This window comes from Oryctolagus cuniculus, chromosome 1 (genome assembly GCF_964237555.1).
Source record: "Oryctolagus cuniculus chromosome 1, mOryCun1.1, whole genome shotgun sequence".
NCBI lineage: Eukaryota > Metazoa > Chordata > Mammalia > Lagomorpha > Leporidae > Oryctolagus > Oryctolagus cuniculus.
In genome coordinates, this window is record NC_091432.1 from 16376850 (window position 1) to 16446377 (window position 69528).

General features: G+C 36.9%; 6 protein-coding genes across 6 annotated transcripts; all 6 read left to right on the forward strand.

Annotated features, from left to right (window-relative positions):
• Window positions 1-7348: 7348 nt before the first annotated feature.
• Window positions 7349-8341, forward strand: LOC100343117 (olfactory receptor 5W2-like). The gene has a single exon (XM_008272920.4). The coding sequence runs from the start codon at window positions 7364-7366 to the stop codon at window positions 8339-8341; it is 978 nt and encodes a 325-aa protein (XP_008271142.2). The 5' UTR covers window positions 7349-7363.
• A 13686-nt stretch (window positions 8342-22027) lies between these two features.
• Window positions 22028-22990, forward strand: LOC100342861 (olfactory receptor 10AG1-like). The gene has a single exon (XM_002708916.3). It carries the CDS (start codon window positions 22037-22039, stop codon window positions 22988-22990), a length of 954 nt encoding a protein of 317 aa, XP_002708962.2. The 5' UTR covers window positions 22028-22036.
• Window positions 22991-34648: 11658 nt separating this feature from the next.
• LOC100342355 (olfactory receptor 5W2-like) lies at window positions 34649-35593 on the forward strand. The gene has a single exon (XM_008270944.2). It carries the CDS (start codon window positions 34661-34663, stop codon window positions 35591-35593), a length of 933 nt encoding a protein of 310 aa, XP_008269166.1. The 5' UTR covers window positions 34649-34660.
• Window positions 35594-42871: 7278 nt separating this feature from the next.
• On the forward strand, window positions 42872-43804 carry LOC100342102 (olfactory receptor 5W2-like). Its single transcript, XM_002708914.3, has one exon. It carries the CDS (start codon window positions 42875-42877, stop codon window positions 43802-43804), a length of 930 nt encoding a protein of 309 aa, XP_002708960.2. The 5' UTR covers window positions 42872-42874.
• Window positions 43805-53812: 10008 nt separating this feature from the next.
• Window positions 53813-54745, forward strand: LOC100341839 (olfactory receptor 5W2-like). The gene has a single exon (XM_008270933.3). The coding sequence runs from the start codon at window positions 53816-53818 to the stop codon at window positions 54743-54745; it is 930 nt and encodes a 309-aa protein (XP_008269155.1). The 5' UTR covers window positions 53813-53815.
• A 9670-nt stretch (window positions 54746-64415) lies between these two features.
• Window positions 64416-65351, forward strand: LOC100341588 (olfactory receptor 5W2-like). The gene has a single exon (XM_008272908.2). The coding sequence runs from the start codon at window positions 64419-64421 to the stop codon at window positions 65349-65351; it is 933 nt and encodes a 310-aa protein (XP_008271130.1). The 5' UTR covers window positions 64416-64418.
• Window positions 65352-69528: the final 4177 nt, after the last annotated feature.

Genomic DNA, 69528 nt, shown 5'->3' on the forward strand with positions numbered 1-69528 from the left:
CTAGTTATAGTATATTTAATTACATCACTGAGTCAAATGTCAATAGGGAAATAACACTACTAATTATGAAATCCTAGGGAAAAAAAAAACAAATTCTTTCTCATTCTAACACTAGTCTATAAATCAATTTATTTTTAATAATACACACATCCTTTGCATATATCATCATTAGTCTGATCATTTATCAGTTCCCTTAGTCCTCTGTACAAGACATGGTATTATAGTTGGTATACAAAAAGATAAGCAAAATCACACATTGATTTTTTTTAACTTTTATTTAATGAATATAAATTTCCAAAGTATGATTTATGGATTACAATGGCTTCCCCCCCATACCTTCCCTCCCACCCACAACCCTCCCCTTTCCCACTCCCTCTCCCCTTCCATTCACATCAAGATTCATTTTCGATTATCTTAATATACAGAAGATCAGCTTAGTATACATTAAGTATGGATTTCAACAGTTTGCTCCCACACAGAAACATAAAGTGAGAAATAATAGATGATTTTTTTTAAATGATGATGAAATCAGATCAGACCTATTGTCATGTTTAATCCCAGTGAGAGTCAAGTTGGGAGTTGAAAAGGTAGAGCTAGAAACAGAGAGCAGCAGAGACAGAGAGAGAGAGGTCTTCCATAAACTGCTTTATTCCCCAATGGCCATAACTGCCAGGGCTGGGCCAGGCCAAAGCCAGTAGCTAGGAACTTCATCCAGGTTTCCCATGTGGGTTCAGAGGCCCAAGCACTTGGGCAATCTTCCAGTGCTTTCCCAGGCATGTCAGCAGGGAGCTGGACTGGAAGTGGAGCAGCCATGTCTTGAACCAGAGCTCATCAGGGATGCCAGCACCACAGGCAGAGGTTTATCCTACTACGCCACCACACTAGCACGCATGCATTGACTCCTGCACACAGAGAGTAAATTGCCCTGTTGAATAAACAATCATTATTCAAATAAATAAATTAAAACTTAGAATGGGATGTAATGACTACTGAAATCTGAATTGTATCTAAGTTTACAACTAGAGCAAATTTGAGCCTGATTTCTTTATTTGGATCCTCCTTAGTTCACATATTTATTCAAAGCACAGAATAGCCTTATAAGTATACCTAATCATTCACTCTTTCCAACAAAGTAACATTTCCCGCTGTTAGAATTATGCAAAAGGAAAACAACACAGAAATGGAGCTTATATACAGAAACTCTACCTTAGTAACTGAATTTACTGTATGGGGATTTCAGCATGCCCTGTAGAGCAGGTGGTCATTTCACTCATATTTATGACATTATAAGTTATGAAATTACTTAGGGAACACTAGATTTCTGTGCAAGTAGGACAGAGCCTCACTTTCAGACTCATATATATGTTTTTGCTCAACAAGCTGTCAATTGTAGATTTTTGTTATTCTACACTCATTGTTCCCAAAATGCTGATCAATTTCCTCACAGAACAGATCTCTTCTATTACATAGAAAAATGCATTACATAAGCCCACGAAATAAGAAAATATTTAAAAAGCTTTCTAAATTGCTATAAGTAATAGTGAAACTCCTGTTTAATAATGACTCAGTAGGAGTTTATGGTAAAATAGCTGTATCAGCCTATCAGTTAATGAATATAGTAAATATTTCAGAAAATTTGGTTTGGATGGGTGCATTTCTGCATGTGCTTATATATGTATATATATAATTTCTCATTTATGAACTTAGATTACTAGATAAGGGGAGAAACCAGTTAGCTCTGTTTCATATATTAATTCAGTACCTGGATAAACAGTGTCACATTTTCTGCAGTTAAGTTACATCTAAAATGGGAGAAATACTGTACCAACATCATTGATTGTGGAATAGTTAACTGAGTTAATGCAATGAAGTGCTGAAAATAGTATTAGGCCGATTTAAAGTAATTGAGAGTTGTTACAGAATAATTCACATTAACTCTTTTTCCAACAGGTCACCTCTACCCATGAATTCTGAACTTGGGCTCCTGTTAAGCTGGCTATGCCATCATCTCCTTCCATAGCCTTCATAATTAGCTACAGGGACCTCATCAGCCACACTGAGATGTTCTCTGACATTTACTAGATCTGAGAAATCACAAGCAGTCTGTGCATTGACGTGGGTGGAAGATGGTCCGTAGGACAGAGGTAACTGATGACTTGCTGGTCACTAGTGGAAGTGCTTCCACTCCAGGGATGAAGATACTGAAAGTACAAAAATCACTGGTACTGATGCTTTCATGAGATATCACTTGCAGGAAACCAGTTTCACAAAAGAAGCCTACAAGAAGTATATCAAAGATTACATGAAATCAATCAGTGTCAACTTGAAGAGCAGAGACCAAAAGGAGTAAAACCTTTTATGAGAGGGCTGCAGAATAAATCAAACACATCCTTGCCAATTTCAAAAACTACTAGTTCCAGCCGGCGCCGCGGCTCAATAGGCTAATCCTCCACCTAGCGGAGCCGGCACACCGGGTTCTAGTCCCTGTCGGGGCACCGGATTCTGTCCTGGTTGCCCCTCTTCCAGGCCAGCTCTCTGCTGTGGCCCGGGAAGGCAGTGGAGGATGGCCCAAGTGCTTGGTCCCTGCACCCCATGGGAAACCAGGAGAAGCACCTGGCTCCTGCCTTCGGATCAGCATGGTGCGCCAGCCGCAGCATGCCAGCCGTGGTGGCCATTGGAGGGTGAACCAATGGCAAAAAGGAAGACCTTTCTCCCTGTCTCTCTCACTATCCACTCTGCCTGTCAAAACAAACAAACAAACAAACAAACAAAACCACTAGTTCCATGTTGGTGAAAATATGAATTCAGATGGCACGGTTGCTCCACTACACTGCCTTGAGGATGGTATAAAAATTGTTCAGAAAAGGAAAAATGCTAACAAATTTGGCAATCAGTTTGAATCTGTCATCATTCATCATAATAGGTTCCTGCTTGTCATCCATACAACATCAGGGCTTCCAAGAAATGGGATTGATGTTATCTTTAGGTCTTCATTTATTTGGACTATAATTTACTTTGAGTGCAGGCACTGTTTTTAAGGAAAAAAAAATAACACTATCATGTAATGTTATTTGCATTTCATCTCAAAAAATATGTTTCACATTAACTAAAATATGTGCTGTAAAATAAGACAGAAGGAGGCAGTGCACTGGGAAAGGAAATAATACAAAATCAAATACATTTGCTGAAGTGAAGTTTAAGAAGTTAGTGATTTTCTATCCCCAAAATATTGTAAAATAATGTGGTAACTTTCTAAGTAACTTTTTGAAAGATTTAGGCAAAAGATTATTGTTTCCTGGATCTCTTGTTGCTTATATGAGAGACTATGAAAATATGGAAAAGCTTTCTCTGGTATACAGAAACAGAGTAGATATTAATATGTCAAACAATTTTCTTTATATCCTCATCAACACCCATACAACAGTGAACCATGAACAAAGAACATGTATTTGAAGAATGAAATTAGAAGATGTGCATTCTTACAAAATGCATTACAGTAACTAATAGTTTTGTAATACATAATTATTATTCTATGATAGTGGATATTTGTAAGCTGTAACCTGGAGATATCATGTGTAAAAGTATGTTTAAATTAATAGAATGTTTATTGTAAAAATCCAATGGATATAACCCAAATCAGTTTTTATGTCTGTATAAATTCCCCTAAGACCCTTACCTTGGGGTTTCTTACAATCTCTCTCACTTTCTCTCTCATTTATTTATTTATTTATTTGTCTATTTATAAGGTAGAAATAGAGAGAGAGAGAGAGAGAGAGAGAGGTCTTTCATAAGCTGTTTCACTCCTTAAATGTCTACAACAATCAAGACTGGGGCCAGGTCAAAGCAATTAACCAGGAATTCCTTCAGGTCTTTTGCATGGGAGGTAAGAACCCTACTTGAACCATGTTCTGCTATGTTCTAGCATATTAGCAAGGACCTTGATGGGAAGCCAGGATAGCCAGGACTCAAACCAGCACTCTGATATTGGATGTAGGCATTTTAAACATCATATTAATCAGCTGTGCCACAATACTCCCCCATGATGCTTCATATAAGAATCCAAATATTCATAACTATGCATGCACTTTTATACACTCTAATGCTGTTACATTTCAGATTTATTTAGCCAAATAATAATCATTCTTGGTAATAGATGATCACATACAACAGTAGGGTGAACATCAAGTTACATAGGAACATCTTTGCTACACCACTATCTTTTCACGTTCACTAATTACATTACCTGATTTATACGACAAAAAATATAACAATTTCCAAGTAAGAGAACAGTTAGAATTAAATTGTGCCAGTGGTTTTTCAAGATTAAAAAGAAATACCAATGAATTATTTGGAGTAGCATTTTTTTTTTTTTTTGACAGGCAAGTGGACAAAGATAGAGAGAGACAGAGAGAAAGGTCTTCCTTTTCGGTTGGCTCACCCCCCAATGGCCGCTGTGGCTGGTGTGCTGCAGCCGGTGCACCGCCCTGATCTGAAGTCAGGAGCCTGTAGTAGCATTTACACAGATAAAACTTTGACTCATCTGTGCCAGTTTACTGAAGACCCTGAAGATGCTACCACCAGTTTAGCTTGCAGATATCTATCTTAAGAAAAACAAATCATTATCCATGTGTTATCCTTAAAAATCAACCTCATACTTATGCCCGGTCTAAGTAGAAATAATTCCTTCATCAGTGCATTTCAGTTCTTTGTTGTTACTTTGTTACTTACATTTTGTAGCTTTAAGTAGTTAACAACAAATAATTAGTATGCAATTATCTTTGCTAATTATTTTATTAGGGACCTTAGGAAGTTTTTTTTTTTTTCAAATCCACAAATCTCATTCCTAACAGCTAATTGTAGAAGAGAAATTCTTGCATAAATATTGTACAGAACTACAAAGAATCTACTGAGTGTAGACAATGTGACGTAGTGAAGGAATAATACAATGCTTGGTGAAGAAGCTAGCATTTAAAGATTCCATGGATATAAATGTTCACAGATTTATATATTAGCCCAAACTCAGAAACAACCCAGATATTCATCAGCTGTTTAATGAATCTTGAAAACATTATACTAAGATAAAGAAGACTAAGATGAAAAGTCAGATATTCTATGATGTTATTTACATTTGATGTGTTGAGATGATGAAAAATGTTCTAGAAGTAGGTATGGGAAAAGTCTGTAAAAGGCTGTGAATATATGAATACTAGAAAACAAAGAAGCATTTTCTTTAAAAGTGTGCATTTATAGTATATGAAGTAAGTCTCAATAAATATGCCACTGAAAACCAGACATAATTCATGGAGATAATGTGGATATCGCTTCAAAATGGAAGAAAAATGAATACTAGAAAGGTTTTGGAAATGATTGTATGGGGTAAATCTGAGTTTCAGTAGATTCTATTTTATAGGACAAAGATGGTGTACTTCATAGTACAAAAATGTGTATAGATATATACATATAGCAGATTAATTTTCACTTTTAGCAGATTAATTTTCACTTTTCATCCTGATCAAATTCATTACAACAATGAAGAATTAAAGTTCAAATTTTTCAAGAAGTTTTGACACAGTCATGAGGGAAAATACAGAAACAAAAAAATAATTAATCAGACTATCACACAACACCAATTCCTGAGGGAAGTAGCTCCAGAGAATTAAATCCCCAATGCTACCCTGGAAGATAAAATTCTCTCTGCTTTGTGTTCAGGTACCAACGACCTGAGCATCTCAGGTAAGTTCCTGAGTTTTCAAATACAAGGAAACAAATTATAAACACCCTACTTTTCTGAAAAAATATGAGTTATTTGTAAATTAATCATTTACTCCACTTTACCTAGTTCAACACAATTTGAAAGCTGTTGACCAGAAATAATATTTTATTATCATAAATAAAGGACTCTAGTGGAAATTATTAGTGTCTAAAATTATATTTTAGTGATTTTATTTTAATCTAGATTAATGATAGTTTTTTATTCATTTTTCATTGAGCCAGAATGTGTGAATTTAAGTTTTTTTTGTGTTAATTGAAAATTAGAGTATCACATTACAAATAACAATATGTGAAAAAAATTCAGATGTACATGAACCTCATGCCATGTATATTTAAACCTAAAGATTCCAGCACATATTCATCATCCACATTCTAATTCCCCTAGACCAATATGCATTCACACACACAAATATATGCCACATAGATATATACACAGATACCAAGAAGAAAAGTCCATGTATCTCAATACTATATGTTGACACTTATTACATTTACATGTTTTTATATAAAAGTTCATCCAAAATCCAATGCAGAGAGCAGGTAGCTATATAAGTGATCAATCATACATATCCACATTGGAGTGCCTGGGTTCAGTACCCAATTTTGACTCCAGCGTCTTGCTAATATGACTGTGGGAAATAATAGCAATAGCTCAGATTTTTGGACTTCTGCCACCTGCATGGAAACCTGGACTGAGTTACCTGTTTTTGGCTTTATCCTCAACCCAACCCCAACTGTTGTGTGGGCATTTAGGGAGTGACCCAGTGAATGTGTGTTCTTTGTGCTTATCTTCACTGTCTTTCTCTTTCTTTTTCTCTGCCTCTCAAGCAAATAAACTCTTTAAAAGTCAAATATTCCTGTTAAATAGTGGTGAGTCTACTTTTTAGCACTTCACTTTGAATTAAGAGGAGACTCATCCTTCGGTACCAGATTTCTGATGTAAATGGTAATGAGCACATAATAAATCAATAATAATATATAAGTTAATAATATATATTTTATATCTTATTAAATAATAAAGACAGCATAGACCAGAAACAGTGCATAATAACATAGTAACTCACTTTATCATCAACCAATGACATATTGATTTTATTTAGAATTAATGCAATAATAAATTTTTTCAATTATTTGGAGAACATAATGATTGTAGTTACTTTCTTGTTATTGTAAATCTCACAGGCATAAGAAATGCGTAGTTCTGTTACTTATAGTATGACTGTATAATTTTTTCTTGCATTATGTTTGATTAATGAAATAGTGATACATTAACTATATGAGTGCACTCCCTGTGATATGAAAGATAAAGCAAAGAGAAGAAAATAAATTTGTAGGAAGTTTCACAATTAATGAATGGTATCTAGATTTCAATAAAGTTTCCAACTAGCTAGCTTAAATTTCTTTATTATTATCAACTATTCTGCCTCTTTGCAGAGTAACACATGACAGGTTATTTTGCTGAGAACTAAAATCAAAATTGCAAATACACATGGTGTTTTCTTACTGATATTTTACAGATGCAGAGAAGAATTCAACATCTACCTGTAATTGTTTTATCATTTCTTCAAACGTTAAACAGGAATAAAGAGAAATGGACAGAGGAAACTGTTCCTCCTTAAATGAATTCATTTTCCTGGGAATCACTACTAACACTGATACAAAACTGATCCTTTTCAGTGTGTTTCTGCTTGTCTATCTCATTAATATCCTGGTAAATCTTGGAATGATCATCTTAATTAGACTGGATTCCCGGCTGCACACCCCAATGTACTTTTTCCTCAGCCACCTCTCGTTCTGTGACCTCTGCTACTCCACTGCTATTGGACCCAGGATGCTGGTGGACATATTTGCCACAGACAGGTCAATTCCCTTCTATGGCTGTGCTCTGCAGTTCCTGATCTTCTGTATCTTTGCAGACTCTGAGTGTCTGCTGCTGGCAGTGATGGCCTTTGATCGCTACAAGGCCATTAGCAACCCCTTGCTCTACACAGTCAACATGTCCAGCAGGGTGTGCTCCCTGCTCATGGCTGGGGTTTACCTGGTGGGAATGGCAGATGCATTGATACATACATCGTTAACATTCCGCTTATGCTTCTGTGGGTCTAATGAGATTAATCATTTCTTCTGTGATTTGCCTCCACTGTTCCTCCTTTCCTGTTCTGACATTCAAGTCAATGAGCTGGTATTATTCACCATTTTTGGTTTTATTGAACTGAGTACCATTTCAGGAGTTCTTGTCTCTTATTGCTACATCATCTCATCCATTTTGAAGATCCGCTCTGCTGAGGGACGGTTCAAAGCTTTCTCCACCTGCACCTCCCACTTAACCGCAGTTGCGATTTTCCAGGGCACCATGCTCTTCATGTACTTCAGGCCAAGTTCTTCCTACTCTCTAGATGAGGACAAGATGACCTCACTGTTTTACACCCTGGTGATTCCCATGTTGAACCCTCTGATTTACAGCCTGCGGAACAAGGATGTGAAAGAGGGCCTAGAGAAACTGAAAAATAAATGTGTTCTTGAATACTTAGATTCTGTTTACATAAAATTCATAGTTGTTCCTTTGTAAAATTTATATTGCATGGTACACAGAAAATGAAATTGTGACAAATAGTTTAAAAAATGAGAACTTTTTTAAAACTGATGAATAGGAAATATTACAATTCTCCAAATAAAATTATTGATCAGGAAATATTGCAGTTCCCCAAACATGTCATGTTTAGATATGTGTTTTTAATCCATATTTGGAGAAAAAATTGTGGAAAATATTCCTAACTCTCAAATGTGCCAAAAATTTATTGTCTTCTCACTCAGACATTATTTCAGGTATCCGTAGATTTATTAAGCGTCTTAAATTGCATATTTGAACATGTAGATGCTTTGTAGTTTCTGAAATTCCAAAAATAGAATGCATTGATTTTAATCCTTGTAAACTCCCTGAATGTCCGATATTGAATGACAAATTATTGGGAGTATTTCTAGTAAATTTACAATATTAAAATAAATAAATAAAACATTGGGTAAACAGCTTACAATGCCTGTTCTATCTATGATTCTACAGAAATGGACAACACAACATCAAACTCTTCATCTGTATTAGCCTGCCTATTTAAATGCTGATTATTTTCATTTACTATGAGGGCACTTAGAATGTTCATGGGGAAAGTGGAATTAGTAGATAAGCTTTGTTTGGTTAAAAGATTTCGAACTACATCATAGATTTTTTTTTTTTTTTTTTTTTTTTTTTGACAGGCAGAGTGGACAGTGAGAGAGAGAGACAGAGAGAAAGGTCTTCCTTTGCCGTTGGTTCACCCTCCAATGGCTGCCGCGGCCGGCGCGCTGCGGCCGGCGCACCGCGCTGATCCGATGGCAGGAGCCAGGAGCCAGGTGCTTTTCCTGGTCTCCCATGGGGTGCAGGGCCCAAGCACCTGGGCCATCCTCCACTGCACTCCCTGGCCACAGCAGAGGGCTGGCCTGGAAGAGGGGCAACCAGGACAGAATCCGGCGCCCCGACCGGGACTAGAACCTGGTGTGCCGGCGCCACTAGGCGGAGGATTAGCCTATTGAGCCGCGGCGCCGGCTTAGATTTTTCTTGGCACACATTTTCCATGAATGAGGACCCCTCCAGTGCACATTTTATAAACTATTTCTACCAAACTAAACTAATATTTTAGACCTATTTGCCATGAACTTTCAAAATTATTTATTGAGGCCAGAGTGCTGTTTAGGACATCTGCCATTCTATGAGTCTACTGTGTATCTCGCTTCCCATGTTGGATCGTTCTCTCCCTTTTTTATTCTATCAGTTAGTATTAGCAGACACTAGTCTTGTTTATGTGATCCCTTTGGCTTTTAGTCCTATCATTATGATCAATTGTGAACAGAAATTGATCACTTGGACTAGTGAGATGGCATTGTTACATGCCACCTTCATGGGATTGAATTGGAATCCCCTGGTATGTTTCTAACTCTATTGTTTGGGGCAAGTCAGCTTGAGCATGTCCCAAATTGCGCATCTCTTCCCTCTCTTATTCCCACTCTTATATTTAACAGCGATCATTTTTCAGTTAAGTTTCAACACTTAAGAATAAGCACTCAGGCCTCAGATTCAGCCCTTAAGACATGAGGATCTGGCTGAAAAGCCCATGAGAATATTACAGGCATGGAAAGCCAAGACACTCTGGGGAAAAAAAATAAAAAAACCTAAATGAAAGATCTCCACGAGTGAGATCCCAGTGGAAAGAACAGGTCATCAAAGAAGGAGGTACCTTTCTCTGAAGGGAGGAGAGAATTTCCACTTTGACTACGACCTTGTCTAAATATGATCAGAGTCGGTGAACTCAAAAGGCTTCCATAGCCTTGGCAACTCATGACAAGAGCCTCAGGTGATTAGTGACGTCATAAATACGAGTGTCAATTTGTTAAGTCAACAACAGGAGTCTCTGTGCACTTACTCCTCATGTAGGATCTTTGTCCTTAGTTTGCTGTACATTGAGATTTAATGCTATAACTAGTACTCAGACAGTATTTTTCACTGTGTTTCTATGTGGGTGCAAACTGTTGAAATCTTTACTTCATATATGCTAAACTGATCTTCTGTATATAAAGAGATTGAAAATGAATCTTGATGTGAATGGAAGGGGAGAGGGAGCGAGAAAGGGGAGGGTTGTGGGTGGGAGGGACATTATGGGGGGAAGCCATTGTAATCCATAAGCTGTACTTTCGAAATTTATATTCATTAAATAAAAGTTAAAAAAATTATTTATTCAGCTTCATTTACAGAGATGGGAGTGAAAATCTTCCATGCAGTGGTTCACTTCTCCAATACCTGCAACAGCTTAGGCTAGGTCAGGCTGCATCCAGGAGGATAAAACTTCTTCTGGATCGCCCACATTTCAGCTGCACTCACCATTTGATCCATCATCTACTGCCACCCACAGGGAGTGTTATCAGGAAGCTGGAATCACAAGATGGAACTCCAACTCCAGTACTCCAGTGTGAGAATTGTGCGTGTCCCAAGCAACCGTGCCATGTTCTTTTGATGACCCTCACATCTCATATCTCTAAACCAAAGTCTTTTTACATATTCAATGATGATATGATAAAAATTACTGTCTTTCTACAATATTGTCAGAGACTGCTTATAATGAGCTAAATAACAGTCACTATCCGGTATCTTGAATTCTTCCTTTGCTCTTGCCTCTTAACTCCCTTAACAGAAGACAATGGTATATTTATTACATGTATTATAATAATACAGCAAATAGATCCATGCTGATAGTAGTCTATATAAATACTTTGGCTATAATAGAACAGTATTAATGTTCAAATGAACCAGTAAGTAGCAATTTTGTCCTGTATTAAAGTCAGATGCAGCAACTTTTAATCTCCCTGGACATCCTTCTCTCTCATACTCTAGAGCCTACTATGAACACTTTAACAAATGTTACTGTAAATTACCGTGGTATTTAACAAGTGAATCTTCCCTTATAGAATGCATGTCCTCCTCTGAAAAAGATGGAAGTAACATAGACTATTTTTAAAGTCATTTCCAGCTAGTTCTTTCTGAACCTATAAACCATGGTTATATTTCTTCGGGAATGTGTTTTCATTATTGAAACATTTTTGAACAGAAAAAAAAATTGGGTCACTTCAACTTCATACAAAAGAACTGAACTAACATCTTTGGGCTATCTTGACTTGAAATAGTAACAACGATGTATGTTTGAAAATAGGAATTACAGAAGGTCAAACACTGAAACATGGTCCTTTTAACTTGAGTCATATTCAAAATCAAAATTTCAGAGACTTTATTGGAGGTGGATAAATACCTCTATTCATGCAGAAATAATAAAATTAAAGCCTCAGTACAGTCTTACGACCCACTTAGACAATGGTTGCTTTGTAAAACTGTGTGATGATAACCTACAGAGCTGTACATTTAAATGCCGAAGACCCCATCCCTCCATGAATACCGAAGATGAATGACTACATCCACATAACGACATAGAAAGTTATTCACCGCTGAATTATTTTAATAGCATAAAATGGTAAGCAATCCACATATTATATCAGGAGTTGCAAACTTCCCCTTTGAGATTTTACAGTATGTACTTCAGTGTTTTCTGTTCATATGAGCTCTCACAATCTCTCAGGTTTTTCTTTTTGTCACAGAAGCAATCATAGTTAAGACGTTAATAAAACAGTGCTCAGAGTTCTAACAAAAAAAATTATGGTCCATAGTTTGCTGATTTAGTAATGATTTTTTCGAATTTGGTTCTCAGTGAAGAGATGTTTCTATTCCTCAATTAATAAATTATATTGACAATATATATTTTAATGATCATTTCTTGTACATACATTATACTCTAAAGAGGTTTTCTAAAAATAAATTGACTTTCAACTTTTAAGCCAGGTATGATTGTTTTATTTTTAAATCTAGTGGTTTCTTGTATCCAGTAAGTGTTGAAAATATGTTTGTAAAATGAATTAATATAATGCACAAATTTTATGGACTATATAAGTACATAACTAATTGTTGCATTACTGAAAGCACTACCTTGGTTATAGGACAAAAATATCTTTATTAATCCACAGGCATATCAAGTCCTTCTTCCAGCACTTATTATGATTTAATATCAGTATCATGCAACAAACTTTTCAAAATATGCCAGGAGGCAGGTAAATTGTTATTTTCTGAAGAAGGCAGTTTCCTAGGTGGCTGTCAACTACTTACTATATTTGTGTTGCGAGTCACTGGAGCACCACAAAACCTCAGTCTATTTACCGTTTTTACACTAAATTATTTCCTAATGAATAAAATTTTCCTGAAGACATTATTTTTTCAATTGTTTAAGAGCATCACTCTCCATGAAAACCCAAAACCCTGTGGGAGTTGCATTTGATCATCCAGTTTGATTCATTAATATTGCTGTACAGATGATACTTTAAATTGGAGTGGCAGTGGGTGGCAGTCAGTCAAATCAGAGTGGGTGGGGGATATTCCGCCAGCTCGACCTGCAGGAGCCCCTTCCTTAGGAAGCTGATGCTGTTTTAACTTCTTGATACATACTGCATCATAAAGGAAACTGGAATGCATCAAGCCAACTCATTGAATCCAGGAGCAAAGATCCATTTGTGGTGTAATCCACTTATAGGGAGAAACAGAATAGGCAATGCTGCAGATAGAAAAAAGAATTAAGGTACTGGATGTTGAAGGGAGGGAGAGGGAGTGGGTTGTTATGGGTGGAATAAAATATTCTAAGCAGGCAGGGGATAGTCATACAGTGCTGAGAATTTTCCACCATGTGAATTTTACCTGGATTTACTAAAAAGAAAGGAAAACCACCCTGGGTCGTGACAAAACAGAAAGTGACCTTGGGGAATTTAGCATCCCTGAGGATGAGGAAGTACTTGAAGGAAAAATGAGCCTGAAAAGACAGCAGAAAACTGTGACCAAGAACAACTTCATATTCCTCATATATGCACTAGAGAAGAAATAATGATCTGTAAAGCTCTTGGGTAATACAAATGCGTGTTTCTTAAGATTGGTGGAGTACTTGCTGCTAATCACTTAGGTGGTTTGAGCTTACCCTCATCAATATCTCCACTGGACTACATGGGCATTTTAGAGTTAAGATCACCACAAACATTGAAATACACAAACATATTTAGTTTCCCTTAAGAAACAACAATCTGCAAGTTGACTGAAAATATTTACAAGCTATACATTGAACAAGGAGTTAGTACATAGCAAATATAAGTACATACTAATTCATAGCAAAAATAAAGGTGTTATACAATTGTTGAACTCTTTACTTAGTATAATCTTATGTATATACAGTTAAAAAAATAGATCTTAGTAAAAAATAAGATGGGAATAGGAGAGGGAGGAAGAAGGGTGGGACTACGAGTGGGAAGAATCACCAGGTTCCTAAAGTATTTATGAAATGCTTGAAGCTTGTATACCTTAAATAAAAGGTTTCTGGGAAAAATGCATTAAACACGTTTTTCAAAGAACACACACAAATGGCCAACAGGTACATGAAAAATGCTCAACAACAGTCATCACCAAGGAAATGCAAATCAAACAACAGTGAGATACTGCTTCACTCCAGTAGGATCGGTTAATATAAAAAAGGTGAAAAATAAGGAGTGTTGGTGAGGATCTGGAGTACGGGGAATTCTGTTGATGAAAACGTAAATTAGGACATAAATTATGCAAAACAGTATGCAGTTTCCTCAAAGAACTAAAAATAGAATTACCGTATGATCCAGCAATCCAACTATACACTATATGTACAAGGCAGACAGAATCAGTGTGTCATGGAGACATCTGGACTCCAATGTTTGTTCCAGCACTATTCACAAAAGCCAAGAAATGGAATCAACTTAAGTTACCATCCATGTTGAATGGTAGAGAAACTGTGGCATATTCACACAATGGAATAATACTCTTCCTTAAAAATGATTAAATCTTGCCATCCACATCATGCATGGAAATCCAAGTCATTACATTAAGCACGATAAACCAATCACAGAAACACAAATATCATATGATATCACTTATACAAAGAGTCTTGGAAAAAAAGGTGACCTCACATTATAAAAACATAGTGGTGGTTTCCAGATTCTCTGAAGGTGAGAAAATAGAGGATGTGTGGAAAGGCTGATTAATGGCTACTAAGCTATAGCCAGATAGGAATAAGAAGACTTGATTGTATTCCACTATAGAGTGACTGCAGTCAATACTGCTGTTCCGTAAATATTTCTACAAAACTTAGAAGATACAATTTTAGATGTTTTCACTATAAAGTATTATTAAACATTTAAGGAGATAGACATATTTACCATGACTGGAGATTATACAATCCATACATCCATCATAACCTTACATAGTACCCATAAATATGCACAGTTTATTGCCTATAAGAATTTCCATTAAAATGAATTAAATCAAATTATTGAGAATCCCTTTTGCCAAAAATAAAAAGGGTATTCATTTCAGTGGTATTAGATTGATGAAATCCCCACCTCACTAGAAAGCAAGGGGTGTGTACAACGAAGAAAGCAAACAAATGGGAAGCACCCATGCAAGCAAGCGGAAAACACAACTCCCAGCTGGGGTTTCAAAAATGACAAGAAAATGTCTGGACTACTCAATGCATAAACAACTACATGCCAAACATATCTTACTTATCTCTGTCCTCAACTTGCACACTTGCTGGATTAATCACAACTAGACTCAAGGTATGCACCTGATGTGGCTATTTGTTGTTACCCAACTTGAAATATCAGTAGAGAGGAGGCATTTAATGAACACAGAAATATGTACTTGTAAGAGCACTTTCTTGACTGATACATTATAAAATATCACTTAGGACATGGTCAATCCAGAAAGCTTCCCCAAGGCTGCCAGTTTGCATAATTTCAGTGGAGATTATTTTTCTGATTTTTCCATTTACTCCCTGGAATGGTACAATTCAGTGCTCATCCATCGCACCTTCATTACCCCAATGTTGATTAAGTTCAGTTTTTCAGTTTAAACAAATATAGCCACATTTCTGGGGTTGGCATTGTGACATAATGAGTTAAGTTTACACTTGCAGTGCTAGCACCCTGTATGGGTTCTGGTTTGAGCCTTGGCTGCTCTGCTTCCGATCAAGCTCTCTGCTAATATGCTTAGGAAAGCACTGGCGGATGGCCCAAGTTCTTGGGCCCCTGCATCCACATGGAAGATCTGGAGGAAACTTCTGGCTCCTGGCTTCAGTCTGGCCCAGCACTGGCCACAGTGACCATTTGGGGAGTGAACCAGTGGATGGAAGATTCTCTCGGTGACTTTCCATCTCTCTGTAACTCTGCATTTCCTATGAATAAAATAATGCTTAAAAAAAGAAACCACATTTCTGCAAATAGCTATTCTTATTCTTTCTATACTAGCCATCAGGATTGAATTTTTCCTTGTTTAAAAATGATTTCATTGATGTCCCTGAGAACTTAGATTTCTAAAATTATTAAAATCATTGATTTTATAAAATTTAAGGTATAATATGAACACACTTTTGTATGTTTATGATACAGTTGTGTATATATATTTACATATACATCTATAGAAATGCTTAGTCTTCCCACTAAATCATGTTTTCATTAAAATAATGCTTAAAATAATGGTTAAAAATCAACATAGGCATGAATAATTGTATATATCCTAGATGCTAGATTAAAAATAAATAATCAAAATTTCCAAAAACTGGCACAATGAGGGGAACTAGATGATGGTTTTTAATCAGGTGTGACTCTGTCAACATGGCAAATGCACACCAATTTGTGCCAGCACTGGTGTTCTCCACAGTTTTTGCTGTTTCTTTTCTATGTGTCACATTCAAAACAGCAGGACTGCTCCCCTTTGCCGCCCCAGGGAGGTCACTTATCACACGCGTTGGACTGCTATGCTCATGTGAGCTAGCAGTGGGAGATCTCTTGCTGTGTGATTAGGGTGTAGATGTTCTTTGTTCTTATGTGGGTTGGAGCTAGCGTCGGATACATAATCAGATCATGAGATGAATGATAGTCAGATCTACAGGAGCTTGATTTTTGAGTCCTGCCTCATGCTGATAGAATATCCTGCTGAATCTGTATGACCATGATGTCTGACAAAACAAAACCACATTGGTATGTGGTATATATTTATGATACAAAAACTCCTAGATCAACATGGTTTTTACCTACAATCAAAATTAATCAGACTGTAAATAAAATGTGGAGGTCAGAGTGTCCCTTCTTATAATTACAACTGTTATACGTCATAATCCACTGAGAGTATTTTTGATTCATATCCTTGAAATATTGAGCCTGTTGTGTTTGGAAGCCTCATGCACATGGAAGAAATGCTTCTACCAAGGAGAGGTCCTTGTCCTACTGCATTTTATGTAGAAACTATCCCATCATTGGGTTAAAGTTCCCCTGTGGTTGGAACAAGCAGAAAGAAATCTCTGCACTGACATGCATATTGATTTTACTTACAAAGGTAAAATGGGTTGCTGCACACAAATTAGAGTACCTAATAGGTAATGTACTGCAGTGAAATTGACAGTTCAAGATTTGATGATTGTTTATAGCCCTGATTTCTACTGTTGAGGAGCAGGGTTTTTGTTTTTGTTTTTTCTTCATACTATTTGTTTAACTCTTTACTTAGTGTTCGGTTAATGTTATGAGTATTAAGTGGACTGAAAATAGATGTTTGTAAAAGTTAAGAGTGGGAATAGGAGAGGGAAGAAGAAGGGTGGGAGTGTGGGCAGGAGGGAAGGTAGGGTAGGAAGTATCACTATGTTCCTAAAAATGTATATAGGAAATACATGAAATTTGTATACTACAAATAAAATTTTAAAAAGAAGTCCATTTCTGTACTCTCCAATCTCCAGTAGAAGACACTGAGAAATTGAGGAAAACAAATAAACCAGAACCACTATAAATTTTAATATGATGATAATAAAGGTATGGATGGTTAAGAGAATGAAAATACTGGCTGGGAGAATATTTTCAATGCACTTGAAGTGCAAGGAATTTTGAAAGCACAACTGTAAGAGAAGAAATAATTAATAAATGTACAAAATATTTGAATAGATACTTTACAAAAGGGGATATACAGAAGACAAATAATTACGTGCAAGTTACTCATCACTCTTAACCATTATTAAAATGTAAATTTGGTCCAAAATGAGATAATGTTACACATTGTAATAGTGAAAGTTAAAAGTGAGAAAAACCACAAAATGACATAATACCAAATTGGTGAATAAAACTACACTTTGAATAGTTATAATAGATTTTGGTATATAGGCATGACACTTCTAAAATCTGAAAAATGCTAATTCATTAATCTTTATAAATACACGCATGCAAATACATTCATGTTTCCTATAGCTAGAGTAGACATTCTCCTCCATTGTACTTTCTCCGTGTCTGTATCTATAGTACAGGTGTCACAGACATTTATTCTGTTATTTTATAAGTAAGTCTTTGACCGTACTTGAAGATTTTAGATTTTGACCACTGGAAAAAGTCTCTACAGAAATAGAGAATTTTATCCAATCGGATGGCAGACCAGGAATGCTTTCTTGCCTCTCTTCTAGCTTAGTGTGGTCTTATGTTTAAATTTTAGATGAAGGATTAGCCTGGGAATTCTGCATGCCTTCTCTAGTCTAAACAACTAAAAAAAGTAGACGTAAGAGACCTTCTCTTCACTTTCCTCCCATATTAGTAGTCTGAGTCTGATGAGACCAATGTGGATACACAGACAGAAGATTCATGTTGGGCTGGTGCCGTGGCTCAATAGGCTAATCCTCCGCCTGCAGCGCCTGCACATCGGGTTCTAGTCCCGGTCGGGGCACCGGATTCTGTACCGGTTGCCCCTCTTCCAGTCCAGCTCTCTGCTGTGGCCTGGGAGTGCAGTGGAGGATGGCCCAGGTCCTTGGGCCCCTGCACCTGCATGGGAGACCAGGAGAAGCTCCTGGCTCCTGGCTTCAGGTCAGCATGGTGCGCCGGCAGCAGCGGCCATTGGAGAGTGAACCAATGGTACAGGAAGACCTTTCTCTCTTTCTCTCTCTCACTGTCCACTCTGCCTGTCAAAAAAAAAAAAAAAAGATTCATGTTAAAGATGACCATACTTTCCATTCAGCACTACAACTCTTACATCTGAATATTCAATAACAGAGAAATAGAAGTCCCTCTAGTTTAAAGCACTGTATATTTGATTTTTAAAAAATATTTTAGTTTATATCATAAGAAAAATGCAGTTAAACTTTTCTGATGTTTTTAATGCTTATATTTCTTAATGATTATAAAAAATGAATAGAGCCTGGAAATTTAAAGAATTGGTGCAGCCAGTGTATTTTTGTTTCTTACACCGAACTCTTTGAGTGGCAGGCAGAATGGTTTACTTCAATTAGAAGATTACATGGGAATGGAGTTGATCCCCAGGGCAGAGAATACTTAGTATGTTCAGAGTATTACTAGCTATTACAACAGAATATATGAAAGAAGCTGATTATATAAAAATATATCTGTCACACACAAATATGTTCGCTAACATTTAAAAAAAGCTTTCTCATTTTCCTTTCTTTTTCCACAGTCATTAAAGGTTAGTATTATATTTAACGTCATTCAGAATAGGTAAGCATGAGCTACTTTAGTCCAACGCAAACTTATTTTTAAATGCCTATATTTTTAACACCAGAAAGGAGCACTTAATTATAGAAAATTTTAAAATGTTTTACTATTGTTTTTCAACTTCAAAAACATTTATTCAAATACTGTCCGTTATTTTCTTACTTTATTTTTAAGTTAAATAATGCCAAAATGCAAAGTACTTGTTCATATAATGAGCCTGTGCATTAAAATTATCATCAGTCTCATCATTATCATCATTATTTTAGATGTTAACATATTTTATATGCATTAATTCATGGACTAGTATTTCATAAAATACATGGCTTTCTACAACCAATGAGCAAGATAGTAAATTGACATTATTGGAATGCATTTTTTAATAAATTGCTGTTTCAACATTACAAGCATTTTTAGAGTTACTATAATCAATGTGAATATCATGCTTTTTCAAATATGTCCTGAACGTATAGTATTTGCTTTGTGAATATATGTGTATTGTATATATTCTGTATAGTTTTATAGCACTGAAATATTAGCTTGTTTGATATATGGGAAGTATGTATTGAGTACCTTTTTGCTAGCCTTATTATTTAATCTTTTAAAAAAAGGTTTAAACTTTAAAAAAAAAAACCTTAAACTGGCCTTTAATACATGGTCACAAAGTTGTGGTTAGAAGGGATGGTCAGGGAAAAACTAGTTTTCAGTGTCTTTGGAGAGAAACATGAGACTAAGATTTGTTTTGCTTTTTTCTCATTAAAATATCTTATTAATACTTTATTGAAAAAAAAAAGAAATGCATTTATGTCCAATCCTACTAGTATTAAAGGAGTTTCTGCTTTATTGTGATCATTGTTAATGATTTAATTAAACTGAAATACTATTTAAATAAAATGTGACTAATCTTTTCAGGATAGTATACTGAAAAAAAAGCATACCTGTGTAGTCTTATCCACTTGAAATCCAATCATGGTAATTTCATTATTAGCTACTATTTTCTTACCATAATAGAGACACAGATACAGAAATTTTAAATTCTCTACAGTCACATTTTCAATGGAAACATATGAAAATATGAAATGCTTTTAATATCTTAAACATCTTAATGTTAGTCTGGAATATTGTAGAAGATAAAGTAAATTTATATTTAGTTTTTTTTTTTTTTCTCAAAGAAAATCTTCAGGATACACAGGTTTTGCAAAGACTATTGCTACTGTCCCATTGTGTGAGGTTTTTGAAGCTGAAATCTAAATCTGCATACACACTTAACACTCCCAGAATGTGTTTTTAGGCCTTTTTCCTCTATGACATAAGTTAATTTCTTCTGGCTTTCAAGGGAGTTAACACATAAAATGGAAGAAGCTATTTAGTACATACTGAAAACAATAAGTTGAAGCACTACTTATGGAAGAGTGATTGAAAAACTACCATTCCTAAACACCCCCACACTCCATCACCAGGCCCCAAACATGCATACACCCCCACCCACCAACCCACCTATGCATGTTTAATCTACAACACAGACTAAATATTGGCTAGGGACCAGTGGGCACTAACACAAAGAAGCAACTAATTTGACTTGTAATTTATCCAAATAATTAGTAGATGCAAAGTGTAATCAAATATACTATACAATGCATAGAAAAATGTATAAACTATCAAAAGCAGCTTATATCACAGGAATAGAGGTAGGAAAAGAAGATAGTAAGCATAATCATATTTTAACATGTTAATTTGCATACACACAAAGAAACCATGGGAAAAGACTGTAAAGCACATGAAGTCAATAGAATAATAGTGATTAGTGAGGACTTGTATAATGTGATTAAATATCAGATGCCAGTTGATATATCTTTTATACAATAAATGTGTAATTCAGATGTGCATATTCTACTTAGATTTGCTTTCCTCAGATAGAAGTCAGGTGAGGCTGATTCCTACTTCAGGAGGATTCTTGGACAGAACAAACACATTTGATATCATTTTATCCAACTATAAAACATAAATAAAAAGTACGGGTGCTGATTTCACAGACCTTACATTGAAATGCAAACCCACTTTAAAAAAAATCTCACAATATGAGGAGCTTCAAAAAGCTCATGGAAAATGAATTGAAAATAGGTTTATTTTAACACAAAAATGCTTTTAAAAATTTTCATAAAATGTATTTGCCATGAAGGTTTTGAATCTCCTTGTTTTTAATGGTAATGTTACTAATATGCTTTTATTAATAAAGTATTTAGATGTGCAGAATGTCAAAGCTGAATAGAACTTTGAAAATATTATAAAAAGCTACCATGTATACAAATGAACCAATTTCATCCTTAAAGACAATTTGAATATTTTATAAGACATTGACTGTGTTGGGAATTTTTAATTAATAATAATTAAAAACATATTTCAGAAATAAGGACAAAAACATAACAACTTGAAGAAATCATTGCTATTTTGAACATAAATTCAGATTTTGAGCTTTTTGGGATTTACATGGATAGAAAAGTTTTAAATAATATATTTCGGGACCAGTGCTGTGGCACACTTGGTTAATCCTCCACCTGCGGTGCCAGCATCCCGTATGGGTGTCAGTTCTAGTCCCAGCTGCTCCTCTTCGAGTACAGCTCTCTGCTGTGGCCTGGGAAAGCAGTGTAGGATGGCCTGGGTGCTTGGGCCCCTCCACACACATGGGAGACCAGGAAGAAGCACCTGGATCCTGGCTTCAGATTGGTCAGCTCCGGCCTTTGTGGCCATTTGGGGAGTGAACCAACGGAAGGAAGACATTTCTCTCTGTCTCTCTCTCTATCTGTAACTCTACCCCTCAAATAAATAACTAAAATCTTAATATAAATAAATAAATAATATATTTCATCATCAGAAACAAAGAAATGTAAGCGTTCGAAGAAAAAAAAAGAGAGTAACACTTTTTATGGGGATACTTCTAGTAATGAAAAAAACTACACTTAACCATTAGAATTCCTGGAAGTTAAAAATTTTGATCTTGTAAGTATTAGAAAAATGGGCTATATCATTTTGGTTTAGACCTAGCAAAACAAAGTAAGAGGCAGGAACATAATTTGTACTTCTGATTAAATCATTTCTACAGATGAAACGTGAAGATGAAAATGCAGAAGTCAACATTACCACAGTGAAGCAATTTGTCCTCCTGGGATTTTCTGACCTTCCAAAACTCCAGGGGTTACTCTCCGCGGTGTTTTCTATCATCTATTTGACGATCTTAACTGGAAATAGCCTCATAATAATAATAACGAGCCTTGAGCCTGCCTTGCAGAAACCCATGTATTTTTTCCTGGCAAATTTTTCCTCACTGGAAATCTGTTACGTGTCTGTCACCCTCCCTAGGATTCTGTTCAATCTCTGGACTCAGGACAGAAGCATTTCGCTATTGGACTGTGCCACCCAAATGTGCTTCTTCCTTATGCTGGGGACCACTGAGTGCCTCCTCCTGGCTGTAATGTCCTATGACCGCTATGTGGCCATTTGCAACCCTCTGCACTACCCTCTGGTCATGAACCACAAGATGTGTGTTCAGCTGGCAGTTAGCTCCTGGGTCAGTGGAATCCCAGTCCAGATAGGACAAACATGGCAAATATTCTCCCTGCATTTCTGTAACTCCAACCTAATTAACCACTTCTTCTGTGACATACCCCCCATTCTCAAGCTAGCCTGTGGGGACACTTCTGTGCATGAGGTGTCTGTCTATGTAGTTGTTATGTTGGTCGCTGCAGTCCCTTTTATGCTGATTCTTGCCTCTTACAGCAAAATCATTTCCACTATCCTGAGGCTGCCAACGGCCACAGGAAGAGCTAAGGCCTTCTCCACGTGTTCCTCCCATCTGCTGGTGGTGGTTTTATTCTTTGGATCTGCTACCATCACCTATCTGAGACCCAAATCCAATCATTCCGCAGGAACTGACAAACTACTCTCTCTTTTCTACACCATTGTGACTCCCATGTTTAATCCCATGATATACAGCCTTAGGAATAAGGATGTCATTGCAGCACTAAGAAAATTGTTTCTTAACAGAATGGTGCATTGAGTTCCGTTGTAGATGTTTTAGGTACTTGTCAAACTGTTATCAGTGAAACATTTCATATTTGCACATTCCCCCTTCCAGAAATCAAACACTTCCAATTTGTTCTGTGATTTTTTTTTATTTTAAACATTGACCTGAAATGTCCTATTCTTGGACAATTGATCTATCTTTAGTGTTCCATGCCTAAAGAATACTACTTTCTCAGAAATAAAATTGCAGTGTGCACTGAGTGCCCCGTGAGAGTAGAATTCAGTCTGTTAATCCCTGGGACTTATAAACCTGGATATAATTTCCCTAAATAGTTTCTTAAATGTTCATACATATATTTTCTCATAGCATTTTTTGATTTCATTGTATATGGACTTGTCAATTAATTTAATAATGAATGCTTGTTGAATGAGTGAGTCTATAAATGAATATTGTTGTGCCACACCACAACATACTTGCAAAATCAAGAGCATTTACAGCATAAAAATGTGTTAGAGAGTATATGTAACCAGCTATCCATGCAAAGCCTAGGCACACTTACTTCTCTAATAGCTTCCTCAAGAGCACATTCTGGCCGGCGCCGCGGCTCACTAGGCTAATCCTCTGCCTAGCGGCGCCGGCACACTGGATTCTAGTCCTGGTTGGGGCGCCAGATTCTGTCCCGGTTGTCCCTCTTCCAGGCCAGCTCTCTGCTGTGGCCAGGGAGTGCAGTGGAGGATGGCCCAAGTGCTTGGGCCCTGCACCCCATGGGAGACCAGGATAAGTACCTGGCTCCTGCCATCAGATCAGCATGGTACACAGGCCGCAGCGCGCTGGCCGCGGCGGCCATTGGAGGGTGAACCAATGGCAAAGGAAGACCTTTCTCTCTGTCTCTCTCTCTCTCTCACTGTCCACTCTGCCTGTCAAAAAAATAAAAAAAAAGAACACATTCTATATCACAACCACCCTGCTTGTCTCATTTTTTTATTTGTAGATGGCGCTTCCCTTTATATTGTGGTCCCAAGGTAAGTTGCTTTTAGTTATTTAATCTCTTTCTTCATACACAGTAAACACCAACTCCATGGAAATTCAAGTTTTTGAGAGAAAATATGTAGTAGGTAGGCATTTGTCCTAGCAGTTAAGCTACCAAATGAAATATCCACATCCCATATCAGAGTGCGTGGATTCAAGTTTTGGCTCCAATCCTTAGTCCAGCTTTATGCTAGTGCAGATAAGGGGGGGGGGGCAGTAGGTAACAACTCAAGACCCTGACACCCACCCATGTAGGAAATGTGGAGTGGAGTAAAACCGGCCTCCCAGATTATGCCTGGTTACACCTTGGTTAATGAGGGCATTTTGGTAGTAAAAGAAATGATGGCAACTCTGCCTGCTTCTCTCTCTCTCTCTCTCTCTCTCTCTCTCTCTCTGTGTGTGTGTGTGTGTGTGATTTTGCTCCTCATTTTAAAAGAATTAAAATATTTAATAAATTAAAAAACAAAAGAAAGTATCTTTGAGTGTGAAGTCAGAGACTTTTGGAAATTATTTCCAGGATTGGCTAATGACTACAGAGTTACTTACATTACTTTCTGAACTTTTCGTGCTCTATTGTTTGAGATTATTTAATATTTGAACTGACATTTTTATCAAAGCAGGTGTGAATCAACAGAACCATGAATTTTCATGACTCTGATACCAGATTCTCAAATCAGCAACTCATTTTCAGAGATTTTTAAAATTAATTTCACAAGTATTTCATTCTCATGTTCTAACTAGGATATGTGCACAAGACAATGTTAGCTCCTGTTCCTGTAAATCGCCCCCTTTCCCTTTGCCAACTCATTACATCATTTATAATGTGTTATAATTTTTTATTTTATATTTTCTTTGTATAAAGGGAAACAGTTCATCTATTTTTTTAACTTTTATTTAATAATTATAAATTTCTAAAGTACAGATTTTGGATTACAGTTGCTTTTCCCCCCCATCACTTCCCTCCTACCCACAAGCCTCCCATCTCCCACTCATGAAGAGAACAGATTGTTTTAATGAAGTTTTAAAGTGTTTACATATAATTTTATTCCAATGTATATCAATTTATTTTTCATAATATACATTTTATATGATCATAAAACCAAGTTCATTATTTTATAATTCCTTTAATTATCTATGCCAGCTCTTATGTCAAAATCATACCGTGATTCCTGCACACAAAATATAATTGTCCAGTGGAAGAAATAGTCATTAATGAAAAATAAAATAGGGACCAGCGCTGTGGTGTAGCAGGTAAAGCCACTGCTTGATGTGCCAACATCACATATGTGTGCTAGTTTGAGTCCTGGCTTCTCCACTTCTGATCCAGCTCTCTGCTATGGCCTGGGGAAGCAGTGGAAGACAGCCCCCAAGTCCTTGGGCCCCTGCAAACATATGGGAGACCTGGAAGAAGCTCCTGTCTCCTAGCTTCAGATCTGAGCAGCTCCAGCCATTGTGGCCACTTGGGGAGTGAACCAGCAGACGGAAGATCGATCTCTCTCTCTCATTCTCTCTCTATCTCTGCCTCTCAAATAAATAAATGAATCTTTTAATAAATAAATAAAACAAAACTTGCAATGAAGTGGGATAGTTACCAAGTTCTTAAATGTATCTCTTCGAGTTTATATTTGAAACAATTATAAGATTGTTTTCTTTATTCGATTACCCTTTGAATCATATGTTTATTTGCTGATACAAAAAACCTTGTAATTATATCTAATAACAGTCTTTCCATCAAAACAACATTTCAATATGTTAGAATTCTGAAAAAAAAGAAAATAGCACAAAAGAGGAAATTTATATACTGAAACTATGCCTTGGTAACTGAGTTTGCTCAGTTAAGGTTGCCATCTTGACCTGAACTACAGATCGAGTATTCCTCCTGTGTATGATTTTGTAAGTTATGACTTTATGGTGAAACATTAGATCGATGCTGTCAATCAGGATATATCCTCACCTTCTAACTCTTTTGTATTGTTTTCCTTAGCAGTCTATCCTTTGTAGACCTTTGTTATTCCTCAGTTTCCAAATGTTGATCAATTTCCTGTTACAGTAAAAACACACAAATATTTCCTATTATGAATATGCCCCTCAGTTTTATTTTTTCAGCACTTATGCTCTTGGCTTCCATAGTGTATAGCCATTATATGGCCATCTGTTATTCATTACTGTATACAGCTGTGATGTCTTGGAGCATCTGTGAATGGTTGATTGTCTAGTAAAACATCAGAGGCAACAAGAGTTCTCTGATCCATACATCCTTTGCCTTTATTCTGAAACACTGTGAGAAAAATGTCAATTAACACTTCTTCCATGATCTCCTTTACTGCTTTTTTATTTTTTATTTTTTTGACAGGCAGAGTTAGACAGTGAGATAGAGAGACAGAGAAAGGTCTTCCTTCTGTTGGTTCACCCCACAAATGGCCACTACAGCCAGTGCAATGCACCAATCCAAAGCCAGGAGCCAGATGCTTCCTCCTGGTCTCCCACGCGGGTGCAGGGGCCCAAGGACTTAGGCCATCCTCCACTGCCTTCCCAGGCCACAGCAGAGAGCTGGACTGGAAGAGGAGCAACTGGGACTAGAACCCAGCGCCCATATGGGATACCGGCACCACAGGTGGAGGATTCGCCAAGTGAGCCACAGCGCCGGCCCCTTTACCTCTTTTAAGCTCTTCTGCACATAACATCAGGTAATGAGTTGCTCTCTCTTTGTGTAGCAACTAAGTTGAAGTCATCTGTTTCTCCATCTTCATCATCATCACCATCCTCATCATCAGCACCATCTTCTCCACTTTATCAGTCTTTTCTCAATCTTAAAGATGTTCTCTAACATTGGGAGAAATAAAACCTTCTCTCTGTGTGCCACTCACCTAACTTCTGTGGCCATCTGTCAGGGACCTCTTCTATTCATTTACTCAAGGCCCAGATGCCTGTTTTCTCTGATCACTGATAAGGTGGTCTCTGTGTTCTACACCACTGCCATCCTGGAACTTAGTACATTGGTTTTCATTTTGAGATTCAGCAGGTACAGCTAAGAAATCTCAAAGAAGCAAGGTAGATTCCTCATAAGATACAAAAATTCAGTGATTCAGTGTTTATCAATTTTCCCAAATACTAACCCTGTGAACCTGCAACAATTTTACCAGTGCACATACAACTTTGCAAACAGGAATTCAGTTATACAATCCTTTTTACCAAAACCAAATGTATTACAGAAACCATTACACTAGAAAATTCTGAAAAAAAACTTCAAAATTGCTTAAAAAATAGCCTAAATATTTTAAATGGTTATTTTTAGGGGTTTTAACTAAGATAATTTTCTCATATTATCTTAATGAAAATAGTAACTATTTCCGAATAAGTGTTTATGGATATGTTTATTAAGAATGGATTACTAAGAGAGAAGATACCAGCTTGCTTTGGTTCAATGTGATCTCTGTACCTGGTTGCAGAGTATCAATTTCAGCAAGTAACTTGAAATAGTTCTTCAGTTAGCTTAAAGTAAAATGGAGAAAAATACACTACTTTTATCATTGGTTGCTGTATTAACTGTGTTAAGAGTGAAGTGTAGAAAATACTATGAAGTTCCTTTTCAGCACTTGACTGTTATTATGTAATATCTTACATTGACTACTATATGAATTGTAAAATAAGAGTAAGAGGCAATATGTTAGGAGAGCAATAATGCAAAAATCAAATAAATTCGCTGCCCAACAGTTTATTGTGTTGGTAATCTTCTACTTCCAATTTTACTGCAAAGTAATTTGGTAACTATCTAAATAGCTTTAAACAATATAATGTAATTACAAAGTATGATATTTATTTTGTTTTGCTTTTTTAATTATTGTTTTTATATGAAATTTTTATTGAATATATAGAACATCCTTCTCTGGTTTCCACAAACAGAAATAAGTTACCTAATGTGTCATGCAGTTTTCCTGGCATCTTCCTAGGAAAATAAACCCACATACCATGGTGTACTGTGACATGGGAATCACACATTTGAAAACTGAAACTAGAGAATGCATATCTTTTCAAAATGCATTATAGTAATTGACAAGTTTACAGTACACGATTAATATTCTATGATAGTAGATATTTATGATATGATGTTAATATCTACTATGAACTATATAATATCCATATAATCTTTGTAAAAAAACATCCACTAGAGTAGCGCAAATCATTTTTTTTTCAGTTTTAAATTCCCCTAAGATTCTTTTAGTTTGTGATCAACAATGCTTGTCATGAACGTTTTTGTTCCTTCATTCAGAAAATAGAGAACACAGAGTTTTTTTTAATGTTATTTGTGTACCTGAAAGAATTACAGAGAGGCAGAGGCAGAAGAGAAGTCTACCATCCACTGGTTCACTCCCCAGATGGCCACAACAGCCAGAGCAGCGCATTTCCGAAGCCAGGAGCCAGGTGCTTCCTCCTGGTCTCCCATGCGAGTGCAGGGACCCAAGCACCATCTTCTGCTTTCCCAGGCCATAGCAGATCGCTGGATTGGAAGTGCAGCAGCCAGGACTCGAACCAGTGCCCACATGGGATGCCGGCACTGCAGTCGGTGTCTTTACCAGCTATGCACAGTGCGGGCCCCACCAAGATTGAAAGCTACACATGCATACTTACATTACAGCCTTTTTCCTTTAAAATTTTTATTTTAAAATACTTCTAGAAATGCAGAAAAATATAAAGAAGCACTAATGATAACACAAAGATTTAACAATTTTCAACATTTTGCAATATAATTTCATGTGTAAATTTTATGTATACTATTTTTCTGTAATTCTGTAGTGGAAATATTAATATTCCATAATATAATCATGGGATATATCATGTTGCAGATCCTCAAGTGAAGAAAAAATGCTGTATGATTATGTTAGGGGTATTCTTCAGTGAAGATACTTATAAATATCCAAATACCAAATAGTGTGGTATCCACAAACTGTTATGCTATGTGTGTGTTTGTGTGTGTGTGTGCATAAAGCTTGATGGTATATATTTACATATTTAAATATATATATTTGATACATCCCATTTGACTAGTATTGCTTTTATTGTCTATGTTTTGAAGGTCTTATCCAAAAACTCACTGTGTATATGAGTGTCTCCTGTATGTTTTGTCTAGTAGTTTCATAATTTCAGGCCTTAAATTTTGGCCTTGATCCATTTTGAATTGATTTTTGTATAAGGTGTAAGGTAACGGATCTTGTTCAAAATCCTGTATGTAGAAATTCAAATTTGCCAATTTATGCAAGAGACTGGCTTTCCTCAGGAAGTGTTTTAGTGTATTTTTCAAAGATTAAGTTTGTAAATGTTTGAATTTATTTCTAGGATTGCTATTCAGTTTCATAAGTCTATATATCTATTTTTCATTCCAGTATCATATTTTTGTTATAATAGACCTATAGCATGTCTTGAAATTTTATATTGTGATGTCTTCAACTGCTTTTGCTTGTTCACACATTTTATTTAATTGAAAGGCAGAGATAGAGATGAGATGGAGAGAGGCAGGGGGGAGAGAGAGAGGGCAATTCCCCATCTAGTGATATGCACTCTAATGCCTCCAGTGGCTGGGTCTTAGCCAAAGCTTGGTCTAAGCTGAAAGTCGGAAACTCAGTTTTGGTTTCCCACATAAATGGTAGAGATGCAAGCACGTGAGTCATCACCACTGAATTCCAGGGTGTGAATTAGCTAAAAACTGGAATCAGGATCAGATTTGAACCCAGCACTCAGATATGAGATTCAGATATCTTAAACCAATGCACCAAAAACTGTCCCCATCTTGATGTTTGCTGTTCAGTGTTGCTTTGCCAATTCCGGGCCTTTTGTGTTTCCCCACTAATTTTAGGATTTTTTTTTCTAATTGTGTGGAATATTATTGGCATATTGAAGGGAATTGTAATGAATCACTAAATCATTTTGGGCAGTATGAACATTTTGATATTAATTTTTCCAATCCTTGAACATGGAAGTATTCCCAGTTGTTTGTGTTCATCTTCAATTTATTTCATTATTGTCTTGTAATGTTCCTTGTAAATGTGTGTCACATCCTTGGTTAAGCATACTCAGTGTTTTCTTAGCCAAGATTAAGGAACATCGCACGCACCAGGAGCAAACACATTGTGTCTCAACACAGCATTTAAAAATTTCTTATGTCTATAGAGTGAACAAATTGCATGCGTTTCATATACACGGTTTTAACAGCACAATTACACTTCCCACCTTACCTTCCTTCCATCCTTTACTCCCACCCTTATCCTCCTTCCTATCTTATAATTAACTTTTACAATGACACACTATCAGTTCGCACAATCACAAGCATAACCCTACACTAAATAAAGCATTCAACAGGTAGTAAGCAGAAAAAAACATTGTTCCTCAAGAGTACAGACAAATAGCTATGATATGGAATCAACCCAGATGTCCATCAACTGATGACTAGACAAATAAATTCTGGTATATATACACTATGGAATACAAATAAGCTATAAAAAATTAAATCCTTCAGCATAGTTTTTTTTTTTAAAGATTTATCTATTTGAAAGGCAGGGGGAGAGAGAGAAAGAGAGAGAGTGAGAGAGGGAGGGAGAGAGAGAGAGAATCCTCCATCATTGATTCAGGTAGAAGCCTGACTTACTACGCCACAGTGCCGGCTCCTCAACATAGATTTTTTTATGCTTCTTAAATTCATAGCAAAAACGGGCATTTATTAGTGTCAGTATCTACACTGTGTAACATCAAGAGAAGTAGACTATTAGGAACAATAATGCTATAAACATTCATCCCAATGAAGCTAAAATATATCACTTACTTCACTAACTGGAATCATATTCTCATCCCCCAACCATCCACAGATTAAATGTCCATGTCACATTCTCTACACTCAGTCAATTCTTCCTTTAATTATGTATGAAGTACTCATGTCAGAATTCTCTTCTATATTTAAGGCTGTATGTGCTTTAAATTCCCTTCTGTCCTTAGTAATAGAAGTAGAAAAATCTCATCTTTGCTACTCTACAACCTATCGTGTTCAGTGATACATCGTCAAATGTTCTATCATTCATGAGAAAATATAAATGTTTCCAAGTAAGGGAATATCTGGCATTAAACTGAGATTGCTAGCAAACTCATGCAAGCACAGTTCTTTTTTTTTTTTTTTAATTTGACAGATAGAGTTAGACACTGAGAGACAGAGACAGAGAGAAAGGTCTTCCTTCCATGATTCACCCCCAAAATGGCCACGACGGCCGGAGCTATGCCCACCCGAAGCCAGGAGCCAGGTGCTTCCTCCTGGTCTCCCACGCGGGTGCAGGAGCCCAAGGACTTGAGCCATCCTCCACTGCCCTCCCGGGCCACAGCAGAGAGCTGGACTGGAAGAGGAGCAACCAGGACTAAAACCCAGCGTCCATATGTGATGCTGGTGCCGCAGGCGGAGGATTAACCTAGTGAGCCACAGCGCTGGCCCCAAAGCACAATTCGTAAATGAGTCATTCTTACACAGGAGATTTCATAGTAAAAAAAAAAAAAAATCCTAAGACCCACAGAATGTGTGCTGTTTGTTTACTACTCTACACATTACACAGCCTAAAGTAGTTAAAAATATTTAGTATACAATTATGTTTGCAAATTCTTTAACTAAGGACAGAGGGAATTTAAAGCACATACAGCCTTAAATATAGAAGAGAATTCTGACATGAGTACTTCATACATAATTAAAGGAAGAATTGACTGAGTGTAGAGAATGTGACATGGACATTTAATCTGTGGATGGTTGGGGGATGAGAATATGATTTCAGTTAGTGAAGTAAGTGATATTTTTTAGCTTCATTGGGATGAATGTTTATGGCATTATTGTTCCTAATAGTCAAAAGGCACAGGCAAGCCCGACATTCATCATATGTTGCATGAAGAAACAAAAAGTATTCCATCCATAAAATTGAACGTGATTTAGTCACAAAAGGGGTCCTTGAGAGCATGATGCTAACTGAAAGAAGACTAACACAAAAGGCCTCATGTTCTGCAATGTTGTTTATATTTGAGGCCCAGAATACCCAAACATATCAAGCCAGAATGGTGATTATAGTTTTCAGGGGCCAAGGGGAGAGGAGCCATTTGAATGGCTGCTAATGGAGATGTGCTCCCTGTGAATGTGAAGAAAACTCTCTGTGTGTAGATCATGATAAACTCTGCAAAAAATTATGAAAACGTGAGGATTAACATCCAAAGAGGTATTCACTTTAAAAATGGGAATTTTAAAGTGCACACATTATATCTCATTAAAAATATCACTGAAAGCAAGTAGTAGTCCATTAAGATGGTGAAAAAGATTGCTTCATGGGCCGGCGCCGCGGCTCACTAGGCTAATCCTCCGCCTTGCGGCGCCAGCACATCGGGTTCTAGTCCCGGTCGGGGTGCCGGATTCTGTCCCAGTTGCCCCTCTTCCAGGCCAGCTCTCTGCTGTGGCCCGGGAGTGCAGTGGAGGATGGCCCAAGTCCTTGGGCCCTGCACCCCATGGGAGACCAGGAGAAGCACCTGGCTCCTGCCATCAGATCAGCATGGTGCGCCAGCCGCAGCACGCTGGCCGCGGCAGCCTATGGAGGGTGAACCAACGGTAAAGGAAAACCCTTCTCTCTGTCTCTCTCTCTCACTGTCCACTCTGCCTGTCAAAAAAAATTAAAAATTAAAAAAAAAAGATTGCTTCATCAATGGAAGAAAAAATAACAATGTAACGGGTTTCAAAATGATCAAGTAGGGTGTTGAGTTTCATTAGATTCTGCTTTAACTGGACAAGGATGATGTAGATTATATCCTATCGTATAAGCCTGTGTATGTATACAATGCTTCTATAATATAAAACTAATTAGAAGTTTTCATCCTGACACACAGAAGTTGGGTGACAGTAATGAAGAAATAAACTTTTCATTTCCAGAGATATGGATATATTCACAGGGGAAAATACAGAACCAGAAACATAATTGATCACGTTTTCATAATCCCAAACCTGAGGGACGTCGCTTCAGAGACTCAAGTCCCAAATGCTATCAGGTAAAATAAAATGCTATGTGCCTAGCATTCAGCTACTGAAGATCTGGTCACCTCAGGTAAGGTCCTGAATTTTAGAATTCAGAATATAGAGTGAAAATTATACCTTTTTCTTGAAGAAAAGCATGAGTGGTTTGTAAATGAATCATAAGAGTTTATATAATTGAATGTATTTTGAAATTCTATAAGCTAAAATAATATTTTCTTTTCAGATGTATGTTCTCTGAACAAAACAATGCTCACAAAATAGTACTTTACTTGCTATTGTAATCTAGGTTCATTAGAAATGTTTTAATCCTTGTAGCATGGGGTGAGTTTATATGTGAATTTAGGAAGTGGGGTTCTGTGTGTCAATTAACTAATAATTGATGTGTCATGTTGCAAATAATATGTACAAATTCAAATCCATGTGGACCACAGATTATGCATACTTACGCTTAAAAAGCTCACAAATATTCAATTCCTATATATTAATTCTTACACATAAGGAGGTACACATATCTAAATAGATGACACAAACACAGACACAGAGGTGAAGGAAGAGAAGCCCATATATCTCTGAAATCCTATTGTCCCTCACTGCATCTTCATTTTTAAGACAAAGTCTAGTGCATTTAGAAACCAGTGCAGGGAGCAGGTGTTTCACTGGCACTTAAGAATCCCAGGTCTCACATTCTATGATGTATGCCTGGTCCCCAACTCCAGATTTCTGTTGATGTTAGGTAGTGATGATGGCTCAAGTACTTGGATTCCTGTAATCCACACAAGAGATACGATTGATCCTGGCTCCTGACTTTGACATAAATCCTGTCCCAGATATTGTGGTTATTTATGGACTGAAACAGTGGGTGAGAGTTCTCCCTATCTGCAGCTGTCTGTCTGTGTCTCTTTGTCTTTCTCTGACTCCTGAATACAAAAGTAAAACTTTTTTAAAAAATATAAAATATATGTGAGGTTGTGAAGTTTAATTTTGTGCTTAGCTTTTATCTTTTAGATGTCTAGAGGCTCTTCTTTGACTTCAGATCCCAGCTACAAATGATAATGAGCACTGTGGTAAATCCACAAAAATTTTCCATAAGATAAGTCAATAATAAATATTTATCACTTCTATCCAATAATAAAGACAAAAATTAGACTAAGAAATGTGCCTAGTAATTTTCTGTTATTTGTAATCAACAGGTTCGTTGTTTCAAAACTAATACAATGACCTTCTAACCTCTGAAGAACATAAAATTAGATAATGCTCTTGTTTCCACGAATGCACCTTTCTAAGACTGGTTCTCCCTGCACAGGTTTTGAAGATATAGTGAGACTGCAATACAATAAAAAAGTGTGAGTATTCCTCCAGGACCAAGAAGAATAAGGCAGAGAAATGAAGGAACCTGTAGAAAGTCTCATACTTCATGAATGACACCTAGATTTCAAAGATTCCCAGCTCTCTATTCAGATATTTTTATTATTGCCAAAAAGATGCATTGCTTGTTTACAGAGCAACACACAACAGATTATTTTTCTGAGGACTAAAATCAAAAATACAGATGCTACTGGTGATTTCCATATATGGATGTATAGAAGAATTCAACATCTACCTGTTTTGTCATTTTTTCATACATTAGAAAACAAAGAAGAATGGACAGAGGAAACTGCTCATCCTTGAATGAATTCATTTTCTTGGGAATCACTACTGACACGGATACCAAACTGATCCTTTTCAGTGTGTTTCTACTTGTCTATCTCACTAACCTCCTGGCAAACCTTGGAATGATCATCTTAATTAGACTGGATTCCCAGCTGCACACCCCAATGTACTTTTTCCTCAGCCACCTCTCTTTCTGTGACGTCTGCTACGCCACTGCAATTGGACCCAGGATGCTGGTGGACATATTTGCCACAGACAGGTCAATTCCCTTCTATGGCTGTGCTCTGCAGTTCCTGATCTTCTGTATCTTTGCAGACTCTGAGTGTCTGCTGCTGGCAGTGATGGCCTTTGATCGCTACAAGGCCATTAGCAACCCCTTGCTCTACACAGTCAACATGTCCAGCAGGGTGTGCTCCCTGCTCATGGCTGGGGTTTACCTGGTGGGAATGGCAGATGCATTGATACATACATCATTAACATTCCGCTTATGTTTCTGTGGGTCTAAAGAGATTAATCATTTCTTCTGTGATATCCCTCCTCTGCTACTACTCTCCTGCTCAGACACACAGGTCAATGAGTTGGTGATCTTCACTGTTTTTGGTTTCATTGAAATGAGTACTATTTCCGGAGTTCTTGTTTCTTATTGTTACATCATCTCATCCATTTTGAAGATCCGCTCTGCTGAGGGACGGTTCAAAGCTTTCTCCACCTGCACCTCCCACTTAACCACAGTTGCGATTTTCCAAGGCACTATGCTCTTCATGTACTTCAGGCCAAGTTCTTCCTACTCTCTAGATGAGGACAAGATGACCTCACTGTTTTACACCCTGGTGATTCCCATGTTGAACCCTCTGATTTACAGCCTGCGGAACAAGGATGTGAAACAGGCTCTGGACAAACTGAAAAATAAAAGGTGCTTTTAAATATATACATTAGACCTAGGTACACATATGTTAATAACAATTCGTGTTGTTTTAAAATAGTATTTGTCGTTAGTACACACAAAAAAGTAACAGCTTAAGAATATGAGAACTTATAGTAAAGTTTGATGATTAAAAAATAATGCACTTCTCTAAACATTGTTTTTTGGTATGTGTCTGTAATTAATAACTGAAACACATTCTATGGATAATTTATAGCTTACAATCATTCCAAAGATTTATTTATTATTTCATTGTGGCATTATTTCAATTATATTTAGATTCATTAATTGTTCAATAATTGCGTATATGAACATTTAGATATTTTATATTTTATGATAAATCCTGTACTTTCTGTACTACCCAATTTTACATTCTAGTGGAAATAAGAGACATTAAAACTGAACATTAAATAATTCACAATGTCCTTCAAAATTATTAAATTGAAAGGCCATTGTCTCTAATATGGAGCAAAGTTTCTACATCCAATGTGCAGGAGAAAGTCATCTTGGGATGGAGATATTAAGTCTCAGATGTAGAAAGATACAAGTGGGATTAAAAAAGGACTGTAGGTGGAGGTTTTCACATTAAAGCTGTCTAGCAGTGAACAGGTCCATGCTGCCTGGGAAGCAAAGAAGAGCAACCAGTTTAGGTTATAAAAAGTAAATGAAAGGATCTTAGTATAATGCATACGGTTCCACTCATGACAATCTTCAACTTCTCCATCATTTCTCCAGGGAAATTTACTTACTTATCAACCTTTTTAAAATAATTCTCTGTGGTTTCTAAACAACCTTTCCTTAATGAAGCACTTAGTACTATTGTCCTATTTCTTAAACCAGTAAACCAGTGTCTTCAGTATGACATTGCAAATATTCTTTGTTCAAAGACTGAGCCACCCATTCCTATCTCCAAAGCACCTTCTCATGTGAGACACCAAATAGGAAATGTATAAATAATAAAATTACCAGATAACCGAAGCATTTTGAACCTTATTATATGTCAATCAAATTAACTAATGGTTATTTATTTATTTGAGAGTACTTGAAAAAGATTGTGGAAAATGGAGTGAAAGTATATTTACTTTGGTGAAACATATTTTGCAGTGTATGGTTAATTTTTCATAGTATGCATTTTCATGGACTTTTAGAAGACCATTTGTATGCATGGTTTTCAAAAATTGTTGCACCATGATAAACAAACCTTTCAATTCTGTTTTACATGAACATTTTTCACTTAAATAGAAGATACATAGAAATCACTTTTGTGAAATTAATAAAATGTTTATGCATACCAAGGTAATGAGTGTATAGAGAGATAGATAAAAATTCCATGAGAACTATACAGCCTACATCTGTGTATGATGTGTTTATTTGCCTGTTCTCATTCTCTTCTCTAGTTTCCTAAGGGCTATATCTCTAAATTGTTGAGAAAACATGGATATGGCCATATGTTTGAAGGACTGTATAAGACACCAGGCCACTGTTAATTATACTTTATAATTATAGCAGCTAAAACTACTGAACTTTTAAGGTTTCTCGGATGACAATGAGAAACATCCTTCAAGGAAAACATTGCAGAATAGAAGTAAAACCCAAGAAGTTCCTCTGCTTTCCAGGAGACTGAGGGGAAATGCCATAGGTTTTAGAAGGTATCATGATGGGAAAAACCTGACAGATTTTTGTGTTACACAAAGGCTTTATGGGTGTCTGCCTACACCATTATTTTCTCAATTAACCCATGCTGTTTAGCAAGTATGACTTACCGCTATGGGTTTTTTCCCATATGTAATTCTAATTCATAAAGTGAGCTTTTGAAAGGTGATGATTTTACAAGGCATAGTGCTCACAAAAGGGTTAAGCTCCCTATAAAATATTTCCTGAGTGCTCTCTTGTATCTTCTGTCATGGCAGGAGAGCAAAAAGATAGAGCTTTCCATAAACTGGTAAAGAACTCTCACCAAGGAGCTGGAGTTGTGACTCGGCATGTTAACCTGCTGCTTGCTACATCAGCATCCCATACCATGGTGCCAGTTCAAGTCCTGGCTACTCCATTTCTGATCCAGCTGCATGCTAATGCACTGGGAAGGCAGCAGAATATGGCCCAAGTAATTGGGTTAGCCTATTAAGAGACCAGGTTAGAGTTCCTGGTTGCCAGCTGCTGGCTGCTGGCTGCTGGCTTCTGCCTAGACCAGACATTACTGGTGCAGCCATTTGGGGAGTACACCAGTGACAGAAGATCGCTCTTTGTACTTGTGTTTTTCCCTCTTTGTCACTCTGCTTTTCAAGTAAATAAATTATTTTTAAAATGATTTTTAAAAATGCGTTCTGACCAGACACCAAGTCTGCCAGAGCTCTGATTTGGACTTTCCAGTCTATAAAACTGTGAAAGATAAATTTCCATCTTTTAAAAGAGAATTAGTGTTTGCTATTTGTTATAGAAGTGCAAACAAACTATATTAAATAGTAAGACGACAAACCCTTGTTTCATAACCATATATCCCTCTTAGAATTATATCTATGGGGCCAGTGCTGTGGCACAGCGGGTTAAAGCCCTGGCTTGAAGTGCCGGCATCCTGTATGAGCACCGGTTCTTATCCCGGCTGCTCCTCTTTCAATCCAGCTCTCTGCTATGGCCTGGGATAGCAGTAGAAGATGGCCCAAGTCCTTGGGCACCTGCACCCATGTGGGAGACCAGGAAGAAACTCCTGGCTCTTGGCTTTGGATTGGCACAGCTCCAGCCGTTGTGGCCATTTGGGGAGTGAACCAGCAGATGGAAGACTTCTCTCTCTCTGTCTCTACCTCTCTCTGTAACTCTGTCTTTCAAATAAATAAAATAAATATTTAAAAAATTATATCTCTAAAGTCTGTTCTCTTTATATTAATAAAAATTTAAAACAGAAACTATTTTTTGAAATCACATTATTTAGCATTTTAAAGCCATTGATAACTCAAGGAACAGTTTGGGATGATGTACTAGAGTGTTTCTGTCTCACAAATTCTGTAGAAATATGGAATAGGACGTCAAACAGGTTTGAACTAGCACAGGGTTTCCATTTCTATTTTCATTGTTTCCTTTCAATATAGTTTCTCTAAATTGTACCTTTCTTTCACATCAACAAATGATTGATATGGCAATCCAAATGCAGTCTTACCAAAGATTTGTGGAGTAGGTTAATGCTGCTGTTATGTTTCTATACCTTCACTCCTTGCTTCGTCCTTGCTGCTGAATTCCTATACTTAGTAATGAAAAAGCAACACAATATTTGTAGATATGTATAACATTGCCTACTTCAATTCTATTTCACACAAAAGAGAGGGCTGGTTTAGATTATTTTGATGTCCCTTCCAAGTGCTACCTTCTTTATCTATGAGTTACGATTCTGCTTCTGTACAAACCAACTCTCAACACTGGAATTTGCTTTAGAAAGATGAGTCGCTTTTTGTTCATACAAAACAAATACATTATATCTTTAGTGGTTTTTTTTTTTTTACCTAAAATAATAGTTATAATGTTGCTCACTAGGAAGTTTGAGTTTCAGAAGGTCTATATTTTCAAACATGACCTTGTGAACAGGACTCTTATTCCAAGTCAGAACTTCATGCATCTGTTGTAGTAGCGGACATCCAATTTTATTATTGCTGAAGTCCATAGCAATGTAAGCCTCAGCGCCATATTATGACCCAACCATAGAATGACTGCGGTGAAATTGACTTTGATCAGAACTAAAAGTATTTCATTGTTAAAATAAAAATAAAAATACTAAAGGAAGGAGGAAGGATCTATTTATATGCAATACATGAAATTTGTTCCCCTTATGTAAATAAGAAAAATTGAAAATAAAGGAAGTTGGCATCTGTTTCTAAAAAAAAATCACACACTTCTTAGGATGTCAAACAATTGTCAATATTATTCACTAACAACACAAACAAGAATTAGCATTCTAGTTTGTAAGGCTGTGTGGAGATATTTACTATAATTGGAAATAAAATTCTCTATGGCCAAAAACTTCTATTCCTACCTTCTTACTGAAGATAAGTTAGTGAATATTATCACTGAAAAGTAAGCACAGAAACATTCACCACTGCAGTATTTGTAATAATGTAAAATTAAACATGTCCAAAATTTTTATCAATGCAGATTACGAGGTAAAAAGTGTTCTTTAAAGAGCCAGAAGAGGGCAGACGAATGGCACCGAACTTAAAACACCACTCAAGATGTGCACACCCCTTATCAGAGTGCCTGAATTCTAGTCCAGGCTTTGCTCCCGATTCCAGCTTTCTGCTAATGATCACTCTGGGAGGCAGAGGTGCTGTCTCGAGCAGCCCGGTCCCTGCCATTCATGAGAGAGACCTGCATTAAATTCCCAGCTCTTGGCTTTTACTTGGCCTTGTTCAGGCATTTAGGAGAATGAACAATGGATGGGAACTATCTCTGTCACCACTGCCCTTCAAAATAAATAAATAGATAGATGATAGATAAATAACCAGTTGGTATATATTTTATTGTATACAAGCAATAAACTTTGTGTTGCAATCATTGAATTGTGTGCTTGAATAATAAAAACAGCCATAGCTAATACTTAATAGATTAGCATATTCTGACTTTGTTTCTAGTTATTTTATTTGGCATCCATAGAAAGCAGGGAATATAATAAAGTGTGGCAATTATGACAGACATGGACAGAAATTTTTAGATTAATTTTATCCTCTTACTGGTTCTTACATATATCTACACACACACACACACACATACGTATGTTGCTGATATCCAATTTGTATAGAGGAAATTATTATTTTTAAAAATTTTCTTTCTTTAAAGATTTATTTATTTATTTGAAAGTCAGAGTTACACAGAGAGAGGAGAGGCAGAGAGAGAGAAAAAGAGAGAGAGAGAGAGAGAGGTCTTCCATCCTCTGGTTCACTTCCTAGATGGCCAATCCGAAGCCAGGAACCAGGAGCCTCTTCCAGGTCTCCCACATGGGTGCAGGGACCCAAGGACTTTGGGCCATCTTCTACTGCTTTCTCAGGCCATAGCAGAGAGCTGAATCGAAAGTGGAGCAGCTGGGTCTCGAACTGGCGCCCATATGGAATGCCAGCAACTCAGGCCAGGCCATTAACAGACTGCGCCACAGCGCTGGCCCCTTAAAATGTTTCTATAGGAACAGATAGTTAAGTGAGTTTAATACAATATTTTAAGGACCTGACCATCAATATTGGATCACTTCTCAAATGTCATTCTCATTTTGTGATTTGTCTACCTTTGAATATTTTAATTATTCTCACATAATAGAGATGTGCATATATATATATATATACACACACACTTATATATATCACATATATCTAACATACACTAGCCTAATGACAAATTTTTGACCTCACACATTTACTGAATTGTTTGGTGAAACTCTGTGCTATAAAATATGGAAAACTAGTTAGAAGTGTATAAGCAGATTAAAAAAAAATACAAAAGTCAATAAACAGTATTCTAGATGTGGTGGACAGTCATGAACCCCTTAAAACAAACACATTCAAGTGGAAGAGAGGAATCAGATGAAAATGCAACAGATAAATTTCGCGTATTTAAAAAGTGAAAGAATCTTTTCAGAAATGGGAGAGACAGGATGAACAGTGAAAACGACACGAACAGCACTGAATACGTATCTGTTCTGTTAGAGCTGATATCTCATTTCATTAGAGGAGGATGTAGATCCATGGTAGCCATGAAGCATAATGTTAAAAAATTCCCAGTAAGTTTCTGACATTGCTCAATGCAGTCTCTAGTAAAGAACTATTCAGGGTCTGCTAAAGGTGGTGCAGTAGTCACAAGGGAAATACTGAGCCAGGAATCTAATTAATCACATTTGGGTAACACGTAACAGTGAAGATAGATGCTTGAGAGAATTAAATCCCAATAGTTAAAGGTAAAAATAAAATGTGCTCGCCTATTGTTCAAGGACCGGAGAGAATCAGTAGGACTCTCAACTCAGGTAGGCCGATGATAGATAAATTTAAAAATATATAGGAAAAATAAGATCTTTTATGGAAAATTGAGGAATCAAGTATTGAAAAATTTATAAATTAAGGATTTCATACTTCCTATCAGCTTAGTAAACTCAGCAATCTAATGGCCAAAATATATTTTTGTGACACAGCAGGGTGATTTGAATTGTGTCAATTGCTATTTATATAAGAATAATATGGATTTTATTTATTTAGATTTTTATTGCAATTAATAAGTAAACCATTACTTTTTTTAAAATAATTGCTCTGCCAGTGATAATGTGCATCAATATCTGAAATGTTTTCTTATTTTATCCAACTAATAAGAGAGGTAAGCATTACAAATATCAATGTATGTAAATTCAAGTCCACATATAGTGGACCCCATATCTAAGTGTCAAAGAAATAACAATCAAACCATCAACCATATTCTAATTTTAATTCATCAACAGATAAACACACACCCAACTCCACATCTGTCTGTAATAGTACACATAACAACAAAAAACAGAAGCCTCTATATCCCAGGAACATTTACTACTTCTCTCTGATTTTATTCTACTCGAAGGTCAACTTAAAAACTAGCAGCTATTGTTATATCCTATTATTCAGGATTCTTTTCAGCACTTATCTTTGTATTTTTCATAGGTGGTTCTTTGAGGCATATTACTCAAAGTAGTTATAAATACATGGCAAACCAGTGATGAACAATGATAGATTAATGCAATAAAATACATTTCAGTGTTCAGCAAAAATAAAACACCACACCAAAACAGTATTATGAGAATGTGGATTTATTGATTTAGATGCAATATCATTGCCAGTGATAAAATCAACTGTGTTTTTTGAATAATACAGTAAATACAACCCTTATGGTGAAATATATACCATGTTTACTCTTGTCTTCTAGTGTGTCTCTAAATTTGGAATATCTTTCATAAGAGTTTGAGAGGAGCCAGCTTTCAGTTTATTCAAAGCCACTTTCTGAAAGTAAGTGACAGGGGCCAAGAAAAGCCACACACCTTATGAATTCCATACAAATTTAAGATCAAATTTTTAAACTTCTTTTGCTAGATATATTTATATACTTTTGGAACACTGTAATTTCTATTCAAAAGTGTACTTGCCTGGAAATTTTTGAAGGTAAACATATCTGCAGAAACAGATTACAGACTTCGTTATGGAAAATAGTAATGGATAACCAGAAATTTCAAATACAAACCCATTACTCACTTGATTTTTTGTTGTTGCTTTAGAGTTTAGAACAAGAACAAAGAAGAATGGACAAAGAAAATTGCTCCGCAGTAACTGAATTCTTTCTTTTGGGAATTACGAACAACTTTGGAATGAAGGTAACTCTGTTCATCACATTCCTTATTGTTTATCTAGTTAACCTCCTGGCAAATCTTGGAATGATCATCTTAATTAGACTGGATTCCCGGCTGCACACCCCAATGTACTTTTTCCTCAGCCACCTTTCATTCTGTGACCTCTGCTACTCCACTGCAATTGGACCCAGGATGCTGGTCGACATATTTACCAAGAACAAATCAATTTCCATCACTGGCTGTATCATGCAATTTTTCATCTTGTATATGTTTGTTGATGCTGAGTGTTTACTGCTGGCAGTGATGGCCTTTGATCGCTACAAGGCCATTAGCAACCCCTTGCTCTACACAGTCAACATGTCTACCAAGATGTGTTCTCTGTCCATGGTTGGGGTTTACCTGGTGGGAATGGCAGATGCATTGATACATACATCGTTAACATTCCGCTTATGTTTCTGTGGGTCTAAAGAGATTAATCACTTCTTCTGTGATATCCCTCCTTTGCTACTACTGTCCTGCTCAGATACACAGGTCAATGAGTTGGTGATCTTCACTGTTTTTGGTTTCATTGAGCTGAGTACCATTTCAGGAGTTCTTGTCTCTTACTGTTACATCATCTCATCCGTTTTGAAGATCCGCTCTGCTGAGGGACGGTTCAAAGCTTTCTCCACCTGCACCTCCCACTTCACTGCAGTTGCGATTTTCCAGGGCACTATCCTCTTCATGTACTTCAGGCCAAGTTCTTCCTACTCTCTAGATGAGGACAAGATGACCTCACTCTTTTACACCCTGGTGATTCCCATGTTGAACCCTCTGATTTACAGCCTGCGGAACAAGGATGTGAAAGAGGCCCTAGAGAAACTGAGAAGCCGTGTGTGCTAAGGTAAATGGGCAGACTGTAAATAAATATGTATTTATGTACACAAAAAAGTGTATCCTTGTCAATTTCTTCAAATTATATTAGAATATAAAGTCATCTCATATACCTTAGTTTCACTTAATGTGTATTTTACAAAACCTCCCTGGCATTTCCCTACAGAAACATGCCATAGCCAGGCACTTAAAGCAATTCTGAGTCACCATGGTGTCTATCAAGCCACTATTTCTCATTAGACATCAGTTCTTTGACTGTGGGGCATATTTTAAAATTAATATTTCAAGGGTCCTTGACGTTTATGTAGACAAGAATTCCAAACACGGGCTCAAATGAAGCAGACAACATGGTGAGGTTTAACATTTTCTTAGAGAGTGAGAGAAATACATGGGAACACGAAGGCTTTATTTGAGGGAGAGGAAGTTCAGAAAGGTGAACCGGGAGTTCCATACCAGACAGCAGATCAGGGGCCACATGCAGGCATCCACGGGCTGGAGTCATGTGGAAAAAAAAACATGCAGGCAGGAGTGACCACAAATATAGAGGTGAGCAGGAGAAACAGGAGGGAAATGGTCAACCAGCCTTGCACACCAAGAGGCCCTGGGTGAACAGTGGGGAAAAATGGCCAAATGACCACTTGTCCGAGACGCACACAAGAGAGTAGGGGCAGGCTCAGGTTGCTCCATGCCTCTTATTTGCCTCCAAAAGTGGACTGGTTATGGTTAGGTAGTCTGATTGACAGGTGGGTGGATTTGATGCGCCAGGGGGCGTGGTCTCCAGCTCCTGAGCCTAATCCTATCTCCCTGCCCAAATCTACAATAATTTATTTATAAAGTCCATTATACTTGTTACATCTCTCAGGATTTATCTACGATTCTATAGTCATGTCAATGCTTGATTTTTTGAAACCTGAGGAATTGAGTATTGAGGAATTTGTAAAGGGATGGTTTTACACCGATTACCCAGTTAAATAAACTTGCAATCTAAGGGCCAAGTGATATTTTACTATTATACATATGTGAATTTCACCAAATTCATTTGCCATTTGTGAAAAGAACATAAAAATTTCACTTATGTATATTTTAATCAATATTCATAAGTAAACCATTTTAGTCTGCGATTTTATATTTCACCTCATTACCATGATTATGAGTAATTATATGAATCAAAATTATTTAATTATTAAATATTGTCTAGATTCTTGAAGTCTTTAGAACATTTCAGGACGTATACTCCACACACATTGGAGAGAGTCCCAGTGGTGTCTCAACACTGGCCCCTGGAAGCCTGAAATTTAAAAAGATTAATTGGAAGAGAAAATATCTAAACAACAAAGCATTGAAGCAGCTTCTTGGTCACTATTAATTGCATACAGCAGGATTCAGAAATACCGGCACGTCCTAAAGGTAAAATGTGTCAGTAAAAGGGGAACGGAATGGGGAAATTTTGAAAATTCACAGCTTGGTCAGAGAAAGAAAGAAGAAAAGGCATGTTCAGGACAGGAGAGTGTGTTGTAGAAATTGCTTCCTACAGAGATTATCACTGTGAAAAGGAGAAAGTGCTTATCTTTCAGTGGGGGGTGGGGTTAACGCCTGGCCTGAAGCTCAGGCATTCTATATGGGCTCCGGTTCTAGTCCCCGCTACTCCTCTTCCAATCCAGCTCTCTGCTATTGCCTGGGATAGCAGTGGAATATGGCCCAAATGCTTGGGCCCCTGCACCCTCGTGGGAGACCTGGAGGAAACTCCCGGCTCCTGGCTTTGGTTTGGCACAGCTCCGGTCTTTGCAGCCATCTGGGGAGTGAATGAGCAGATGGAAGACCGACCTCTCTCTCTCTCTCTCTCTCTACCTCTCTCTTTGTAACTATGTATTTCAAATAAATAAAATAAATCTTAAAAAAAAAAAGACAGTGGGAGAAGCTTATAATTCAAGATCACCCAAGAAGCTCTGAAGAGCAGAATGATCTCTTGACGCTCCATGGTGCTTCCAACAGGTTCATTCAAGACTGCATTTAGATGCCTTTCCCTGAGTTCAGCCAGTGAAATGCTCATCAGGTGGAACCATGCTTCAGGTAGCACAGGTGTTACTCATGATGGTGGCTGACCTGGAGTCATTCGTGTGGTAGTTCATTTCACAAGCACTCAAAGTGTAAGTTAGAGCTTCACGGTGGTTCTGCCAAGACTTAAAAGGAAAGCCTGAAAAGCCAATCAAACATTTGTGACAGCATTGGAGCCCTGCAAGAATCCACCGATGGGGCAATGTCCAGTGGAACTGTTGGAGTGGAACCAAGGAGGGGATTCCAAACAGATAGTGACCAGCCATATGCAATATACGCCTAGGAGAGCCATTGGCATCCGTTTGAATCCTGAGAGAAGCCATGTGGACTGCAAGTAAATGGGCTATAAAGGTGCAGTCTCTATCAGGTAGATGTCAAAGACTGTGTAAGACAACCTGGGAGTCAAGTCAAGCACGGGCTGTGTATTTCAAGATTCTAAAAAAATTGGAATAAGTCTGCATCTACCCCCATGAAGTATATTAGTAACTCATGACTGCCAAATCCCATTCTATTCACAAGAGAATTGAGCAAATGCGTGTATTCTAAATTTTGATAACAGTAGTAGTATTTGGAATTTTATAAATAAAATATAGTATATTTATTAATATACTGTCTACAGCAAAGGAAGTCAATGAACTACACTGCATGCAACCCTATGAAGGAATCTCGCCTATAATGTGTGAACGAATCTAAACATAAAAGTGTGTAGAGTGGCCCGTGCTGTGGCGCAGCAGGTTGAAGCCTGCAGCTTCGGCTTCCCATATGGTCTCCTGTTTGAGTCCTGGCTACTCCACTTCCGATTCAGCTCTCTGCTATGGCCTGAGAAAGCAGTAGAAAATGGCCCAACTCCTTAGGACCCTGCACCCACATGGGAGACCTGGAAGAAGCTCCTGGCTCCTGGCTTTGGATCAGCTCAGCTCTGGCCTTTTCGATCATTTGAGGAGTAAACAGCAGAACAGAAGACTTCTTTCTCTGTGTGTGTGTCTCTACTTCTCTATAACTCTGGCTTTCAAATAAATAAAATAAATATTTACAAAAAAAGTATGTAGAATGAATAATTTCACTTACATGTGGATTTTAGAAATGTCATATTGACAGTTAATTCATGTTATGTCCCACAGTCTGAAATGCTGGCTGTATTTCTGCTTTTTGATGTGGGCTTGGGGTGCAGGAATGTTTTCCTTTCTGAAAACTCATTTGCTGTTTGTTATTGACACACACATACTTGAAAGTGTGTATATACTTTAGAATATGTTTTCACATTAAAGGGCTTTCAAAAATTACAGATCATGCGGAATCAGTTTGTAGACAACTGCAATATTTTAGTATTATTTCTTTTATCTTTTTTTTTTTTTTTTTGACAGGCAGAGTGGACAGTGAGAGAGAGAGACAGAGAGAAAGGTCTTCCTTTGCCGTTGGTTCACCCTCCAATGGCCGCCACGGCGGGCGCACCGCGCTGATCCGATGGCAGGAGCCAGGTACTTATCCTGGTCTCCCATGGGGTGCAGGGCCCACGCACCTGGGCCATCCTCCACTGCACTCCCTGGCCACAGCAGAGAGCTGGCCTGGAAGAGGGGCAACCAGGACAGAATCCGGCGCCCCGACCGAGACTAGAACCCGGTGTGCCAGCACCGCAAGGTGGAGGATTAGCCAAGTGAGCCGTGGCGCCGGCCAGTATTATTTCTTAAAACTCCCAGCAGTTTCTTGTACATGCTACCTATTCAAGCCATGCTTCTACAAGTAATAAAGTACAAAACCCTGTTAAATATTTTATTAAATAATTATCTTTTATTTAACTAAAAAGTGCTGCCTTGCTCATAGACCTGAGATGTCAATGCTACAAAGACACTGCTTTCCTTGGCTTCCCCAGTAGTGAGATTGATGAAGCTGGATTTCATTGGTATCCGTATCATGCACTGAACTTACTTGATAATGATTCATGATTCAGGGCCAGGCACCCCTTTTCTGAAGAAGAGCTTTTCTAAAGGGTCAGTTGCCTATTTGAGGGCACCAGGCACATCAAGAATGCCATTAGAATATAGATGTTTTTGTCTTTGTCTTTTTCTTTTACTCACATACTTGGCTCCGAAAACTTAAACTCTACCTTGTCCTTTCCTCCATTATTTAAAAAAAAGTATTATCCATTAAAAAACAAATCCCCATGGAAAATAATTTAAGTTATCAAATGTTTAGTTTCTATCAAACTCTGGTATTAATGAGGAGTGGAAGGAATAGTAACTGGTATAGAGGATAAGCTGTGTTTAAAATTGAAGTTTGGATTCAGCCTAAACAAAATTGCAGCCTAAGGAAATTTGGCTTCCCTTGAGAATATAAGAAGCAGAAGGAAAAATGAGACTCAAAGGGATTCAGAAGAAAATGCATAAGGATAACTCCAGAGATTCAGATAATGGTGGCAAACCTCTTGGGTAACAAAAATGTTACTTTCCTGGGTTAACCTGATGGAAAACTATTGACAATTACTTAGGTGGTTTGAGCGTTGCCTCAATAATTTCCCACAGGTGTACATATGATATTTTAGGACCGGATTTATCACAGAAGGATTGATAATTAAATATTAAAAGGTATTACAGATTATCATAAAAATAATTTTGAGGAAACATATTTTCAATGAATTTTGCCAGATGAGTAGATTGATTATGGAAAAGAAAGGAAAATTCAGTAACAGCAAATAAGTTAAACAAAAATGGCAAAAAATATATTCAGGTGAAATTTTCAGAAGAAACATGAAACTACCTGAAGTAGTGGAATAAGTAAATAAATATATGCCTTACAAATCATGCTGACATTTTCTGTTTTTTGTACACATTTTGCATAGATAGAATTTGTGGAAATTATATATATATATATGAAATTTTTTTGTCCTACAATAAGCAGTAGACATTTAAGGGCCACATAGAAACCTATGTCTGTAAGTGTGCTATAATGGTCCTTGCACTGTAAAACACAACTCACAAGATGACAAAATCATACAGAATACCTGCAGGTTGCCAGGGTATTGATATATAGTAATTTATTTAATCTATCTAATTTCTTAACTGCCTATTTGGTTCTTGAAATTATACAATTACATGACTGTCCACTTTACTTCTTATTAATGATGATATGTCTGATATCCAAGTGCCTGCTTGGTATTGATAAAGCAAATTATTTTCCAATGTGGCAAACATTCCTCTTTACTCCTTTCTGTCTTTATCACTTTGGGGATCTTTTCATGAAGAGGTACTGAAGTGAGTTTTGAATAGTCTATGGGTCATTAATTTTGAGTTTTCAAATGTCACGCATTAACATAAACACACAATTTGTGAGAATATTTAAGAGAGTTATTCTGCAAAGAAAAAAATCCGCTAATTCTACTTTATTAAGAAATTTCCCATGGAAAAATTCTGTTGAATAAGTGATGCTTCATGACTATGAGACTCTAGCAGTTTTCCCAATACTTTTCTGCTTCAGATAATACATAACATAATGAGACTATTCAGGACAACTCAGTACGCATGTAAGAATATATCAAAATAGAGTAATATGTGATTGAAGTTATATAATAAAAATGACATTGATAAGGCCAACATTCCTTTTATTTAGGATAAAGTTCTTACAACATATTTCTTAGATTTCATTTTACAGAAATTCTTGGAATGCTAAATTATGTATGTATAGTTTTACTCATATAAGACGTTTATGCTATTAGTAGTTGTATTATGCCAATTGGCAGCAGATAGATTAAATTACTATATATCAATAGAAAATGTGTTGAGTTTAGGCATTTATTTAAGTGTAAATGTGTTTCTTCTAACAACATTTTTTTTAAGTGTGAAACCCAGTAGAATTGGCACAAAATCTGGTTTTACATAGGCAGTGGTTAGTATTTGTTCTCTTTACAAAAATCTTTACTTTATGAATGTTTTTAAGGAAAAGTGGTTGCATATACATGTCTGTGCAAGGATGGAAAAATGTTTGTGGGTATGTTTTTGTTTTGTACATCACGTAATTAATGAAAAGTCTTATAGAGCACGGATGAACTAGAAAGAATGAACACTTACTGACTGTAGTCATTCCTCTTTTGCAAATTAGGCATAATATTTGCTATTAAGCTAGATTGAGAAAAAAAATTAATAGATATTACGTTTTTTCTCAATTACCTTTAACTGTATGTCATACCAGATGTTAAAACATATTATTAGATCTGTTGCTTATTCCTGAGGGACTAAATGCTGAACAACTAGGGACCAGGCACAGAGACAGTTATATAATCTAGGTCAGTCAGTGAACAATGCTGAACAATTGAAAATGTAGAAAATGTAGAGGTGCACCCAACAAAGAAATCAGTGACTATCAGGTAACTTTGTTTTTGCTGTTTTTTTTTCCTATTTTTATTGTATATTTATTTAATGTCTTTTTCCCTTTTTCCACTAAAATTATGCTATAAAATCTAGAGACTATGTAACTTAATGGAAGTGTTTATTTTAAATACTTTAATTTGTTTATTATTTTTATTTTAGGAAATTTAGTATTTATTTTATTCAAAAGGCAGAGAGAGAAGGAGGAGAGACAGAGAGACATACAAAGAGAGATCTTCCATACACTGATTCACTCCTCAAATCTCCTAACAGTCTGGGCTGGTGACCAGGCTGAAACCAGGAGCCAGGAACCCCATCCTGGTCTCCCATATGGGTGGCAGTGAACCAAGTACTTAGAACACCACAGGCTACCTTCTGGGCACATTAGCATGGAGTATATGAGCCACATCTTGTTCTAGCACTCCAATATGGGATGCCACCATTGAAAGAAGCAGCCTCTGGCATTTAAAGTAGGTTTATGCATAGTTATATGATAAATACTACCATGGATTATTGAGGTGTTCAGTCATTATTTATCATGTTCAATCTCTTATCCGTACTATTATTATTATTTAATATATTTTTAGTACAATGAAAATCATTATTTTTAAAAACAACTGTCCACAGAGATAGACATGTTAGTGAGTTTAAGCCAAGGTTCTGGAGACCCACACGGTGATCACTATATTGTTATTCAGATATCATTTTTTGTTTCCCTGTTCTTCTTCCACCTTAAATTCCACTTTTACATCTTTACAGAATGTAAGAATCATGTATACCATTGTATAGCATTTAACTAGTTTGATTAAAATGTGACAATAGAATCTAGAATCCAATTGGTGTTCCAAGGATAGTTAATTTTTTAACCAAAGAAAGATTATTTCAGAGTTATACAAAATAAATAAGGAGCAAAGAAAACAACAAAATAGTATTATAACTTTTGGAAAACTGGGATGGGGAACCAATACAGAAAACAAGCTCTCTGAGGTTAAGGGGCTGTGTATGTACAAGCATTTTTATCACATATCTTTCTCATCTGTTTGTGAGGAGATCCTATGCGTTCTTGTTGACTAGAGGACAAGGATTCGTATGTACAGTAAAACAGGGCACTTGGTGGCACCGTGACACAAGTGCTACCAGTATTCCTATGACTAGGTTAAAATATTCTTCATTATCTCTGCTGAGAAACAATGGACTTTATAAGTGAATGATTTTGTACCCACCTGATCAGTTTAATAAATTCAGCCATCTAATTGCCAAACAGTCATACTTCTTTGCCATAGCAGGGTGATTTTGGTTTATGCCATCTGTCACTTGTGTGAGTATAATATAGATTTTATTTATGTATATTTTAATTAAGGTTCATAAGTAAACACTTACCTTAAAAAAATTGACCCTAATTTATATTGTGCATCTACATTTAAAATGTTTTATAGTTTAGTAAAATTAATAATAAAAGAAATGTATTATAAATACAAATATATTATGTGTGTGTATATATATATATATTTGAGTTCAAACAGAGTATAGGCCATATCTGTTTGTCAAAGAAGTAACAAGCAGACAACAACCACATTCCAATTTTCAATTCTCAACAGATAAACACACTCTTACACCCAGTCCCACAGCCATGTACACATAACAAACAGAAAACAGAAGACTGTGTATCTCAGGAACATTTGCTATTTCTCATTTATTTTTATCTTACTGAAAGGGTCAATTTAAAAACTAACAGGGCTGGCGCTGTGCCATAGAGGGTTAAGCTACTGTCTGTGAAACCTAGATCCTATATGGGCACCTGTTTGATATCTTGCTGCTCCACTTTCCATCAAGATCCCTACTGGTGTGTCTGGGAAAGCAAAGGAAGATGCCCCAAGTGCTTGGGCCCCTGCACCCATGTTGGAGGAGCTCTAGGCTCCTTGATTTGGTCTGTCAAAGCCCTGGCCATTGACCATTTAGGAAGTGAACCATTAGATGGAAGTTATCTCTCTTTCTCTCTCCATTCTCCCTTTCTTTCTCTCTCTCTCTCTTTCTCTCTCTCTCTCCCCAGCAGATACACAATCCATCTTTCAAATAAATAAATAAATCTGTTTTAAAAAGCTAGCGATAGGCACATATATTTGTTATATTCTGTTGCTTAGATTTTTATTTCTCACTTTGGCTTTCCCATTTGTTTTCCCACTGGAATGAGGTGTTACACAAAGTGTAATGTGACAAACTAGTGAGGAAGAATGAAAGATTAGTTCCATAAAGCATGCTTCATTTTTTCTAAGATTTATTGATTGATTTGAGAAGCAGGGTTACACACAGACAGAAAGAGAGGCAGAGAGGTCTTCCATCTGTTAGTTCACTCTCCAAATCACTGCAGTGGTTGGAGCTGGACTGACCTGAAGCCAGGAGCCAAGCTTCTTCTGGGTCTTCCACTCAGGTGCAGGGGCCCAAAGACGTGGGCCATTTTCCACTGCTTTCTAAGACCATTAACAGAGAGCTGGATCACAACAGGAGCAGCCTGGACATGAAATGGCATCCATTTGTGTGTCAGCACTGCAGGCAGAGGGTTAGCCTACTGCTCCATAGTGTCGGCCCCATCATGTTTCATTTTCCAGCAAAGCCAAAATACCATACCAAGATGGTAATATGAGAACACTGATTTATTTTTACACACACTCTCATTGTCAGTAATAAAATAAATAGTGTATTTAAATGATGCAATATATATGATCCTTTTGATATAAAATATGACATGTTTACTCCCGTCTTCTGCCTGGTCACATAAGCATCAAATGTTGCTGCTCGTGACGGGCAGCAGGTCCGACAGAGCTCCTCAGGGCCAGCCTGGGGAGCTCAGGGGCCGACATGATGATGAGTGTTGGTGACAAAGGAACCACACCAGAGCCTGGAGATCAGTCAACACCCAGGGCGCAGCTGGGTTCTCGACTTAATGGGAGGGGAAGAGCTTTTATAGACACAGAAAGGGGGCTGTCCAGGGCACAAGGGAACTGACCCAACCAGCAGAAAGGTAAGGCAGGACACGAGCCGGGCACACCCTCAAGGGCCTATCACAGCCGAGGACACATACTGTCCACAAATACAGAAGTCTCCTGTCAGGCTAGGTACCTCCCCCAGGGGCCATCTTAGATTGTTGGAAACTCTAGGTCACTGAGATGCGGAAGTGATGCAAACTCGAGCAAAGGCTTAGGGGCCTTGTGGAGCGAAGGGTTAGCGACTTTGTTTCCTTTTTGGTTGGAGCACCTTGCAAAATATATTTCATATCATCATGAGAAGAACCTGCTTTTAGTCTGTTCAGATCCACTGTCTGAATGTAAGTGATGGGGCCAAGAAAAGCCACTCACCTCCAGAATGACATATAGAAATAAAGATTTTCAAATTCTTTTGCTAGACATTTTTAGCTTGCTTTCTAACACAATAAATACTATTCAAACCTGGACTTGCCTGGGAGATTTTTGAAGGTAAAGCAGGCAGTATACAGAAAAAGGTCATGTATTTCCTCATGGAAAAATAGTTATGAATATCTAGAAGTGTCACACCCAAATGTGTCAATCTCTTGTTGTTTTTCATTAGAATTTAGATTGAGAATCAAAGAAGAATGGATAAGGAAAATTGTTCCACTGTAAGTGAATTCTTTTTCTTGGGAATTACCAATAACCCTGGGATGAAGGTGACCCTGTTCATCACATTCCTAGTTGTTTATCTCACTAACCTCCTGGCAAATCTTGGAATGATCATCTTAATTAGACTGGATTCCCGGCTGCACACCCCAATGTACTTTTTCCTCAGCCACCTCTCGTTCTGTGACCTCTGCTACTCCACTGCTATTGGACCCAAGATGCTGGTGGACATATTTGCCACAGACAGGTCAATTCCCTTCTATGGCTGTGCTCTGCAGTTCCTGATCTTCTGTATCTTTGTGGATTCTGAGTGTCTGCTGCTGGCAGTGATGGCCTTTGATCGCTACAAGGCCATTAGCGACCCCTTGCTCTACACAGTCAACATGTCCAGCAGGGTGTGCTCCCTGCTCACAGCTGGGGTTTACCTGGTGGGAATGACAGATTCATTGTTACATACATCATTAACATTCCGCTTATGCTTCTGTGGGTCTAAAGAGATTAATCATTTCTTCTGTGATGTCCCTCCTTTGCTACTACTGTCCTGCTCAGACACACAGGTCAATGAGTTGGTGATCTTCACTGTTTTTGGTTTCATTGAACTGAGTACCATTTCTGGAGTTCTTGTTTCTTATTGTTACATCATCTCATCCATTTTGAAGATCCGCTCTGCTGAGGGACGGTTCAAAGCTTTCTCCACCTGCACCTCCCACTTAACCGCAGTTGCGATTTTCCAGGGCACCATGCTCTTCATGTACTTCAGGCCAAGTTCTTCCTACTCTCTAGATGAGGAAAAGATGACCTCACTGTTTTACACCCTGGTGATTCCCATGTTGAACCCTCTGATTTACAGCCTGCGGAACAAGGATGTGAAAGAGGCTCTGGACAAACTGAGAAGCAGTGTGTGCTAAGGCAAATGGGCAGACTTTAAATAAATATGTGTATTTACACACACACATGTTAAATAAATATTTTGATTTCTTCAAATTATATATTAGAACATCAAATATCTGATTTTAATTTCAATTGTACTTTCCAAGCCTATAACTCCTCCATATTATTGAGCTTCCTAAATATAATAAATTTCTTGTGTATCTTCAATTTAAATAATGCGCCATCTTTATTTTGCCCTAAACTTTATTGGCTTAATGACAACTATATTAACTATTTTAATATTCGCAGTATACACTATATCCAAAGTTAGTGAACACTATCTTGAAATATGAATCAATAGTAAATATTTAACCTATTTTAAATGTAATTTTACGATTCACACAGTTTAAAATATCACTTAGAATTTGACTAAACCAGAGAGCTTCTCCAAGAATTCCAAGCTGCATACTTTACTTAGCAAAAATTTCTTATTTTCTAATTATTTCCTGGTTTGTGCAATAAGTTGGCCAGCCATAGTATTTTCATTTTGCACTATTGAAAGAAAAAAATTGGATAAAGTAAATTTAGCAGAGTTTGTTTGAGCAAAGAATGATTCATAAAACTGGCAGAAACCTGATCTAATAGAGCTGTTGAGAGCTCCACATGGCAGTGTGGACTGCTAGTATTTATAGACAGGTAGAAAAGGAAGTTCCATATTAAAAAGTGTTGATTGGTTTATTGTAGCTAGGCATTGTGTTATTAAGGCATGGTGTGATGAAGCAGTTGTTTTAGTGTCATGTGATCAATTAGCATTTATGACTGCCTGAAGCTCAGCTATTTTCAATTACTGAGACTCACCTATTCATTATATAAATATACTCCTCAATTGCAATCTGTTTACGTATTATGTTAAGTTGCACTTTTCTACATAGGAGACAACTTTGGATTCTTTTATATTTAATTTAGATTTATTTTGTTAATAATGTTCAAACATTCAGTCACAAAAGAGCACTTCTGAATGCCAATATGTGAAATACATATTTGTTACTCTTCTTTATGGTTCTATTTTTAAGTGAAAATAATGTTTAAATTTCAAAGATATAGATAAATATAGAGTATTCTGTTGATTCCAATTTATGTCAGCGTTTCTCTTTTGTAGTACAAGTAGTAAGTCCTTTGATGACAGTTTTTTCTTACAAATAGATAAATATAAGGTAGCCAAACATTGATTCATTTACATAAAAATTTCATTACAATATTTTTTTAAAGATTTATTTATTTATTTGAATGTCAGAGTTACAAAGAGAGAGGAGAGGCAGATAGAGAGAGAGGTCTTCCATCGCCTGGTTCATTCCCCAATTGGCCGCAAGGTTCGGAGCTGTGCCAATCCGAAGCCTGGAGTCAGGAGCTTCTTCCAGGTTTCCCACATGGGCGCAGGGGCCCAAAGAGTTGGGCCATCTTCTACGCTTTCCCAGGCCATAGGAGACAGCTGGATCAGAAGTGGAGCAGCCAGGACTCAAACTGGCACCCAAATGGGATGCCAGCACTGCAGGCGGCCTCTTTACCAACAACACAAGTGTGCCAGCCCCTCATTACAATACATTAAATGCCTGAGTAATTGGTAAACATAATCAAGAAGAACAGAAATATCCTAGTGATCATTATTTTGATGTCAGAAATAAATTCAAGAACACGGCAATGTCTATTTTAAGGGTAAAACATGTCTGTATGTACTCTTTTCTGAGAATAAAGACGGTGATAAACTGAAATGAATCATTTATGAATCACAAATTCTATATTTTTGAAAATTAAGAGAAGTTAAAAATTTCACCTATCATTTTCTTGACCATTTTTGCAGTATTTCAGAAGAATAGCAAATAAAGTAAATGGGGAAAATTGCTCCTTCTTGAATCAATTCCTTTCATTGAGATTCTGTGGCTTTGTTTTGCAATTGTTCAACTTCTGTATCTTTGCAGATACAGATTATCTACTGCTGTCAGTGATGACCTTTAATCAGTACAAGGGCCTTTGCAATGTTTCCTTGCTTTATACAATCCACCTGTCCGGAAGGATGTTCCCTGTGCTCATGGCTGTAAAAAAGTGGGAATTTGGGATATTAAAACAGATAAAATATCAACATTTTTGCTTAGGTTTTTGTTGATTTGTTGCAATTCATTATTTGTTCTTTGATATCCTTCCTTTCCTTTTGATGTTTTGCTCAGGTACACCAGACAATGAATTAATTAAATGAATTAGTGAGACAGGGCAGTATAAGCTCAATTACATTGTTAAAATACAGAAAGAGTTAAAAAGTGCTCCCTTCAAATACCTGTGCAATCAAAGGTAAATTTGATTTAACTGACATGCATATGAGTAGAAAGATCATAGAACATCATAGAAAATGGATCAACAATTCATGAGGCCCTAAAATGGAGGCATGTGGTGGAATGAGAAAGCCACGCCAAGATGGCCACTGGCAAGTGAGCATCAGTTATAAAGGAATGGCTTTGGAAACCCCCTGGGAAACCACCTGGCAATGGAGCCTGCCTGGCAACAGGCTGTGATTGGTTAGGACATAAACCTCCCCTTAACTGGATTGGCTGCCTCAGCTTTATAAGCTGCTATACCAACTGAAATAAAGGAGTCTGTGGACAGCCCCACTCTGGTCCGCTTTCACCCGCCTCCCAGTGTCTGTCTGTATGGTGACTCAGCGCCTTTTGCCCCCACCTTGCTCCTCCTCTCAGAACAAATGCACAGCAACAGAGGAGACAATTCCACTTCCATTATAATGAAAAAGGTGTTGGCTGGGTTTCAGAAAGGAAAATGGATTGGCCTGAGGGGATTCCTATTCTCAATTCATCATTTCCTCCATCTAATATCCCTGCCAGACAGTAGCTTGGTTCAAACAGCAGTGTTCATCAGAACATTGTTGAGTGAATGGCTCTGTTCTAACTCATTACTTTTAGTATGAGAAACACACTAAGATTAATGACTGTGCCTTTGGACTCCACCTAAGCCCAGCATAGCACCTGAAAAAAAAGGGGAATATAAAAAGAAGCAAAAGCATCAGTTAATTTTTCTTGAGGATATATTACTTGTGAAACAACAACAACAAAAAATAATGTACCTCAGGATAGTGTTGTTTTATAGTAGGTGAAGTTGCCACCTACAGTGCCAGCAAACCATATGGGCTCCAGTTTGAGTCCCAGCTACTCCTCTTCTTATTTCTTTTTTTTTTCTTTTTTTCTTTTTGACAGGCAGAGTGGACAGTGAGAGAGAGAGACAGAGAGAAACGTCTTCCTTTACCGTTGGTTCACCCCCAAATGGGCGCCACGGTCGGCGCACCACACTGATCCAAAGCCAGGAGCCAGGTACTTCTCCTGGTCTCCCATGTGGGTACAGGGCCCAAGCACTTGGGCCATCCTCCACTGCCCTCCCGGGCCACAGCAGAGAGCTGGACAGGAACAGGAGTGACTGGGACAGAATCCGACTCCCCGACTGGGAGCGACTGGGACAGAATCTGGCACCCCAACCAGGACTAGAACCTGGTGTGTCGGCGCTGCAGGCGGAGGATTAGCCTATTGAGCCACGGCCCTGCCCGCTACTCCTCTTCTGATCCAGCTCTTCACTATAGCCTGGGAAAGCGGTGGAAGATAGCCCAAGTGTTTGGGTCCTTGTACTCACCCTGCCTTGTAGGGGACCTGGAGGAAGCTCCTGGCTCCTGGCTTTGGATCAGCCCAGTTCCAGACATTGTGGCCATTTGGGGAGGAAATCAGCAAAGGGCAGATCTCTCTCTCTCTCTCTCTCTCTCTCTCTCTTTGCCTTTGTTTCTCAGTAACTTTCCTTTCAAATAACTAAACAAATCTTTAAAATAATAATGTACTAAGTGTATAGTGTAGATGGAATGTACACACACACATTGAAGCACACACAGTAGCCATGAATATTAAAGTAATGAATGTTAAATTTTTGTAAATGTATTCTTCGGAAATAATTAAACCAAAGGACACTATTCTAGCTGCAAACAAATTTTTTTTTAAGATTTTTTTTTTGTTAATTTAAAAGTCAAAGTTGCAGAGAGAGTAGGAGAGAGAGAAAGAGAGAGAAGGAGAAGGGGAGAAAGAGAGAGAGATATCTTCCATTCACTGGTTCACTTCACAAATGGTCTCAATGGTCAAGACTGGGCAAGGCCAAAACAAGGGTCCTGGAACTTCATCTGTCTCCCAGGAACAACCAGGACAACAACCAGTACTCCTAAATATTTTAAGTTCCATGGTCCTACTCTAGTTGACTGAGATCAAAGACTAGAAGTGGTTTCATAATAAATTGGACATGACTATGCATTAGAAGGACCATATAAGACTCAGCAACAATTACACCAGTTAATGTCATTCAAAATCTCAGAATATCAATGTGCTACTGTGAAAGCCTTGAGTGAAAACATTTTGATTTCCTGGAAAAGCTCAACAGGCAAATGATAGCTCTAGGAAGATATTCTTTCTGGGATTTGGATACAGTGTATGAAAACCACAGCAGTATAATAAAAATGAGAGATGTTTCTCCTATTCATGATATGCCCTCAAACCATGCCAATCGGAAATTTTACTGTGTGATATATATATATATATACACATATATATATATAAATTTCCTGCTTTTTTATATATGTATATATACCTTCAGAAGCAGCACCACAACAGGAATGTGTTTGAGTTGTGTTAAAGCTAAAATTAAGTTGCCATCAGTCTCAAAACTAAAGAGATGCACGTTGCTCACCCATTTGAAAATTATAAAATATAAACACTCAGATCTGATTAATATTGGGATCTTTAAGATCTAGCTCTCTTGGGTGAAGTAAACAAAAGTAAAATATAGACATTAAATGAAGTTCTTTACAGTTAATTAGAGGTGGGCATTGAGATTCAGAAGTTTAATCGGCCTGTTGTGATGCTGGCATCCCATACCTGAGTGCTTTTGATTGAATCCCACAACCGCTTCCCATCCAGCTTCCTACTAATGTGCACTTTGGAAGACATTCTCTCTCTCTCTCTCTCTCTCTCTCTCTCTCTCTCTATCTCTGCATAAGCATCTTTCTCTATCATTCTAAATTTCAAATGAAAAAAATAAATACACTGTTAATGTTAAGTTAAAATTTATCAAAAATAGAATACTATGACTTGCAAAATTTGCCTTTCATGATAAAAACCTTAAGCAAAATGGATACAGAAGGAATACAACTAAAAACAATCAAGCAAATATGTGACAAACCCACAGCCAGCATCATATTGAATGGGAAAAAGCTAGAAGAGTTTTTACTGATATCAAGAACCAATAAGGATGCTCACTCTCATAATTCGTAGTCAATACAGTTCTGTAAGGTTTAGCCACAGCAACTAGGCAAGAAAAAGAAATGACATACAAATAAAAATAAGGAAGTTACATTATCCCTGTTTGCAGATGACGTGATCCTATATAGAAGGGGACCAAAAGACTCCACTAAAAGAAATCATAAGAGAGTTTACCAAAGTTGTAGATATAAAATCAACACAAAAATAAGTAGAATTTATAATCACAAACAATGTCATGGCTGAGAACAAACTCGTAACATCAATCTCACTGGGGCTGGCACTGTGGTGTAGCAGGTAAAGCCACCGCCTGCAGTGCCAGCATCCCATATGGGGGCCAGCTCAAGATCCGGCCACTCCACTTCCAATCCAGCTCTCTGTTATGGCTGGGAAATTAGTGGAAGATGACACAAGTCTTTGGGCCCCTGCACCCACATGGGAGACCTGGAAGAAGCTCCTGGCTTCAGATTGGTGCAGCTCCGGCCATTGCAGCCATCTGGGAAGTGAACCAGCTGGTAGACTTCTCTCTCCTTCTCTCTGTCTCTTTGTCTCTCTCTCTGCCTCACTATAACTCTGTCATTCAAATAAATAAATCTAAAAAACTAAATCAGTCTGATTGACAACAGCTACCAAAAATGTAAATACCTTGGAATAAATTTAACCAAGGATGTGAAGTATCTTTATAATGAAAATTACAAAATATTAAGCATTAAATATAATAAGACACAGAAGATGGAAAAATTTTCAATCTCAAGGATTAGAAGAGTTAAAATCATCAAAATTCCCATCCTACCCAAAGAAATTTATAGATTCAATGTGATCCTAATAAAAATCCAAGGGACATTCTTCTCAGATCCTGAAACAATGACCCTAAAATTCATATGGAAACAAAAAGACTTTGAATAGTTAAAGCAATCCGAGACAATAAAAACAAAGCTGAAGGCAGCACAATACCAGATTTCAAGACATATTACAGGGCAGTTATATTCAAAATGGCATAGTTGTGACACAAAACAAGAAATGTAGACCTGTGGAGTAGAATAGAAACCCTAGAAATTAGTGTTAATATCTGTAACCCACTAATCCTTGAAAAATGAACTCATATCACTCCCTGGAGAAAAGACAGTCACTTCAACAAATTGTATGTGGAGAATTGGATCTTTGCATGCAGAAGTGTGAAATAAAATTCTTATCTTATACTCTATATGGAAATCAACTCAAAGTGGATAAATATCTAAATCTATGACCTGAAATAATCAAATTACTAGAATAAGGCATCAGAGAAACTCTTCAAGACTTTGACATAGGCAGAGAATTCTTAGATAAAACTCCAGAAACACAGACAATAAAAGCAAAAATAGACAAATGAGATTACATCAATGTCAGCAGAGTCTGCACAGCAAAGGAAACATGCAACAAAGTGAAGAGGCAACCATCAAAATCAGAGGAAAGATTTTCAAAATATGCATCTCATAAAGGATTAATATCCCAAATATATAAAATCTCAAGAAGCTCAACAATGACAGAATAAAAATCCAATTAAGAAATGGGAAAAAAGCATGAACAGACATGTTGCAAAGGATGAAGCACAAATGACCAATAGAAGCATGAAAAAATAATCCGGTGCACTAGTCATCAAGGAAATGCAAAGAGAAACCACAATTCACCCAATTAAAATAGCTATCATTCAAAAATCAAAAAATGAACAAATGTGGTGAAGATGTGGAGAAAATGGAATACTCATACACTGTCAGTCTGATTATAAACTAATGCAACCATTATGGAAGACAGTATGAAGACTCTCTAGAAATCTGAAAACAGATCTACCATATGACCCAGCCATCCCATTTCTGGGAATATAGCCATGAGAAATGAAAAGAGCATATGATAGAAGTATCTGTACCTCCCACGGTTATAGCAGCTCAATCCACAATAGCCATGATATGGAGTAAACCGGATGTCCATCAACTGATTCCTGGATAAAGAATATGTGATACACACACACACACATACACACACACACACTACTCAGTCACAAACAGGAATGAAATCCTGTCTTTTGTAAAAAAGTGTATGCAACTGGAGACCATTATTCTTAGTCAAATAAGACAGATCCAAAATGACAAATAACTGACATTTTTTTTTCCTGATTTGTGGTAGCTAATATATGGAGTAAAAAAACAAAAGTGTACGTGTATGAAAAATAAATGAATAATATACTTCAAAAATCCATAAACAAAAACTAAAAAAAAATTAAAAATATGGTTTGGAGGTTCACACATAATATTTCTCTCACTTGCTTATCTCTAGATGTCTTAAACTGCAAGTAATTCTCTTTCATGATTTAAGAAAGCCATCACCATGGAAAAATAAATACCTCCAGGAAGTTAATCAAACTTTTAATAATAACATAGCAATGTACATTCAATTTAAAAAAATTTTATATATTTACTTGAAATGCATTGTGACAAAGAAGCATAGTGTTCCATAGTGCAAACTTATACAGAATAAACTTCTGCCATTGAACAGTTATATAAATTAGGGTTAAATAACTAAAAGTTCAACCTCTGCTAAAATTGTTGCATATATTCACAGGGGGAAATGCTGAAATAGTAACCTAATTAACCGTCACTGAATAACACATAAGAATGAAGAGAAGCATAATATATTTCAGTTCCAACAGTCACAAGGTAGAGGTAAAATGAGAGCTGGTTGTTCAGGTACCAGAGAGAACAAAAAGACTTTTTCGTCTCAGGTAGGTTAATGAATAGATAATGTAAAGCAGAGAGAAAAACTAGTCCTTATTTTGGAAACATGAGGAATTGAGTATTGAGGAATTTATAAAGGAATGATTCTATACCTAATTAAACAATTAAATAAACTTGAAATCTAGTGGGCAAATGATATTTTCATGTTATACTTATATGGATTCACTAGTTTGCCTTTTGTATAAAGAACACAAAATTTTCACTTATTTATACGTTAGTCAAGACTCATAAGTAAATCATTAACATTCATGCAGGTGACAATGTGCATTTAAATTCAAAATGTGTTCTCTCATTATTCAAATAACTGAGTTAACATATTACAAATACAAATATTAGTAAACTCAAGTCCAGATGGATATTATACCAAAATTTTTAAGTCTGGGAGAAATAAGAGTCAGACCATCACAAGCCTTCTAATGTTCATTTATCAACGGGTAAGCACACACATACATACACCTCCAATACATGTATAAATGCATGCACAATCATAGGAAATAGAAGCCCATATAATTAAAAATAAACATTGTTTTTCTTCCCATTCTCATTTTAATGAAAATGCCTATATAAAAGCAACCCAAAAAACCATACTCATTCTATTCTGCTGTTTCCTGTTTTTTTTTTTTTTTTTTTATCACTTCTTTTTGGGATTTCTCATGGGTTTGTCCTTTGGAACAATTTGAGTTATACAAAGAGGTTATAAACACTGTGATATAATAGTGCTGAAGAGTGATAGAATAGTGCATAAAAATGTGTTTCACAGTTCAGTCAACTCTAAAGATTCTCCATCTGAAAAGTAGCATAATATGTTAATTCATCACTATATACCATACAATCTTCAAGGAGAAAATGAATTTTATTTTAATAACCATGTAATAAATATGGTTTTTATATCAAATACAAGAGATGTTCAGTCTTATATTTCCTTTCTGCTAATCTAACATTCAATTTATTTTATATTATTTTAAATCTAGAGCCGGCATTAATTTTATTCAAATCTGATCCTGAAATTAAATGAAAGTGGCTAAGATGTACCTCACATTTCAAGAATTATTTTTAATTTTACTTATGAACTGACTTTGATAGACAAATATTGCCTTTTATTCACAAGAAAATGTCTCATAGAAAGTACTACTTGCCTGGGCTATTTTCTCAGAATAAGAAGATAATCTACAGAAATAAAACATGTTCTTCCTTATTTTTAGATTTTCATTTATATAAAGGCAGAGATACAGTTAAAGAGAATTTCCACCAGCTGGTTCACCCTCCAAATGTTCACAGCAGCCAAATCTGGGCCAGGCAGCTCAGATTTCAGTCCAGATCCCACAAATGGGTGTCAGGGACCCGAGAACCTGAGCCATCACCTGCTGCTTCCGAGAGTGTGCAAGAGTGGAGAGCTGGATACAAAATAAAGGTTCCTGGACTGAAAGCAGGCACTCCAATAGGAGGTAAGTGTTCTAAGCAACAAACTAACTTCTACGCAAATCTTCCACTCTCATGTACTGCATTACTGAGAATACTGTTTGGAAGTCAGGCAAAGGTAAATCCTAACCCACTCTTCTATTGCTGATTTTTCTTAGAGCTTAGAAGAACAAACAAGAATGGACAAGCGCAATTGCTCCTCTGGAACTGAATTTTTTCTCCTGGGAATTACCAATAACTCTGGGATGAAAGTGACCCTATTTTCTGTATTTCTAGTTGTTTATCTCATTATTATTTTGGCAAATCTTGGAATGATCATTTTAATTAGACTGGATTCCCGGCTGCACACCCCAATGTACTTTTTCCTCAGCCACCTGTCCTTTGCTGACCTCTGCTACTCCACCGCTGTTGGGCCAAAGATGCTGGTGGACCTACTTGTCAAAAACAATTCAATTCCAGCCATTGGCTGTGCTCTGCAATTCTTCATCTTCTGCATCTTTACAGATGCAGAGTGTCTGCTGCTGGCAGTGATGGCCTTTGATCGCTACAAGGCCATTAGCAACCCCTTGCTCTACACAGTCAACATGTCCAGCAAGGCTTGCTTCCAACTGTTGGTTGGAGTTTATCTGGTAGGAATGGTAGATGCGTTGACACATACGACATTGACATTCCGCTTATGTTTCTGTGGGTCTAAAGAGATTAATCATTTCTTCTGTGATGTCCCTCCTCTGCTACTACTGTCCTGCTCAGACACACAGGTCAATGAGTTGGCAATCTTCACTGTTTTTGGTTTCATTGAGCTGAGTACCATTTCAGGAGTTCTTGTCTCTTATTGTTATATCATTTTATCAGTCTTAAAGATCAACTCTGCAGAGGGGAGGTTCAAAGCTTTCTCCACCTGCACCTCCCACTTAACCGCAGTTGCGATTTTCCAGGGCACCATGCTCTTCATGTACTTCAGGCCAAGTTCTTCCTACTCTCTAGATGAGGACAAGATGACCTCACTCTTTTACACCCTGGTGATTCCCATGTTGAACCCTCTGATTTACAGCCTGCGGAACAAGGATGTGAAAGAGGCTCTGAAGAAAATGAAGAATAAAATCTTGATTTAAGTAGCTAGGCATGCACTATAAATTTATATTTACACACACATTTATGCTCTTGGTTAGCTTCCTCAAATCTATTACTATTAAATAAATTTGTAACAAATATTGTAATATAATGCATTGGATCCTTCACACCAGAGGGCCCTGCATCCCCAGATTTAAACATCCACAGGTGGAAAATATTCGGTCAAAAATATGAACAGGCAATGAATATATAAGGACTACTTTTCTTGTCACTATTCCAAAAAAATTGCCTTGACAAATATTTACATAACATTTGCATTATAGTAGGTATTTTAAATATTCTAGAAGTGATCTGAAGTGCATGGAAGCATTGCAGAACTTTTATATCTATCTATCTATCTATCTATCTATCTATCTATCTATATATATAGTGTGTGTGTGTGTGAGTGTGATGCCAATTTATATAAGGGATTTGACCATCTCTTTGTTTTGTTACCAAAGGAAAGTCCTGGTACCAAGTGAAGATACTAATGGATTTTGCATATTTTCTCTATTACAACATACCAATATTTCACAGTTTCTGAAATATGTTATGCTTTATTATGTGTCTCCAATTTAAATAATTATCCCTCTATATTCAAAATATACATGTATTTATAGTTTTCATATTAGCATGCCAAAATGTTGTTTCTTTGAAGAATATCTTATTCATTCATTAAATTATTCTTAGGGTTACTGAGTATTTAGTATGAATCTTTTATATCGTTGTGTCTTCACATTTCATGACAAATCCACTAGTTTATATGCTAGAGAATTCTACACTAATTCATTAAGTTTAATATGCAATAAGCTATGAAATATCATGAAGTCAAAACCCTACATATGAGCTAGACATCTAAATATAGAGTGTAGATAATAAAAGATTCTTTGAAAAGGAGACAGTTTCTGACCTAAACAATAAATAGGTACATGCTGGGAAATGAAGACTTGGAAGAATTATAGACAAAGGGGCTGGGGAATAGAAATCCTGAGGATTGCATGCCAATGTCTTTTTGGAGGAAAGGAAGTTCTACAACTCTGGATTAAAGAGCAAGGTGAACAGTGTCATCAAATTCCATTGCTGTCAAGAAAGTCTCAACTCAATTAACTTAAACAGAATGTCTTCCCACTTCTTCATTCTTAATTCTTGTTAAAAGCTACTCTTTAAGGCTCATAAATATTATTCTCCTGAAGTCATTATTCTATCACTGCTTTTATTAAATCACTGTCTGCTATATAACTGAGTCCTCTTTGCTTGAGGACTGTAGGATTTATGGCTCTCATCTGTCAAACTGCTTTATGTCTGGTACACAAATTGAAAAATAAATGGAAAGCCAACCAATAATAAAAGATGGTTGCGGGTGGGAGGGAGGTTATGGAGGGAAAAACCGCTATAATTTAAAAGTTGTACTTTGGAAATCTATATTAAATAAAAGTTGAAAAAACCAACATCTGTGAAATATTTGAGTGTGTGCTGCATAGTAAAGTTTAATGAACTGAAGGTTTGATGTTGTGATATTGGGCATGCTAAGATTATTAATCTACAAAGATTTGGGTATCTGGGTACTTTCCTGATATCCACCTACTTCATGTATTTCACCTCAGGGCATTGGCTAAGCTTACTGAGAAAATGTGGGTAAGGCAATGTACCTGAATTATCCAACAAAACTCTTGATCATCCAATGTAATTGTCAAAAATAAAAAGACATTGAATGATCATTTGTATTTCTTCTTTTATAAAATGTCTATTGGGACCAGAGATATGGGGTAGCGGGAAAAGCTGTCAACTGCAGTACTGACATCCCATATGGACACCAGTTGGAATCCTGGCTGCTCCACTTTCGATCCAGCTCTCTACTACGGCCTGGGAAAGCAGTAGAAGACGTCCCAAGTCCTTGGGCTTCTGCACCCATGTGGGTGATCTGGAGGAAGCTCCTGGCTCCTGGCTTCAGATCAGCTCATCTCCGGCCATTGCAGCCATCTGGGGAGTGAACAGTGGATGGAAGACCTCTCTCTTTTTCTCTCTGCCTTACCCTTTCTGTAACTCAGCCTTTCAAATGAAATAAATAAATCTTTTTAAAAAAGATATGTCTGTTAAAGACCTTTGTCCATTTTTCAAAAAAATCAGGATATGATAAATTATATATGTATAATTTTACTCAAATATGACATTTTCTGATTTGAAGAGTTCTATATTAACCAGATGACAGAGGATAGATTAAATAAAGTATTGCATGTAAATAGAATATAATTCATTGGATCTAGACATTACTTACATAAAAATGTTGTTCTTCTAATGTCATTTTAAAAATTGGATTGTTTAAATATAAGAAATACAATAGAATTGGCAACAAAATCTGGTTATACCTAAGCGGTGTGATAACAATATTAGTTCTGCTTATAAACATCTTTGTAAATGCATTTAAGGAAAACTTGTATATATATGTTCATGAAAGCATATGCAAATATGGGTGGATGTGTACTTGTTTAATACATTATGCAATTAAAACAAAATCCTACAGATTTATTGATGAACTGGAAATATTGAATACTTACTGACTGGAGTCATTTCTCTTTTGCTAATTATGTACAATTTTTGCCATTAAGCTAGATCAAGGCAAAAGAAAAAATTATAAAATATTGCATGATGTCTCAATTACCCTACCTGCATAACATATCAGATGTTAAAACATATTATTATATTTCTTACTTATTCCTAAGGGGCTAAGTGTTAAACACCAAGGGACTAGGCACAGAGATGGTTATATAATCTAGGTCAATCAGGGGACAATGCTGAACACTTGAGTAGGTAGAACTTCATCCAGTGAAGAAATCGGTGATTCTCTATCAGGTAAAAATATCCTTGCTATTTTTCTAATTTATTGTGTATATGTATTTAATCCTTTCTCCTTTTTTCCACTGAATATGTTACAAAACAAAGGAGACTATGTAATTTAATGCAAACGTGTTTTTATTATTAATGTTTATTTTATTTTTTTAAATTGAAGTTTTATTTATTCAAAAGTCAGAGAGAGAAAGAGAGAGAGAGAGTGAGAGAAAGAGAGAGAGAGAGAGAAACTTCCATCCATCACTTTACTTTCCAAATCACCTCTATAGCCAGGGCTAGGGGCTAGGCCAAAGCCAGGAGCCAGGAATCCCATCCTGGTCTCTCACATGGGTGGCAGTGAACCAAGTACTTGGACAATCAACTGCTGCCTTCTGAGCACATTAGCAGGGAGCTGGAATGGTAACACAGGAGCCGGAACTTGTCCTGGCACTCCAATATGGGATGCCAGCATTGCAAGCAGCAGCCCCTAGCATTTTAAATAGGTATATACATAGTTATAAGTGAATACAATAAATACTACCATGGGTTATTGAGGTTCTCAGACATTATTTTATCACTTTTAATCTCTTACCTGTATTTTAATATGTTCTTATAGTACAAATAAAATAATTATTTTTAAAAATCTATCCACAGAGATAGACATTTAAATGAGTTTAAGCCAAAGTACTGGAGACTCACATACTGATCATTATATTCTTATTCAGTTATCATTTTTTGTCTTTGCTTTTGTTCTCCTTCTACTTTCAAGTCCACTTTTTATATATTGAGAGAATGTAAGAGGATGTGTATGTCATTGTATAGTATATAATTAGTTCAGTTAAAATATAACAATAGGATCTAGAATTCTACTGGCATTCTAAGGACAATTAACTCTTTTAAGCAAAGGTTAGAAGACTTCAGAGGTATACAAAACAAATAAGGACCAAGAAAAAAACAATAAAATATATTGGACCAAGAAAACAAAATACTTTCTGGAAAACTGGAATGGGGAGCACTGTTCAGAAACAAATCTCTCAGAGGCTATGGGGCTATGAACATACAAGCATTGTTATCACACTTCTTACACATGTACTCTGCTGTGAGTAGATCATGTGTGTGCCTGTTGATTAGGGCACAGGGATTTATACAGTAAAGTGGTGCCTTTTGTGGCTCCCTGTTGCTTATGCCACTAGTATTCCTGTGGTTGGGCTGAAAATGTTCTATTTCTGCTGGGCATCAGTAGATTTCAGAGGAGGGCATGGCTAGCCCTGACATAGTTCTATCTCCCCACTCCAACTTATTGTTCGCTGAGCCCCTTCCACATGCCACATGCTTCTCCTGCATCCACCACAC

Bases quoted from the DNA above. Each gene is read 5' to 3' on its own strand.
- LOC100343117 (XM_008272920.4), top strand. From the start codon at position 7,364: ATGGACAGAGGAAACTGTTCCTCCTTAAATGAATTCATTTTCCTGGGA.
- LOC100342861 (XM_002708916.3), top strand. From the start codon at position 22,037: ATGAAACGTGAAGATGAAAATGCAGAAGTCAACATTACCACAGTGAAG.
- LOC100342355 (XM_008270944.2), top strand. From the start codon at position 34,661: ATGGACAGAGGAAACTGCTCATCCTTGAATGAATTCATTTTCTTGGGA.
- LOC100342102 (XM_002708914.3), top strand. From the start codon at position 42,875: ATGGACAAAGAAAATTGCTCCGCAGTAACTGAATTCTTTCTTTTGGGA.
- LOC100341839 (XM_008270933.3), top strand. From the start codon at position 53,816: ATGGATAAGGAAAATTGTTCCACTGTAAGTGAATTCTTTTTCTTGGGA.
- LOC100341588 (XM_008272908.2), top strand. From the start codon at position 64,419: ATGGACAAGCGCAATTGCTCCTCTGGAACTGAATTTTTTCTCCTGGGA.